The sequence below is a fragment of the Myotis yumanensis genome, unplaced genomic scaffold, assembly GCF_028538775.1.
Source record: "Myotis yumanensis isolate MYYU_CA2020_CCGP unplaced genomic scaffold, mMyoYum1.0.hap1 SCAF_14, whole genome shotgun sequence".
Taxonomy (NCBI): Eukaryota; Metazoa; Chordata; class Mammalia; order Chiroptera; family Vespertilionidae; genus Myotis; species Myotis yumanensis.
Window position 1 is genome coordinate 56947509 of NW_027223765.1, and position 69541 is coordinate 57017049.

The window sequence follows — 69541 nt, forward strand, 5'->3', positions numbered from 1 at the left end:
CCATGACTTATAACTATAAATTTGTACCTCTTAATCCCCTTTACCTTTTTGGCCATCCCCCATGTCTTGGCAACTATCAGTTTTTCTGTACCTATCAGTCTGTTTTCTTTGTTCATTTGTTTAGTTTTACAGATTCCATGTATAAATGAAATGATACAGTACGTATTTGTCTTTCTCTGACCTATTTCACTTAGCAGAATACCCGCTAGGTCTATCCATGTTGTCGCAAATGGCAAGACTTCATTCTTTTTTTTTTTTTTTCCTTTTTTTTTTTTCTCTTTTTTCCTTTTTTTAAATTTTTTTAAAATTAAATCTTTATTGTTCAGATTATTACATTGGTTCCTCTTTTTTTCCCACCATAACTCCCCTCCACCCAGTTCCCACCCCACCCTCAGCCCTCACTCCCCAACCACTGTCCTCATCCATGGGTGCACGATTATTGTCCTATCTCTTCCTGCACCCCTCCACACCCCTTCCTCCCCCCGCCCCCCCAAGAATAGTCAGTCCATTCCCTTTCTATGTCCCTGATTCTATTGAAATCCCAGTTCATACTGCTCATCAGGTTATTTATTCACTTGATTTTTAGGTTCACTTGTTGATAGATGTGTATTTGTTGTTCATAGTTTGTATCTTTACCTTTTTCTACTTCTTCCTCTTCTTAAAGGATACCTTTCAGCATTTCATATAATACTGGTTTGGTGGTGATAAACTCCTTTAGCTTTTTCTTATCTGTGAAGCTCTTTATCTGACCTTCACTTCTGAATGATAGCTTTGCTGGATAAAGTAATCTTGGTTGTAGGTTCTTGGCATTCATCACTTTGAATATTTCTTGCCACTCCCGTCTGGCCTGCAAAGTTTCTGTTGAGAAATCAGCTGACAGTCGTATGGGTACTCCCTTGTAGGTAACTGACTTTCTTTCTCTTGCTGCTTTTAGGATACTCTCTTTGTCTTTTGCTCTTGGCATTTTAATTATGATGTGTCTTGGTGTCCTCTTTGGATTCCTTTTGTTTAGGGTTCTATGCGCTTCCTGGACTTGGAAGTCTATTTCTTTCACCAGGTAGGGGAAGTTTTCTCTCATTATTTCTTCAAATAGGTTTTCAATATCTTGCTCTCTCTCTTCTTCTGGCACCCCTATAATTCGAATGTTGGTACGCTTGAAGCTGTCCCAGAGGCTCCTTACACTATCTTTGTATTTTTGGATTCTTTTTTCACTTTGCTTTTCCGGTTGGGTGTTTTTTGCTTCTTCGTATTTCAAATCTTTGACTTGATTCTTGCGATCCTCTGGTCTGCTGTTGGGAGTCTGTATAATATTCTTTATTTCAGTCAGTGTATGCTTAATTTCTAGTTGGTCCTTTATCACAACATCGAGGGTCTCACTAGATTTCTTGAGGATCTCACTACATTTATCGGTGGTCTTACCAGTCTTTTCGAGGATCTCACTACATTTATCGGCAGTCTCACCAGTCTTTTCGAAGGCCTTACTCAATTTATCGGCGGCTTCTAAACAGTTCTTTAAAGACCTTAAAAGTGTGGTTTTGAACTCTATATCCAGCATTTTGCTTTCCTCCATTTCTGCCATTTGTGTCCTGTTTCTTTGTCTCGGCGTTTTTTTATGCTTTGCTGTGTCGATAGAGTGGCTTTCTGTGCTAGGTGTCCTATAGGGCCCAGAGGCTCAGCCTTCTCAATTACCTAAGGTGGACACTCTTGGTGCACCCCCTTGTGGGCTTTGTGCGCAGTCTTGTTGTAGTTAAGCCTTGATTGTTGTAGTTCTCACTGGGAGAAATTGACCTCCAGGCCAATTGGCTGTGAGAATCAGCTGTGTCTGCAGTGGGAGAACTTCTGTGCTGGAGACACCCCTCTGGGGCAAGACTTGCTTCAATGGGGCTTTGGTGCTCACTGGGTCTGCCCCCTGAGTATGTCTTTTATGGTTCCACAGAGCTGCAAACTGGATGGTCCCACTCTGACCTCTGGGCTTCCTGGCTCCTGGATCTCTAGGAAGATGCTAATCTAGCCTTTGCCTGAGGCTATTCAGCAAAAGCCTCCCTGCAGGGCTTGGGCGGGGTGGGTCCCACGGGATCAACAGGGCGGGGCTAGCAGTTATGGCTGTTCTCAGACTTGCCCTTAGAGGCTCTGCTTCTCTGTGTCCCGGTAATCGCTGCAAGCCCCTTGGAGAGAAAGCTGCCCTCCAGTTCCAACCGATGCCAGACAGTCCCACTTCTCCCGTATGAGTCTGGGTCCCTAGAGACTCGCCCGGAACTGGAGCTCAGAGCCTGAGACTCCCTCCCTATTGAAAACGACAACCGCACCCTCAGCCGCCAGCCCGCTCTGCATGCAACCTCCGAACCTTAGTATTTTACTTCCACACTGCGCCTCCCCTGAGTCTCGGTATGCTTTTCTCTTTCTTTCTAGTTGTAGGATTTCCACTCAGCCAGCCTTCCTGTGGTTCTGGATGATGTCCGTTCCGTCTTTTAGTTGTATTTTTGAAGTGGTTGTTCGAGGCAGCAAACTCCGGTGTTTACCTATGCCGCCATCTTGGTTCAAGACTTCATTCTTTTTCAGGGCTGAGTAACATTCCTGTGTGTGAGTGTGTATGTCCCCACTTCTTTATCCATTAATTTACTGATGAACACCTAAGTTGCTTCCATATCATGGTATTGTAAATAACACTGCAGTAAACATAAAGGTGCATATATCTTTTCAAATTTGTGTTTAGTTTTTTTCAGATAAGTGCCCAGAAGTGGAATTGCTGGGTCCTTCTTTGTCTCTTGTTATAGGCTTTGTTTTAAAAGTCTGTTTTGTCTGATATAAGTATTGCTATCCCAGCTTTTTGTTTTCATTCCCATTTTCAAGAAATATCTTTTTCCATCCTTTTACTTTCAGTCTGTGTGTGTCTTTCAACTTCAAGTGTGTCTCATATAGGCAGCTTATGTAAAGGTCTTCTTTTATCCATTCACCCTATGTCTTTTGAATAAAGTAGTCAATTTATATTTAAAATAATTATTGACAGGTATATATTTATTGTTATTTTGTTTTCATACTAGATTTATAAGTGATTGGTTTACCACTTTTTTGTTTGCCTTTACTAGTGAGATTTTTCTTCTTTCATATATTTTTCTTATTTCTAGTTTTGGGCTTTTCTTTTCCACTTAAAGAAGTTCCTTTAACATTTCTTGTTATGCCAGTTTAGTGGTAATAGACTCCTTAAGCTTTTGCTTATCTGGGAAAGTCTTGATCTCTCCTTCCATTCTGAATGATAATCTTGCAGGGTGGAATATTCTTGGCTGGAGTTTTTTCCCTTTTATCATATTGAATACTAGAGGCCTGGTGCATGAAAATTCATGCACTCGGTGGGGAGGGGGAACCTTCAGCCTGGCCTGCACCCTCTCGCAGTCTGGGACCCCTCGGGGGATGTTCGACTGACAGCTTAGACCTGCTCCCCATGGTATCTGGCAGTCAGACATCCCTCTGGCACCCTGGGAGCCCCTGGGGGGATGCCCACTCCCCACAGGGCCTAAGCCGTTAGTCCAGGGGTGGGCAAATTTTTTGACTCAAGGGCCACAATGGGTTCTTAAACTGGACCAGAGGGCCAGAACAAAAGCATGGATGGAGTGTTTGTGTGAACTAATATAAATTCAAAGTAAACATCATAACATAAAAGGGTACGGTCTTTTTTTTTTTTTTCAGTTTTATTCATTTCAAATGGGCCAGATTCGGCCCGCGGGCCGTAGTTTGCCCACGGCTGCATTAGTCGGACATCCTTAGCACTGCTGGGGAGGCGGGAGAGGTTCCTGCCACCGTCACTGCGCTGGCCAACCATGAGCCAGCTTCTGGTTGAATGGCGCTCCCCCTGTGGAAGTGCACTGACCACCAGGGGCACCTCCTGTGTTGAGCGTCAGCCCCCAGGTGTCAATGCACATCATAGCGACCAGTCATTCCCAGTCATTCTGCTGTTAGTGTCAATTTGCATATTACCCTTTTATATATAGGATATTGTGCTACTCTCTTCTGGCCTGCAAAGTTTCTGTTGAAAAGTCAGCTGATCAACTTAAGGGCATTTCCTGTATGCAACTATTTGTTTTTCTTTTGCTGCTTTTAAGAGTCTCTCTTTATCTTTAATTTTTAACAATTTAACTGTAATATGTCTTGGTGTGAGTCTATTTGGGTACATCTTATTTGGGACTCTGTGCTTCTTGGACTTCAATGTCTGTTTCCTTTGCCAGGTTAGGGAAGATTGTAGCCATTATTTATTCAAATATGTTTGCTGCCCCTTTCTCTCTCTCTTCTTCTGGGACCCCTGTGATTTGAATATTAGTAGACTTGATGTTCCAGAGGTCTCTTATTCTATCCTCATACTTTTTTTTTTTTTAAATATATTTTACTAGAGGCCCGGTGCACAAAAATTTGTGCACTCGGGGTGGGGGGGTCCCCCAGCCCGGCCTGTGCCCTCTCGCAGTCTGGGACCCCTTGGGAGATAACGACCTGCTGGCTTAGGCCTGCTCCCGGGTGGCAGAGGGCAGGCCCAATCCCTAAGTGCAGCCCCTGGTCAGGCTCAGAGCAGGGCCGATTGGGGAGTTGGGGCACTGCCCCGTCATGCACAGAGCAGGGCGGATCGGGAGGTTGCAATGCCACCCTCAGTCACGCTCAGGGTAGACTGATTGGGGGGTTGGGGCACCGCCCCCTGTTATACGCAAGGCAGGGTCGATGGGGAGGTTGCGGCGCCACCCCCTGTCACGCACAGAGCAGGGCCAATCAGGGGGTTGGGGCGCTGCTCCCTGTCACTCACAGAGCAGGGTCCATCAGGGGGGTTGGGGTGCTGCTCCCTGTCACTCACAGAGCAGGGCCGATCAGGGGGGTTGGGGCGCTGCTCCCTGTCACTCACAGAGCAGGGTCCATCAGGGGGGGTGGGACGCTGCCCCCTGTCACTCACAGAGTAGGGCCGATAGGGGAGCTGGGGCACCGCCCCCTGTCACACACAGAGCAGGGTGGATCAGGGGTTGGGGCGCTGTACCCTATCACACTCAGGGTAGAGCCAAAGGGGAGGTTATGGCTCTACCCTGTCACACACAGAGCAAGGCCCATGGAGGAGGGTTGGGGCACCACCCTCTATTACCCACAGAGCAGGGCCGATCAGGGGGTTGGGGCACCGCCACTGTCACACTCAGGGAAGAGCCGATGGAGAGGTTATGGTTCTACCCTGTCACACACAGAGCAGGGCCCATGGGGGCGGGGGGTTGGGGCGCCTCACCCTGTCACACACATAGCAGGGCCGATCAGGGGGTTTGGGTGCTGCCCCCTGTCATGCTGATCCCGGTGCCGGGAGCCTCGCTGCTCCACTGATCCCAGTGCCGGGAGGCATATTACCCTTTTACTATATAGAATAGAGGCCTGGTGCATGGGTGGGGGCCGGCTTGTTTGCCCTGAAGGGTGTCCTGGATCAGGGTGGGGGTCCCCACTGGGGTGCCTGGCCAGGCTGGCTGAGGGGCTGAGGGCTGTTTTCCCGCTGGCAGTTGACTAAAAGCTTCCAACTGGAAAAACCAGGGATCTGGGCAGGAAAGTTTGCCAGACCTGAGCCCAGAGGGTCGGAGGGAGACCGCATGGCAGACAGCCGCGTCTCTTGGGACAGACACAGACCCTGACCAGGGTAAGGAGTTCCGCGGGTTTGCTGGCGCCAGGAGATTTGAGATTTGGATTTTGTGATTGCGGAGAACTGAGACTAAAGGGGGCATCCTGAGGAACTGATCAGACCATGCAGTGCCCATAAGAGAGGAGCGTTTCCCAGACCGCAGATCCAAGCAACAGCAGCCCCCTGAGCACCGCAGCCTCCTGATCACCACAGCCTCCTGATCACCACACCCTCTGTCTGTGGAACAGCAACTGTACTTGAAGCCTCCCCCTACCAGCCAGAAGAGCCAACACAGCTGTGAACAACACCCACCAGAGGAGCTGCTGCCAACTGGAAAGCAGCTGCTACCGCAACCATCTGAGCAGCAACCACAACCCAAGGAGCCCCTGCCACCCAGGGAGCAGCCACTGAACATCTCAACATCTACATATGTCAGCGAGATCAAACATGGGTAGGCAAAGAAACCCCCAAAGGAAAGAAAAGGAGGACTCCCCAGAAAAGCAGCTAAGTGAGACAGAGATATGCAACATGACGGAAAAAGAATTCAGAATAAGGTTCCTAGAGTACATGCACCACATGTTCAAGAAGCAAGAAGAAACAGATGAAAAACTCAACTACTTATGCAAGAAGCTAGAAGAAACAGATGAAAAAATCAACAACTTAAGTAAGTCCCAAGAAGAAATGAAGAGTGACATAGCTTCAATAAAAAACTCCATTGAAAGTATCAACAGTAGACTGGGAGAAGCGGAGGACCGAATTAGTGAATTAGAAGACAAGGAAGCAAAACACACTCAAACTGTACGGCAAATGGAGAAAAAAATTAAAAGACAGGAGGAGAGCCTAAGGGAGCTTTGGGACAACATGAAACGAAACAACATACGAATAATAGGGGTGCCAGAGCAACAGAAAGACGAACATGGATTAGAAAACCTATTCGAAGAAATAATATCAGAAAACTTCCCTGAGGTGGGGAAGAAAAAAGTCACACAAGCCCAGAGAGTTCCAAACAAGGTGAACCCGAAAAGACCCACACCAAGACACATCATAATTACCATGGCAAATGTTCAGGATAAAGAGAGAATCTTACAGGCTGCAAGAGAGAGACGGAAAGTAACATACAAGGGATCTCCCATTAGATTATCAAATGATTTCTCAACAGAAACACATCAGGCCAGAAAAGAATGGACGGAAATCTACAAAGTGATGCAAAGCAAAGGACTGAATCCAAGAATACTCTATCCAGCAAGGCTATCATTCAAAATTGAAGGGGAAATAAGAAGCTTCACAGACAAAAAAGGGCTAAGGGAGTTTATCACCACCAAGCCAGCCATGCAAGAAATGCTAAAGGGACTGGTGTAAAAAGAAGAAATATCAAGCTCAGAAAGAAAACAGCCACATACACACACACAAAAAAGAAATGGCTACAAACAAATACCTTTCAATAATAACTTTAAATGTAAATGGACTAAATGCTCCAACCAAAAGACATCGAGTGGCTGAATGGATAAAAAAACATGACCCATACATCTGCTGTCTACAAGAGACCCACCTCATTAGAAGGGACTCACACAGACTGAAAGTGAAGGGATGGAAAAATATCTTTCACGCAAATGGAAAGGAAAAGAAAGCTGGGGTAGCAATACTTATATCTGACAAAATACATCTCAAAGTGAAGGCCATAACCAGAGATAAGGAAGGCCACTTCATAATACTAAAGGGATCAATACAACAAGAAGATATAACCCTGGTAAACATATATGCACCCAATGCAGGAGCACCCACATACATAAGAAAACTTCTGGAAGATATCAGGGGAGAGATCGACAACAATACAATCATAGTAGGGGACTTTAATACACCACTGACATCACTGGATAAATCCACTAGACAAAAACTCAGCAAAGAAACAGCAATCCTAAATGACTCACTAGATCAGATGGACTTAATTGACATCTTCAGAACACTTCACCCCACAGCTGCGGAATATACATTCCTCTCAGGTGCTCATGGGACATATTCAAAAATAGACCACATATTGGGTCACAAGCAAAGTCTCCACAAATTCAAGAAGATTGAAATCATAAAAAGCTTCTTCTCAGACCACGATGGCATAATGTTAGAAATAAACTACAATAAAACCAACCCAAAATACTCAAACACTTGGAAGCTGAATAGCATGTTATTAAATATTGATTGGGTTACCGATGACATCAAAGAAGAAATTAAAAACATCCTGGACACTAATGACAATGAAAACACAACAATCCAAAACCTCTGGGACACAATGAAAGCAGTCCTGAGAGGAAAGTTTATAGCTCTACAGGCCTATCTCAAAAAACAAGAAAAAATGGTAGTCAATCATCTAACTCTACAACTCAAAGAATTAGAAAGAGAGCAACAAGAAAACCCCAGAGTGAGCAGAAGGAAGGAGATAATAAAGATTAGAGCAGAAATCAATGAAATAGAGACCAAAAAAACAATACAGAAAATCAATGAAACCAAGAGCTGGTTCTTTGAAAGGATAAACAAGATTGACAAACCCCTAGCCAGGCTCACCAAGAAGCAAAGAGAGAGGTCCCAAATAAACCAAATCAGAAATGATAGAGGCGAAATAACAACAGACCCCACAGAAATACAAATGACTGTTAAACAATACTACGAGCAACTCTACTCCAACAAACTGGACAACCTGGAGGAAATGGACAAATTCCTAGAAAAATACAATATTCCAAAACTCAATCAGGAAGAATCTAAAAACCTCAATAGGCCAATAACTATGGAAGAAATTGAAGCAGTCATCAGAAAGCTTCCAGCAAACAAAAGCCCAGGGCCAGACGGCTTCACAGGGGAGTTCTACCAAACATTCAAGGAAGAACTAAAACCTACCCTCCTCAGACTACTACAAAAAATTCAAGAGGAAGGAACGCTTCCAAGCTCATTCTATGAAGCCAGCATCACCCTAATACCAAAACCAGGTAAAGACATCACAATGAAAGAGAATTACAGGCCAATATCCCTCATGAACATAGATGCCAAAATCCTCAACAAAATCTTAGCAAATCGGATCCAGCAGTACATCAGAAGGATCATACACCATGACCAAGTAGGATTCATCCCAGAGATGCAAGGATGGTACAACATCCGTAAATCAATAAATGTGATACATCACATAAACAAATTGAAAGAAAAAAACCACATGGTCATATCAATTGATGCAGAAAAAGCATTCGACAAAATCCAACACCCATTTTTGATAAAAACTCTCAGAAAGGTGGGAATAGAAGGATCATACCTCAACATAATAAAAGCCATATATGACAGGCCCACAGCCAACATCATACTCAATGGACAAAAACTAACACCATTTCCCCTAAGAACAGGAACAAGACAGGGATGCCCACTCTCACCACTCCTGTTCAACATAGTACTGGAAGTATTAGCCATTGCAATTCGGCAAGAAGAAGGAATAAAAGGCATCCAAATTGGAAAAGAGGAAGTAAAACTGTCCTTATTTGCAGATGACATGATATTATACATACAAAACCCTAGAGACTCCATCAAAAAGCTACTAGACTTAATACATGAATTTGGCAATGTAGCAGGATACAAAATTAACCCCAAGAAATCTGAGGCATTTCTATACACCAATAGTGAACTTTCAGAAAGGGAGATCAGAAAAACAATCCCATTTACCATCGCACCAAAAAAATTAAGATACCTAGGAATAAACTTAACTAAAGAGGTTAAAAACCTCTACTCAGAAAACTACAGGACGTTGAAAAAAGAGATAGAGGAAGACATAAACAGATGGAAGAACATACCATGTTCTTGGATTGGTAGAATCAACATCATTAAAATGTCCATACTACCCAAAGCAATCTATACATTCAACGCACTTCCCATTAAAATACCAATGGCCTTCTTCACAGATCTAGAACGAACTCTCCAAAAATTCATCTGGAATAAAAAAAGACCCAGAATAGCTGCAACGATCCTGAGAAAGAACAAAGTAGGTGGGATCTCAATGCCAGATATCAAGCTGTATTACAAAGCCACTGTTCTCAAAACTGCCTGGTACTGGCACAAGAACAGGCATATAGATCAGTGGAATAGAATAGAGAGTCCAGAAATTAGCCCGAACCAATATGCTCAATTAATTTTTGACAAAGGAGGCATGAACATACAATGGAGCCAAGATAGTCTCTTCAATAAATGGTGTTGGGAAAATTGGACAGACATATGCAAGAAAATGAAACTAGACCACCAACTTACACCATACACAAGAATAAACTCAAAATGGATAAAGGACTTAAATGTACGACAGGAAACCATAAAAATTCTAGAAGAATACAAAGGCAGCAAAATCTCAGACATATGCCAAAACAATTTCTTCACTGATACAGCTCCTAGGGCAGTTGAAACTAAAGAGAAACTGAACAAATGGGACTACATCAAAATAAAAAGCTTCTGCACAGCAAAAGAAACCATCAACAAAACAACAAGAAAACCCACCTCGTGGGAAAACATATTTGCCAACGTCATATCTGATAAGGGCTTAATCTCCAAAATTTATAGGGAACTCATACAACTTAACAAAAAGAAGATAAACAATCCAATCAAAAAATGGGCAAAGGATCTAAATAGACACCTTTCAAAAGAGGACATTCAGAAAGCCAAGAGACATATGAAAACATGCTCAAAGTCACTAATCATCCGAGAGATGCAAATCAAAACAACAATGAGGTACCATCTCACACCTGTCAGAATGGCCATCATCAACAAAACAACAAACGACAAGTGCTGGAGAGGATGTGGAGAAAAAGGAACACTTGTGCACTGCTGGTGGGAATGCAGACTGGTGCAGCCACTATGGAAGGCAGTATGGAGGTTCCTCAAAAAATTGGAAATGGAACTCCCATTTGACCCTGTGATCCCACTCCTAGGAATATATCCCAAGAAACCAGAAACACCAATCAGAAAGGATATATGCACCCAGATGTTCATAGCAGCACAATTCACCATAGCTAAGATCTGGAAACAGCCTAAGTGCCCATCAGTAGATGAATGGATTAGAAAGCTGTGGTACATCTACACGATGGAATACTATGCTGCTGTTAAAAAGAAGGAACTCCTACCATTTGCAACATCATGGATGGAACTGGAGAGCATTATGCTAAGTGAAACAAGCCAGTCAATGAAGGAAAAATACCACATGATCTCACTCATTCATGGATAATAAAGACCATTACAAACTTTTGAACAATAATAGATACAGAGGCAGAGCTGCCTCAAACTGATTGTCAAACTGCAGTGGGAAGGCCAGAGAGAATTGGGGGACAGGAGGGAGGGGAGTAAGAGATCAACCGAAGGACTTGTATGCATGCATATAAGCATAACTAATGGACATAAGACACTGGGGGGTAAGGGAGGGTAGGGGTTTGTCAAGGGGGGGGGGGAAAGGATACTTATGTAATACCCTTTGTAATACTTTAAGCGAAAAATTAAAAAAAAAAATTAAAAAAAAAAAAAAAAAAAAAAAAAATAAAAGCTTCCAACTGCTCCTTGTTTTCTTTTTTTTTTTTTATTCTGGGCCAGCTTTAGCTCTGAGGCCTCGCTGCTGAAAACATGGATACAATGTTGCGGTCTGGGGCTGACTGAAAGCCGGTTTTGTTTAGCTTCTTATTTGCAACATAGTAATAGTTGCTTAGAGTTGCAGTTGAGAGGCCGGCAAGTGAGGCGGGGAACGTTGGAGTCTGCAGTCCCTGGAGGAAGCAAGCCTCCCTGCTCGATTCAGTGCATGGCTGCCAGGCGCCATCTTGGCTGACAGTTAATTTGCATAAGGATACGCTGATTAGCCAATGGGAAGGGTAGCGGTCGTACGCCAATTACCATGTTTCTCTTATTAGTGTAGATTGATTTTTTACAGAGAGGAAGGGAATGAGATAGAGAGTTAGAAACATTGATGAGAGAGAAACATCGATCAGCTGCCTCTTGCACATCTCCTACTGGGGATGTGCCCGCAACCCAGGTACATGCCCTTGACCGGAATCGAACCTGGGACCTTTCAGTCCGCAGGCCGACGCTCTATCTACTGAGACAAACCGGTTTCGGCAATCCTCATACTTTTTAATTCTTTTTTCTTTTTGATCTTCCAATTGGGTGATTTCCACTATCCTATCTTCCTGATTGCTGACCCACTCTTCTGCATCATCTGATCTTCTGTTAATTCTCTCCAGTGTATTTTTCATTTAAGTTGTTATATTCCTGAATACTGATAGGTTCTTTTTATAATTTTTATCTCTTTATTGAATTTCACACTGAGTTTACCATTTGTTTGCAAAATTTGATGAGTATCTTTATGACGGTTACTTTGAACTCTTTATGTAGTAGACAGCTTACCTTTGTATCATTTAGTTCTTTTTCTGGGGTTTAGTCTTGCTTTTTGGGTTGGAACATTCTTTTCTCTCCTCATTTTTCCTGTTTGTGTCTATGCATTATGTAGGTCAGCTATGTCTCCTGGTCTTGAAAAAGTGGCCTTATTTAGGAGGTGTCCTGAGGAGCCTGGCCACAACTGTTACAGGCTCACTGTTGTGCAGGGCAAGTCTTCAGTGTGGCTGGCTTATGGCCTAGTGATGACTGTTGCAGACACACTGCTGTGTGCTGGTGCTGACTGAGGCTGCCCACTGGGTGTGACAGGGCAGGAGTCCATTTGGAGTAGTGCCAGCCTGGATGAGTCTTTAGGGAAATGCCAAGGTGGGGTGAGTAGTGTTCGCAAGGTTGATGAAAAGAGTCAGAAATAGCACCTACCAGTGTCAGACCAGCTAGATAAGGGGTGGGCAAACTTTTTGACTTGAGGGCCACAATGGGTTCTTAAACTGGACCGGAGGGCCGGAACAAAAGCATGGATGGAGTGTTTGTGTGAACTAATATAAATTCAAAGTAAACATCATTACATAAAAGGGTACGGTCTTTTTTTTTTAGTTTTATTTATTTCAAACGGGCTGGATCCGGCCCGCGGGCCATAGTTTGCCCACGGCTGAGCTAGATGGAAGGAGAGTAAAGAAAAGGGAAAAATGGTGCCCACCAACATTCAGATTCAGGAAAAAGTTCCAGATCCCTGTTCCTCCAGGAAAAAACCCTAAAATTAGTCAATGTATTGCCTTCATGTATGCCCTAGGTGCTTTTCAAACTACTAATCTTGCCAGGATTCAGAAAGAGCACAACCTAGGTTTCCTACAGCCTTTTGGCTCTCCAAGACAAAAGTCCCACTGATTTTCAAAGCCAGATGTTATGGGGGCTCCTCTTCCTGATGCAGGTACCCCAGACCAAGGCTTGTACCCCTCACTCCTCAGGGACTATATCTGTGGATGTAATATTCCTTACACTTGGGAGTCACCACATGGGGAGTGGGAGGAAGGGTGGGTCCTAACTATACTTAGTCTCTATCTCTCCTACCCATCTCAATGTGGCCTTTCTTTATATTCATAGTTGTAGAAAATCTGTTTTGATAGTCTTCAAGTGTTCACAGAGATAGCTGTCTTATATATAGTTGTAGTTTTTGGTGTCCAAGAGAGGAGGTGAGTTCAGGATCTTCCTAGTCATTCATCTTGAACTAGAAGCTAGGATCCTTGCTCTTGAATGGCAATTTAGCTTGTCTAGGTATTGTTCCTTGCAGTTGGTGTACTTCCCTGCAACTAATGTGTCTCTAGATGGGATCGCAAAGTCCTAAATGGCCTAATGAAAAATTAGGGATGGTTGACTTTTTCAAACACAGTAGAGTAAATAGAAGTATACTGACCTTCCATGGTCATATCAGAATTACAATTAAATTATAGCACAACTAGAGGCCCAGTTCTCAAATTCATGCACCTGTGGGGTGCCTCGGTCTGGCCTGCAGGATCAGGCTGAAAATGGCTCTCCGACATCCTCCAAGGGGTCCCGGATTGCGAGAGGGTGCAGACTAGGCCGAGGGACCCCACTGGTGCACAATTGGAGCCAGAGAGGGATGCGAGAGGTTGGCCAGCTGGGGAAGGACTACAGAAGGGCTCCAGGGCATGTCCAGCCCGCCTCACTCAGTCCCAATCGGCCAGACCCTAGCACAGGGGTGGGCAAACTTTTTGACTCGAGTACCACAATGGGTTCTTAAACTGGACCGGAGGGCCGGAACAAAAGCATGGATGGAGTGTTTGTGTGAACTAATATAAATTCAAAGTAAACATCATTACATAAAAGGGTATGGTCTTTTTTTTTTTTTTAAGTTTTATTCATTTCAAACGGGCCGGATCCGGCCCGCGGGCCATAGTTTGCCCACGGCTGCCCTAGCAGAAAGCTAACCTACTGGTTGGAGCGCCTGCCCCCTGGTGGTCAGTGCACATCATAGTGACTGGTCAATGGGTCGACTGTGTGCCCCCTGGTGGTCAGTGCACATCATAGCGAGCGGTTGAGCATCTTTAGCATATCATTAGCATAATATGCTTTGATTGGTTGAACGGCCAACTGGTTGACTGGACACTTAGCATATTAAGCTTTTATTACATAGGATACACCTGAATAATCAACTGAAGACTTGGTTATTAAAGTCCTATAACCAAGGATCTATAGAACAAGCCACATCGAGAGTGGCAGAAAGGGTGGATATGTAAAACCTACTGGCCCCACATCCACTTGTGGGGGCTGATAATCAGAAGAGATATCTGCCCTGACCAGTTTGGCTCAGTGGATAGAGCTTCGCCCTGCGGTCTGAGGGGTCCCGGGTTCGGTTCCGGCCGAGGGCATGTGCCTTGGTTGCGGGCACATCCCCCAGTCGGGGGTGTGCAGGAGGCAGCTGATCGATGTTTCTCTCTCATCGATGTTTCTGACGCTCTGTCCCTCTCCCTTCCTCTCTGTGAAAAATCAATAAAATATATTAAAAAAAAAAAAAAAAAAAAAAAAAAAAAAAAAGAAGAGATATCTTAGCTGCAGAGGTCCTGTCATGACCAGTCCCCCCCACAGCCATCCAGCCTAAGGGTCAACCCCACCCACAGATGTGTCAAAACAATCAAGGCTCAACTACAACAGTAGGGCATACATAATCCACACAGGGGACACTCCTGGGGCACCCAGCTCAGGTGATCAGGGAAATAGTACCACTAGACATTCACATGACACCTACTACATAAAGCCACCCTACCAAGACTGAGAGACATAGCAGCTCTACCTAATACATCGAAACAAACAGAGAGAGCCAGCCAAAATGGGGAGACAAAGAAACATGCCCCAAATGACAGAACAGAAGAAACATCCAGAAAAAAAATTAAATGAAATGGAGGCAAGCAAGCTACCAGATATAGAGTTAAAAACACTGGTTATAAGGATGCTCAAAGAACTTCAACAGGATAAAAAAAGGACATAGAAACTATAAAAGAGAATTGGTCAGAAATGAAGAATACAATATCTGAAATAAAGAATACAATAGAAGAAATGAACAGCTGATTATATGTAAAAGAGGATCAAATCAGTAATCTGGAAGACAAGGCAGTAGAAAACACCTATCAGAGAAGTAAAAAGAAAAAAGAATTTTTAAAAACAAGGGCAGGTTAAGTGATCTCTATGATAACATCTGCATCATAGGGGTACCAGAAGGAGAAGAGAGAGAGCAAGGGATTGAGAATTTATTGAAAAAATAATGACTGAAAACTTCCTTAACCTGGTAAAGGAAATAGACATACAAATCCATGTAGCACAGAGAGTCCCAAACTAGGTGAACCCAAAGAGGCCCACACCAAGTCTTATAATTAAAATGGAAAAAGTTAAAGACAAAGAGAGGGTCTTAAAAGCATCAAGAGAAAGACAGTTACCTACAAGGAATCTCCATAAGACTGTCAGATGATTTCTCAATAGAAACTTTGTAGTCCAAAATGGATTGGCATGAAATATTCAAAGTGATGAAAAGCAAGGACCTACAACTAAGACTACTCTACCCAGCAAAGCTATCATTTAAAATTGAAAAAGAAATAAAAAGCTTTTCAGACAAAAAAAGTTCAAGGTGTTCATCACCACCAAACCAGTATTATAAGAAATGTTAAAAGGACTTCTTTAAGAAAAAAAAAGTAAAAAGAGGAACATAAATAAGAATAATACAATGGCAATAACTAAGTACTTATCAAGACTCCTTTAAATGTAAAAGGATTAAATGCTCCATTCAAAATGTATAGGGTAGCTTAATGGATAAGAAAACAAGACTCATATGTAGTCTGTCTATGAGACCCACCTCAGAACAAAAGATACACACAGACTGAAAGTAAAGGGGTGGAAAAGAATATTTCATGCTAATGCAAACAAAAAAGCTAGGGTAGCAATACTTATATCAGACAAATAGAATTTAAAACAAAGACTATAAAAGAGACAAATGAAAACATTACAAAATAATAAAGGAATAAATTCAACAGAAGGATATAACCCTGTACCATTTTGTATACAGTAGAGGAGTACCTAAATATTTAAAGCAAATATTGATGGACATAAAGGGAGAGATCAACAGTAACACAGTCATGATTGGAACTTTAACACCACATTGACATCAATGGATTGATCTTCTAGACCAGTGGTTCTCAACTTTCTGGCCCTTTAAATACAGTTTCTCATGTTGTGACCCAACCATAAAATTATTTTCGTTGCTACTTCATAACTGTAATTATGCTACTGTTATAAATTGTAATGTAAATATCTGATATGCAGGATGGTCTTAGGCGACCCCTGTGAAAGGGTCATTCGACCGCCAAAGGGGTCGCGACCCACAGGTTGAGAACCGTTGTTCTAGACAGAAAGCCAATAAGGAAACAGTAGCCTTAAATGACACACTAGATCAGATGGAATTAATTGATATTTTTAAAACATTTCACCCCAAAGCAGCAGAATATACATTCCTTTCAACTTCACATGGAACATTTTCCAGAATAGACTACATTTATGCTACAAAACAAGTCTCAATAAATTTAAGAAGATTGGAATCATATCAAGCATCTTCTCTGACCACAGTAGTATGAAACTAGAAACCAATTACGAGAAAAAAACTGAAAAGCACACAAATAGATGGAGGGGTTAACAACAAGATAAAAAAGAAATGAAAAAAATGTCATTTCCTTTAGACAAATGAAAATGAAAACAAAACAATCCAAAATCTATGGGACACAGCAAAAGCTGCCATAAGAGGAAATTCATAGCAATATTGGGTTATCTCAAGAAACAAAAAAAATCTCAAATAAATAATCTAACCTTTCACCTAAAGAAACTAGAAAAAGAACAACAAGTACAGTCCGAAGGAAGTAGAAGAAAGGAAAAAATGAAGATCAGAGTGGAAATAAGTGAAATAGAGTCTAAAAAATAGAAAAGATCTTTGAAAAGATAAACAAGATTGATAAACTTTTTATCAGGCTCATGAAGAAAAAAAAAAGAAATAGAAGGGATTATAAGAAAATACCTTGAACAATTATGTACAGCAAAGTGGACAATCTGAAAAAAAGGTTTGCAAAGCAAAGGAAACCATCAACAGCATGAAAAGACAACTAACAACCTATTTAATGAAGAAGATACTCATCAATGACACATCCAATAAGGAGTTAGTATCCAAAAACAAAGAACTCATACAACTCAACACACACACACACACACACACACACACACACACACACCAAAAACAACAACAAAAAACCCCACAAACAATTCAATTAAAATATGGTCCGAGGACCTGAATAAACATTTCTCCAAAGAGGACATACAGATGGCCAATAAACACATGAAGAATGCTCAACATCACTAATCATTAGAGAAATACAAATTAAACCACAACGAGATACTATCTCACACCTGTCAGAATAGCTATCATCAAGATATCAACAAATGACAAGTGCTGGCAAGGATGCGGAGAAAAAGGAACCCTCATGCACTGCTGGTGGGAATGCAGACTGGTGCAGCCATTGTGGAGAATAATATGGTGTTTCCTCAAAAAACTAAAAATGGAACTCCCATTTGACCCAGTGATTCCACTTCTAGGACTATATCCCAAGAAATCAGAAACACCAATCAGAAAGGACATACGCACCCCTATGTTCATAGTAGCACAATTTACAATAGCTAAGATTTTGAAACAGCCTAAGTGCCCATCAGCAGATGAGTGGATTAAAAAACTGTGGTACATCTACACAATGGAATACTATGCTGCTGTAAAAAGACAGAACTCTTAGAATTTGCAAGAGCATGGATGGACCTGGAGACCATCATGCTAACAAAATAAGCCAGTCAGAGAAAGATAAATATATGATCTCACTCATTTGTGGAATGCAATGAACAAATAAACTGATGAACAAAAATAGAGCCAGAGGGGAGAAAAATATTTTAGAATACAATAGAAGCAATCCTGCTATTTGCAGATTTTTAATATTTCCTACAACTTCCATGGTATCATACTATGTTAGTACAGTTTTGGTAATATTATTATACTTAAAATCCTTGAAATATTGTTTATTGCATGTATTATTATATGTAAGATCATTTTTCTTGAACAATTGATGTTTATTGCATGTAACATTATCATACTTAAAATCGTTTTTCTTGAGATATTAATGGTTATTGCATGTAACATTATTACATTTAAGATCACTTTTCTTGAAATATTAAGGTTTATTGCATGTAACGTTATTATATTTAAAATCATTTTTCTTGAAATAAAAAAAACTGAAAAAATAAATAAAAGAAAAAAGAAAAGAAATCAACAAACAACAAGTGTTGGCGAAGATGTGGAGAAAAGGGAACCTTTGTGCACTGTTGGTGGAAATGCAAATTGGTGTAGTCACTATGGAAAACAATAAGAAGATTCCTCAAAGAATTAAAAATAAAACTGACTTATGACCCAGCAATTCCACTTCTGGATATATATCTGAAGAAACCCAAACACCAATTAGAGAAGATATATGTATCCCTGTGTTCACTGAATCATAATTTACCACAACATAGCCAAGATATTGAAACAACCCAAGTACCCATCATTAGACATGTAAATTAAAAAGTTGTGAGATATATGTACAGTGTAATATTACTTAGCTACAAAAAAAGTATGAAATCTTATCATTTGCAACAGCATGGGTGGCCCTAACGCAAGGGTAGGGAACGTCTGGCCTGGGAAATCATGTGGTCTGGCCCTGCCAAGGCATTAGGGCTGAGTTAATTAAATGTTTGACTAAAGATAGCAGGCTAATTTTTAGGTTGATAATTTCATATGGCCTGCAAATCCTATATAATAAAAGGCTAATATGCAAACTGTTCCCTTGACCAGGAGTTTGACCGGGAGTTCGACCAGGGGTGGGGCCAGCCGGCCAACTGCCCGCTGCCCCTCCCCATGGGCGGCCCTACCTGATCAGCTCTGATGGGGATGGGCCGGCCAGACCACACCCATGCACGAATTCATGCACCAAGCCTCTAGTGATGTTATAAATATCCAATGGCCCTTGGCAGAAAAAAGATTCTCCAACCCTGCCCTAAAGGGTAGTATGCTAAGTGAAATAAAACAGAGAAAGACAAATGCCATGTGATTTCACTTATATGTGGAATTTAAAGAAAAAAATATATGAACAAACAAAACAGAAACAGACTTATAGACACAAAGAACAGACTGATGGTAACCAGAGGGGAAGAGTTTGAGGAGTTGGATGAAGAAGGTGAAGGGATTAAGAAGTACAGATTGTTAGTTACAAAACAGTCACTGGAATGTAAAAGACAGCATAGGGAATACAGTCAATAAGACTCTAATAAACCATTCACTGTGCAAGGTGGATCCTGGAAATACCAGTGGATCACTTTGTAAAGTATATGACTGTCCAACCACTATGCTATACACCTTAATCTAATCCTATCTAATAAAGAGGTAATATGCCAATTGACCATCACTCCAACACACAAGAAGGCTGCCCCCATGTGGACACAAGATGGCCAGCACAAGATGGCCGGCAGGGGGGGTAGTTGGGGGGACCAGGCCTGCAGGGGAGGGAAGTTTGGGGTGACTGGGCCAGCAGGGGAGGGCAGTTGGGGGCGACCAGGCCAATAGGGGAGAGCAGTTAGGGGTGACCAGGCCAGAAGGGGAGGGCAGTTGGAGGTGACCAGGTCTGTAGGGGAGGGCAGGTGGGGGAGCAGCCCTGCAGGGAGAGCAGTTAGGGGTGACCAGGCCTGCAGGGGAGCAGTTAGGCAGGGGAGTGGTTCGGGGGTGACCAGGCTGGCAGGCAGAAGTGGTTAGGAACAATCAGGCAGGCAGGCAGGCAAGCGGTTGGGAGCCAGCAGTCCTGGATTGTGAGAGGGCAGTCGGACATCCTTCAAGGGGTCCCAGGTTGGAGAGGGTGCAGGCTGGGTGAGGGACACACACACCTGTGCATGAATTTCGTGCACCGGGCCTCTAGTAGTAAAATAAAAACAGGAAGAAGAGAAAAGAGAAGAAAAGTAGAATAAAAAAGGAAAGAGGGAAATAGGAAATATGAAAGAATAAAGAGAAGAAAAGGGGAAAAAGAAAAAATGAAATAGAAAAGAAAAATAAAGGAAATAATAAAAAAGAAAAAAAATTGGAGTTTCTGTGCCTGTTGTAATGAGTTTTTGGATATGCTGTTTGTGAGTTTTTGGGTCCTGCTCCAATGTTGTCTGAAGCTAACCAGTTGGTGTGATAGTTCCGGGCATCCCTGCAGGTTCTCTGGTGCAAGCCCAAGTGAGACGCTGTCCCCACATGGTCTCAGGCAACCTGTTGGAAGCTTGGAGATATGGAGCACCTAGCAGCCCATGGGTGGGACCTCCGGAGCCCAGTGGTTGGGTCTGCTGTGGGTCTGGCCCTTTCAAAATCTTGTTCTGAGCTGCTCTCTCCTTTCTCCCATGGAACTGCTCTCAGCGGGACTATGGGGTTTGGCAAGGGTGATTCAATCCCCTGTTGGGGTGGTGCCTGCAACCTGCAGGAGAGGGTGGGGCGTGCACTTGCCCTCTTTCCCAGGGTTGCGCAGGCTAAACTTGCGGAGGAGCACAAATCTGCTTCCCTGCAATGTAGTGGCAGAGCCAAGAGCTCGCCCAGCTGACTCCGGGTTAGAAACCTCCATCCCCACCCCCTAGACACAGTCCCCAAAACACAGTGCTGTGTGGCTCCTCAGCACCACTGCGCCACCAAGCCAAGCAGGATCAAACCAAATATCAGCCCGCTCAGCACTCGCAGCGCTGGGCCTGGACTCCAAGCTCTGCCTGGACTCCTAGAGAGTTGAAGTCCAGCTCCCTTAAGTGCGATACCGAACAGGCCAGGCCGAACTTCCCCGCAGAACACAGCCGGGCAGGCAGACCCAGCAGTTCAGTAGGTGGCTGGAGGGGTGCCACTGTGTGCTGAGGCCGGTGATCCTATCCTCTTTCTCAAGCCGCACAGTTAGTCCCTGCCCAGCTCTGTGCCCAAAGTCCTTCCAGGGAATAGAGGGCCCCTCAAAGTCACTGCTGTGTGTACCAAGCAGACCCTCCGCCGGGTGCAGTGGCCATGTGGCCTCCCCGGCCATCACAGGCCCCAGTGAGCATCCCAGGCTGGTGATGTGACAATAGGTTGCTCCTGCCCTGGGGTGGCGCAGTCCCAATCTCCCTGGTGCACAGTCTCCCTAACTTCATTGCCCAGGCGAAGCGGCTCCCTTCCGCTCTGATGCTCCGGGTCGGGATCTCTGCCCGACCCCGCACTCCCAAGCGGAGGGAGCTCGCGAGCCACCACAGCCCTCCCCCCGCAACACCTGCACAGAGGGCTCCCCTCTCCACGCCTTCACTCTTTCCACCAGTCTTCCCTGTCTTCCTCATCTCCTTCGTTATATTTCAGATCAGCTACACTTCACCGGGCTTTCCTGTTGATTGCTCTGTAATTTATACGCAGGTTGGTCCAGGTATGGAAGCAAGCATCTCGGGTGCCCCTTCCTGGGAATACTCTCTGCTCTGCAGTTTGCTTAGTGTGATATGAATGTAGCCACTTGAGATTTCTTTTGATTAGGAGACACACAGTATATCCTTTTCTACTATTTTTTACTTTAAAAATTATGTTATGGTAGGATAGGCTCACAAAATCAAGCTAAGGATCAATATAACTTCAAGTTTTGCTTACAATTTACATGGGGTTTCAGAGGGTGCATGTGTTTGTGTGTGAATATGTAGTTGTGTGTGTGCTTTTGAATGAATTTTCACAATTCTTTTGTTCTCTTAACAGTTTTTCTCACATATTTCTGGTTCACAGAGGAACTTAGTAAATATTTGTTAAATGAAAACTTTCTGTATATTACCTTCAGAAAGACAAATAGGCATTCTGTCCTTTTCTTTAAATCTCTTGGCTTTATGCTTGAAGTGTACTTCTTGTAGGCAGCATTGTTGTGGGGCCTTGCTATTTTATTTAATCTGACATTCACTAACTTTTTTTACTATCTTTTAAAATATTTTCAATTACAGTTGACATTCAATATTATTTTATACTAGAGGCCTGGTGCACAAAATTCGTGCATGGAGGGGGGTGTGTCCCTCAGCCCAGGCTGCACCCTCTCAAATCTGGGACATCCCTCTCACAATCCAGGACTGCTGGCTCCCAGCTGCTCGCCTGCCTGCCTGATTGCCCCTAACCACTTCTGCCTGCCAGCCTGATCACTCCCAAATCACTCCCCTCCCAGCCTGATCGATGCCTAACTGTTCCCCTGCCAGCCCGATTGCCCCTAGCTGCCCTGCTCTGCTAGCCTGGTTACTCCTAACTGCCCTCCCCTGCCGGCCCAATTGCCCCTAACTGCCCTCCCCTGCCAGCCCGGTCACCCCTAACTGTCCTCCCCGGCAAGCCTGGTTACCCCCAATTGCCCTCCCCTGCTGGCCTGGTCACCCCTAATGGCCCTTGCCTGCCAGCCTGGTCCTCCCCAACTGCCCTCCCCTGCCGGCCTGGTTGCCCCCAACTGCCCCCCCCTGCAGGCCTGGTTCCCCCCCACTTCCTTCCCCTGCTGGCCTGGTTGCCCCTAACCACCCTCCCCTACCAGCCCAGTTGCCCCTAATTGCCCTCCCCTGCTGGCCTGGTCACCCCCAACTACCCTCCCCTGCAGGCCTGGTCACCCCCAACTACCCTCCCCTGCAGGTCTGCTTGCCCCAAACTGCCCTCCCTGCAGGCCTAGTTCCCCCCAACTGCCCTCCCCTGCAGGCCCGGTCATCCCCAACTGCCCTCCCTTGCAGGCCTGGTCACCCCTAACTGTCTTCCCCTGCAGGCCTGATTGCCCCCAACTGCCCTCCCTTGCCTGCCTGGTCCCTCCGAACTGCCCTCCCATGCTGGCCTGATTGCCCACAACTGCCCTCCCCTGCTGGCCATCTTGAGGTGGCCATCTTGTGTCCACATGGGGGCGGCCATCTTTGACCACATGGTATGGCCATCTTGTGTGTTGGAGTGATGGTCAATTTGCATATTACTCTTTTATTATATAGGATTCTTTTTTTCTCTTCCTTCCTTCATAATATTTTTTCTTTTCCTACTATTTTGTCTCTTGTCTTTTATTATTCTTTTTTTCTGTTCCTATTCTTTTATTGCAGTTGCTGTTGTTGTTTTGTTTTGTCTTGTGCTGTGAGCACCTGTACAGTAATTTGCATAACATGGGTGGGGTTGAGCCTCACATTCAGCAAGCCTGAGGATAGAGCCCACCCATGAACAGGACAACAGCAATTAAGACCCAATTACAACAGCAAGGCCCACATAACCAACACAAGGGGCATTTCTACATCACCAGCTCAAGAAATCAAGAAGACTACACCTCTGGTTCCCACAGAAAACCTATGTCAGAAGGTCTACCCATCAATACTGTGTGTCATAGGAGTTCCATATAAAACACAGAAACAAACACAAAGAGTTAGCCCAAATGGGGAGACAAAGACAAAGACTCTCAATGAAAGAAAAGGTGGAATCTCCAGAAAAAGAGCTAAATGAAATGGAGGCAAGTAATTTATCAGAAAGAGAGTTCAAAGTAATGGTTACAGGGATTCTCAACAGCATGAAAAAGGAGGACATAGAAACTATAAAGAATAACCAGTCAGAAATGAAGAATACCATATTTGAAATAAAAAAATTCACTTGAAGGAATGAACAGTACACTGGATGAAGCAGAGGGTGAAATCAGCAATTTAGAAGACAAGACAGAGCAGCAAAAAGGAAAAAGAACAAGGGCAGTTTTAAACTGTGTGACAATATGAAATGTAACAATATTCGCATCATGGAGGTACCAAAAGGAGAAGAAAATGAGCAAAGGGTAGAGAACCTGTTTCAAGAAATAATGACAAAAATCTTCCCTAACTTGGTGAAAGAAAAAGTCACACAAGTTCAGGAAGCACAGGAAGTCCCAATCAAGATAAACCTGAAGATATCCACACAAAAACAATCATAATTGAAATCACAAATGTTAAAGTCAAAGAGAGAATCTTAAAAGCAGAAAGAGAGAGAAAGTTAGTAATGTACAAGGGAATACCCATTAGGTTGTCAGCTTATTTCTAAACAGAAACACTACAAGTCAGAAGGGAATGGCATGAACTCAAATTAATGAAATGCAAGGACCTGTTTCCAAGACTTACTCTATCTAGAAAGGCTAGGATTTAAAATTAAAGGTGGATAAAGAGCTCTCCAGACTAAAAAAAAAAAAAAAAAAGGCTTAACGAGGTGAATTATCACCAAACCAAACCAGCATGGCAAGAAATGCTAAAGTGACTGCTGTAGGAAGAAGATATATATATATAAGTACCTATCGATAATAACCTTAAATGTAAATGCATTAAATGCTCCAATCAAAAGACACGGGGTAGCAGAATGGATAAGAAAACAGGACCCATATATATGCTGCCTGCAAGAGACTCACTCTCAGAACAAAAGATACACACAGACTGTATGTGAAGGGATGGAAAAAATATCCCAGGCAAATGGGAACAAGAAAAAAAAACCCACAACTGGGGTAGCAATAGTTACATCTGACAAAATAGACTTCAAAACACAGGCCATAAAAGAGACAAAGAAGGTCACTACATAATAACAAAGGGGTCTATCCAACAAGAGGATATAACCCTAAATATAGGAACACCTACATATATTTAAAAATTCTTGGTGGACTTTAAGGGAGTGATTGACAGCAATGCAGTCATAGTAGTGGACTTTAACACTCCACTGTCATCAATAGATAGATTTTCTTGATTAAAAAAATCAACTAGAAAAAAGCGATTATAAATGACACAATAGATCAGAGGGATTTAATTGGTATTTACAAAACATTTCATCCCAAAGCAGCAGAATATACATTCTTCTCAAGTGCACATGGGACATTTCTCAAAGATAGATCACATGTTAGGACACAAAATAAGTCTTCACAAATTCAAGAAGATTGGTATCATATCAAGCATCTTTTCAGATCACAATGGCATGAAACCAGAAATCAACCAGGGTAAGAAGGCTCAAAAATATTCAAATACATCGAGGCTAAATAGCATGTTATTAAACAATGAGTGGGTTATCAATGAAATTAATAAAGAATTCAAAAATTACCTGAAAACAAATGCAAATGAACACACAACAACCCAAACCTATTAGTCACAGTGAAAGCAGTCCTGAGAGGGAATTCATAGCACTACAAGCCTACCTCAAGAAGCAAGAAGAATATCTAGTAAAAAATCTATTGTACACCTAAAAGAACTGGAAAAAGAGCAGCAGGAAAAGCCCAGAGTAAGTAGAAGGAAGGAAATAATAGGGGTCCAAGTGGAAATAAATGACATAGAGACTTAAAAGAAAATACAAAAGATCAATGAAACCAAGAGCTGGTTCTTTGAAAGGATAAGTGAAACTGATGAACCTTTAGCCAGACTCACCAAGAAACCAAGAGAGAGGACCCAAATACATAGAATCAGAAATGAAAGAGAAGGAACTGACATCCCAGAAATACAAAGGATTGTAAGGAAATACTATAAACAACTATATGCCAACAAACGTGACAAGCTGGGCAACATGAACACGCTCCTAGAAACATGCACTCTTCCAAAACTCACTCAGGAAGAATCAGAAAACCTGAGTAGACTGATAACAACTAATAAAAGTGAAGCAGGAATGGGAAAACTCCCAGTAAACGAAAGGCCTGGTCCGGATGGCTTCACAGGCAAATTTTACCAAACATTCAAAAGAGAAATATCACCTATCCTCCTCAAAGTATTCAAAATACAGTGGGGCCTTGACTTACGAGTGTCCCGACTAACAAGTTTTTTTGAGATACCAGCTGTCTCTCGGCCGATTTTTTTGCATTAAGTTGATAGAGTAATTTGAGTTAACGAGCTCCTTAACAAGCTCCTTAATGAGCTTGGTCTGAGAACGAATTAAACTCGTAAGTCAAGGCCCCACTGTATTTAAAAGAAGGGAAGACTTCCAAGCTCTTTTTATGAAGCCAGCCTTATCCTAATATCAAAACCAAATAAAGACATTACAAAGAAAGAAAATTATAAGCCAACAATTCCTGATGAACATATATGTTAAAATCCTCAACAAAATATTAGCAAATCAGATGCAGCAATACACTAAAAAGACCAGACATCATGACCAAGTGGGATTTATTCTGGGGATGCAAAGTTGGTACAATATTTTTAAATCAATAAATGTGACACATCACATAAAAAATGAAAGATAAAAATCACATGATCATATCAATAGATGCAGTAAAAGCATTTGATAAAATCCAATAGCATCATAATGGGCCAAAACTAAAAGCAGGAAAAAACCAAGGATGTCTGCTTTCACCATCCTTATTCAACATAGTACTGGAAGTCGTAGCCACAGCAAAAAGATAAGAAGAAATAAAAGGCATCCAAATTGGAAAGGAAGAAGTAAAAGTGTCATTATTGATGAAAGAAATAGAGGAAGGTACAAACAAGTGGAAGCATATACTATGTTCATGGATTGGAAGAATTAACATCATTAAAATGTCCATACTACCCAAACCAATCTATAGATTCAACACTATTCCTACAAAAATACCAATGGTATATTTCACAGATGTAGAAAAAATATTCCAAAAATTTACATGGAACCATAAAAGACCCTGAGTAGCTGCAGCAATCTTGAGAAAGAAGTACAAAGTTGGAAGGATCACAATGCCAGATATCAAGTTATACTACAAAGCCACTGTAATCAAAACAGCCTGGTACTGGCACAAGAACAGGTACAAAGATCAATGGAACAGAACAGAGAGCTCAAATATCAACATCAATCCATGCCTTTATGGATTAATATTTGACAAAGGAGGCAAGACCATACAATGAATTAAAATAGTCTCTTCAATAAATGGTGTCAGGAAAATTGGACAGGTATAAGCAAAAAAAATGAAACTAGACCACCAACTTACACCATACACAAGAACAAACTCAAAATGGATAAAAGACTTAAATGTAAGTCACGAAACCATAAATACCCTGGAATAAAACATAGGAAATAAAATTTTGGACACTTTGCATATCAATATTTTTGTCAAATATATCTTCTAAGGCAAGGGAAACAAAGGAAAAAGCAAACAAATGGGATTACATCAAACTAAAAAGTTTCTGCACAGCAAAAGAAGCCATCAACAAAATGAAAATGGAACCCACTGTATGGGAGAACATATTCTCCGATGATACCTGTGATAAAGGGTTAATCTCCAAAATATATGAAGACCTTATTCAACTCAACACCAAGAAGACAATCCAATAAAAAATGGGCAAGGGACCTGAACAGACCTTCTCCAAAGAGGACATACAGATGGCCAATAGATATATGAAAAATTACTCAACATCACTAATCATCAGGGAAATGCAAATTAAAACAATGAGGTATCACCTCATACCAGTCAGATGGCTATCATCAATAAATCAACAAATGACAAGTGCCGGTGAGGATGTGGAGAAAAGGGAACTCTGGTGCACTGTTGGTGGGAATGCAGACTGGTGCAGCCACTGTGGAAAACAGTATGGAATTTCCTCAAAAAATTATAAATGGAACTGCCATTTGACCCAATGATCCCACATCTAGGAATAAATCCTAAGAAACCCAAAACACCAATTAGAAAGAATATATGCACCTATATATAGCAGTGCTGTTTACAATAGCCAAGATCTGGAAACAGCCCAAGTGCCCATCAGTAGAAGAGTGGATAAAAAAGCTGTGGCACATTTACACAATGGAATGATATGCAGCAGTAAAAAAGAAGAAAGTCTTATCATTTGTGATGGCATGGATGGACCTGGAGAGTATCATGCTAAGCAAAATCAGCCAGTTACAGAAAGACAAATATATGTTCTCACTTACATGTGGAATCCAATGAACAAAATAAACTGAAGAACAAAATAGAACCAGAAGCATGGATACATGTAACAGACTGACAGATCTCAGAGGGGAAGGGGTGGGGTGACTGAATAAAAGAAGGTGAAGGTATTAGCTAAAGAACATATATGCATAGCCCATGGACACAGACAACAGTTGAAGGCTGGGGCTGGGGGGTGCTGTGGCTGGGCAAATGGGGGGATGGGGAACATCTCTAATAGCGTCAACAATAAAAAATAAATCTCCCTCTCTATATAAAAGCCTAAGAGACCGTCTGACTGTTTGACTGTCCGACTGGTAACTATGACGTGCAATGACCACTAGGAGGCAGGCATTCTGACCTATAGCTATGACATGCACTGACCACCAGGGGCAGACACTCAGTGTTGGAGCTGCCAAGCTGTGGTGAGCACCTGGAATCAGAGAGGAGAAAGCTCAATTCTGGGTGCATCACCTGAGAACTGCCCTCTCACAATCTGGGACCCCTTGGGGGATGTTGGAGAGCCAGTTTAGGCCTGATCCCCACAGGCCAGACCAAGGGACCCCACCTGTGCACGAATCCATTGACTGGGCCTCTAGTAATATAATATAGAGGAGTCAATTCACCAAGAGGAAATAACAATTCTAACCATTTTTGCTCTTTTTTAAAACATATATATTTTATTGATTTTTTATAGAGAGGAAGGGAGAGGGATAGAGAGTTAGAAACATCGATGAGAGAGAAACACCAATCAGCTGCCTCCTGCACATTCCTCACTGGGAATGTGCCCGCAACCAAGGTATATGCCCTTGACCGGAAGTGAACCTGGCACCCTTGAGTCCGCAGGCCGATGATCTATCCACTAAGCCAAACCAGTTAGGGCCCATTTTTGCTCTTGATAACATCTCCAAAATACACAAAGCAAAAACTGAAGTGCAAGGAGAAATAAACAAATCCATAATTTTAGTCAGAGATTTCAACATTCCTCTCTCAATAATTGATAGTAGACAGAAAATCAGTAGACTATAAAATCTATACTAATAAAAGGGTAATATGCTAATTAGACCAGGAGACCTTCCGGATGTCTGTCCGGACAAAGTCATAGTGGCGGGGCCAAGACAGAGGTGGTTAGAGGCAATCAGGCCAAAAGCAGAGGGCAGTTGGGGGTTATCAGGACGGTGTGGGGGACAGTTGAGGGCGAGCAGGCCAGCAGACAGAGTGGTTAGGGGCTATCAGTCAGGCAGGTAGGTGAGCAGTTAGGCGCCAGCGGTCCCAGATTGCAAGAGGGTTATCCGACTGCCAGTTTAAGCCCAATCTCTGTGGGGATTTCCCACAGGGATCGGGCCTAAACTGGCAGTTGGACATCTCCCAATGGGTTCCCAGATTCGAGAGGGTGCAGGCTGGGCTGAGGGATAGCGCCCACCCCAGTGCATGAATTTCGTGCACTGGGCCACTAGTTGTTCAATAATACTATCAATCAACTGGACCTGACTGACATTTGTAAAACATTCTACCCAACAAACAAACACATTCCTTTGACGTGCACATGGAACATTCAGCAAGACAGACCATTTTCTGGTCCATATGACAAGTCTCAAATTTAATAGAATTCAAGTGATACAAGTATGTTCTCAGTCTACACCTCATACTATTTATAAGAATTAACTCAACGTGGAACATAAAACTAAATGTAAAACCTAAAAAACAAAACTTACAGAAAAAGCTTCTCCCTCTCACACAATTTTTCTCTCTCCTTTAAGTAACACTTTTTCTACTGACTCATCATTTATAAACTTTTCTTTCCTCCTTATTTCCTACTCTGTTCCATCATCCTTCTTCCCATCTTTCTCCCACCCTCCCTCCCTCCCCACATTCTTCTTTCCCCTGCCCTCCCCCCCCCCCACCCCGCTTTTCCTTCCTTCCCACCTTAATATTTTTCTTCACTTCCTCCCTCGGACCTGCTTTGCTCCTGCCCCATTTTCCTTCTTCCCATTCTCCTTTTAAGCCCTACTGGATCCCCTTTAAAACTTTTCTTCCCTCCCTCTTTCTCTCTCATCCTACCTTTCCCATACATTCTTCTCTACTTACTTCCACTGTTTTAATATCTATCTACCTGCCTAATTAGTCACTATCATTTATCTTCTTTTCTGACTCCTACTTTTAAAATCTGTCCCCAGTACACAACTATACTCAATTTTCATTATAGCTCCTACAGTTCACTCACACATCCTCTTTCCTTCTTTAACTCTGCTCTCAACTGAGTCCTTTATAAAGTTCTTCCCTCCCTCCTTCCCTTCTTAAAGCTTCCATTGGGGGAGGGGGGGGCATTAACCCCCAGCGAGGGCTCAGCCCCAGCCAGGTGTCTGCCGACCCCCCTTCCCTGGCCTCCCCACCGCCGTCCTGCTCCCATTCCCTGCCTGGGATGCCCGGCCCAGCAAGGGTGGCCGAGGCCTGCGTGGCCCAGGCACTGCTGCTGCGAAGCAGGAGTGCCTCTGCCCAGAAGGCCATGAACCACCCAACACTCCATCCCAGACCTGTGGGCGCCTCCCCGCCAACAGCCCTCCCGCGTCGGGGGCCACCACCCTCCTCCCACATCTGGGCGCGGCCACCCCTCATAGGGCGCACATGCACCACCCCCTGCAGTCGCCACCCCCACCCTCGTGCAGCCCCGAGTTTCCTTCCCTTTTCCATTCCTGCATCTTTTTCTTGTTCCCTTTCTGTATTTCTGTTTCTCCTCTTGGCCTGTCTGCATGCAGGCCTGCCTTCCTCTTCCTCTCCTTTCTTATCCCCTCCTATTGTATCCTATCTTACCCCGGGCCTTGCAGCTGCCTGAGCAGAGGGCGAGGACGCAGCCTGCTGATCTGGTCGTGAAGTGATGCTGTAATGGATAATTTGCATATTTCTCTATTATTAGTTTAGATAATATTCCATTGTATAGCTATATCACAGTGTGTTTATCCATTCATCCATTGATGGACATTTGGATTATTTCCTCCTTTTGGCTATTATGAAAAACTAGAGGCCCGTTGCATGAAACTCGTGGGAGTCCCTCAGCCCAGCCTGCCCACTCTCAAAGTCTGGGAGCCCTCAGGGGATGTCCTACTGATGGCTTAGGCCCGCTCCCTGTGGGGAGCGGGCCTAAGCCACAGTCTGGCCACGAAGGCTTGGAGCAGGTGCCCGTGTGTGTGTGTGTCTCTGTGTGTGTGTGTGTCCACTGGAGGCCTGCCCCCAGCTGCGCCGCAGAGGCTCAGAGCAGGCACCCCTCTGTGTTCATCTCTCAGGCTCAGGCGGAGCCCAGCCCCTCCTCCTAAGCTGGTTGTGACCATGACAGAGTCTCAACCTCATTTGCATATATATATAATGTTAATGTTATAAATATGGATAATGTTATAAATATTTGTGTACAAATTTTTATGTGGACATGTTTTCATTTCTCTTGGGTATATATCTAGGAGTGGAATTACAGGGTCATAAGATAACTTTAAATTTAACTTTTTGAGGAACTGCCAAACTATTTTCCAAAGCAGCTGCATTTTTTTACATTTCCACCAGCATTGTATGAGAGTTCTGATTTCTCCACAAAATCACCAACATTTGTTATTGTCTGTCTTTTGGATAATAGCCATACTTGTAGGTGTGAAATAGTACCTCACTATAGTTTTGATTTGCATTTTCCTAATGACCACTGATATTAAGTATCTTTGTTAAATGAATTTACTGGCCATTTGTATGTCTTTCAAAGAAATGCTTATTCAAATCCTTTGCCCAATATTTAATCAAGTTATTTGTCTCTAAATTGAGTTGTGAGTTCTTTACATAACTTATCCTGCATAAGTCCCTCATCAGATCTATAACCTGAAAATATTTTCTCCCATTCTATAGACTGTATTTTCACTTTCTTGAAGGTGTTCTTTGAAGTACTTTTAAAATTTTTTCTAATTGAATATATTGGGGTCACATTGGTTACTAAAATTATATGAAGCATAAACTTTTAAATTTTTAATAAAGTCCAATTTATCTATTTTTCTTTTGTTACTTTTTCTTTTGGTGTTATATGTAAGAAACCACTGCCTAATCTAAAGTCATGAAGACTTAGTCCCGTGTTTTCTTCTAAGAGTTTTACAGTTTTTAGCTCCTACTCTTAGGTCTATGATTCATTTTGAGTTAATTTTTGTATATGGTGTGAGGTAGGGGTCCAACTTTATTGTTTTGGCATGTGGAGAAAAATCAACTGTTGAAAGAATTTTCACTAACGTTATAATATGCCATACATATACACATAAAGGTATTCAGTGATATATTCAACAAATATATGAAGCAAAAATAGTATTTTGAGATATGAACTGATAATTTTTCTTCCTCTAGTCCTGGATGGTGTGGCTCAGTTAATAGGAGCATTGTCCAGTTTGTAGGAATATTGTCCTTCACACTGAGAAGTTGTGGGTTCGATTCCTAGTCAGGGCACATATATAGGTTTTGGGCTTGATTTCTGGCCTTGATGGAACATGTGTGGGAGGCAACCAATGTTTCTCTCTCACATCGATGTTTCTCTCTGTCTCTGTCTCTCCTCTCCCCACTCTTTAAAATCAATGAAAATGTCCTTGGGAGAGGATTTTTTCTTCCTCTGTTTTTCCCTTCTTTCTTAACATTCAAGCAGAAGCAGGCTCAGGCTTCCTTGCTTAGGAGAGGTTTATGGCAAGGTAGCTTTCTGGCTTTTGTTTTCTCAAACACCTAAATTCTAGGACCACAGATTCTCAGGGGGACTGTCCAATTATATTGTCCAGAAAAAACAAGAAAGAACTGGTTTTCCTCTCTGCCAGGGCAGATAGGGAGTCCCCAGAAATGAAGGAAGAAGAGAAAGGTCCTGAGAGCGAGTTCCCAGACCTACTGCTGAGAGGAACGGCTGTGGATGGAGCTACAACAGGCACCCTTGGCCCAGATTCTCAACCCTAAGTCTGGCATAGGCAGTTAAGAATCACTAAACCACAATCACTTATAAGGACAGGAACAATATGGCAACATCTGACCAAACATCAGATGGGATACCCCTCACTCACTCCCCCACAGGCTTATCCTGAATGTCTGTGTACCATGCAATCTAGGCACTACCCTGATATTATGACATATCCTGAACGAGCAAGGGGCCATGATGAAACCCAAGAAGAATTAAGGTTATGTTTTTTCCCCCACCAGCAAGACAAAATGGCAACTCAGAATATGAAATTAGGTTTCTAGGGAACAGGGATATATCTCATATGCTTGATTTTATGGACTGTCATTTACACCTGCCACAAAAATATTAAGAACCCACCATATACAGGAATCCTGCCAGGCTAACCTGGAGTGGGAAATGGAACAGTCATGGTTAGCCAAGGCATTTGCAGTCTGGTAAGAGCAAACATGAATAAGGGTAGCTTTCATTAATTACACACGCTTGTGCCTGGCTGGTGTGGCTCAGTGGTTGAGCATCAACCTATGAACCAGGAGGTCACAGTTCGATTCCAGTCAGGGCACATGCCCGAGTTGTGGGCTTGATCCCCAGTAGGGGGTGTGCAGGAGGCAGCTGATCAATAATTCTCTCTCATCATTGATGTTTCTATCTCTCTCTCCCTTCCTCTCTGAAATCAATAAAAATATATACACTGAGTGGCCAGATTATTATGACCACCTGACGTTTGTAGGCAAATTAGCTATAATTTCGCGCTGATGTTGCTAGAGGGCCAGACCATTATAAATAGGGAAGCAGGTTGTTTACCACGACAGAAGTGATTTTTTTCTGAAGATATGGGTAAACAACGTGATTTAACAGCCTTTGAAGGCAAATATATATATATATATATATATATAGCCTCTTCATTATAACTGCAAAGCAAGTTATATATATTCCACGTTCAAAGGCTGTTAAATTGCGTTGTTTACCCATATCTTCAGAAAAAAATCACTTCTGTCGTGGTAAACAATCTGCTTCCCTATTTATAATGGTCTGGCCCTCTAGCAACTTCAGCGCAAAATTATAGCTAATTTGCCTACAAACGTCAGGTGGTCATAATAATCTGGCCACTCAGTGTATTTTTTAAAATTACACACACTTGTTGCACAGCTTGTGCCACACTATAAGTGGTGCACATTTAATGGGATCTGCCTTACCACAACAGGACTCCAAGGTTCAGAGGAGGCACGGGGCTTGGCTAAGGATGCTCACTAGTAATTGGTAGGATGTGGATATGAACGAAGGGACACCTGCCTCCAAGTCCATTTTCATTCCTGAAGTAATGACCCTCCCATGGAGAGGCCAACTGAGTGCTGTCCTTTGATAACCCAACATCCATTGGCCCTTGACTTTGGCTCATTTTTCTGAATTGGGGTGAGCGTACGTCAAACCAATCTTCTCTAACTTGGTGCTCAGTGCGTCCGCTGGCAGGTGACTGGCCAGGAAGCTGAGGTTGGATAGGAGACACTGGCCAAGTTGGCCATGTTGTTGAGACTCATAGCCTTGCTGTATCAAGTGTGTCAACTAGATGCTCTGAACAATCCAGATTTTTATTTCCATTCACACCATCTTTATGTCCAGCAAAGAAGTGACACATCTGCTTCTGGGTGGAAATCTCCACTTTTCTATTTATGTGCAAAAGGAAGAATTTGGTTATTTGCAAAATGGAATTTTTTTAATAGGGAAAAACCTCATAGAGATGTTTTGCTTTGAGATGTAGGCTCTTAACTTGGTGCCTAAGAAACTATTTTAAATTCTTGTATGAAGCTTCCTAGAAACAATCAAAGGAAAATAAGCTGGTTCTGCTAATGAAATATTAACAGCTTTTTCTGAAGCATTAATCTACTGAACAAATGTTGAGAATGAAAGAAGCAGGCAAAAAAAAAAAAAAAGAAAGAAAGAAAGAAGCAGGCATATTAATGCTGTGAGAGCCATGATTTATACATTTTCTATTGCTGCTTCTGCCATTTGATCCTGGAAAAATGACCAAAACAAATTTAAAATCTCAAAGGGAAACATATTGAGCCATAGAGAGAAGTAAAAACACAGAGAAGTCAAACTTATAAGGGAACCACTGAACTTGCATCTTCTCATATGCAAACTGGACTGCAGGGCTGAGGACCCGCAGGAATCGGTTGGTCCAAGGACCCTTTTTGAGATTCCAGGAGGCTAAGTGACTTGTCCAATGTCATGTGTTCATTAGAACACATAATATTATTGTTTCAACCAAATGGAAAGGGCACTGACCTAGGAGTGAGAAGGCCTCGCTTCTACTTCCCACTCAGTCATTAATGAGTCAGTCTGTTTATAAAGTAAGTGCTAGATTAGATGGTTTTTGAAAATCCTTCCCTCTCTGAAGGGACTATAATTCTGTGAACATGAACTTCAGTAGTTTTTGTTGTTCTTAGAAACTCGATAACTTGCTTTGCAGTTATAATGAAGAGGCAGTATGTATGGAGCTATGAGTGTGGGCTCGAGGGCCAGACGTCTGCCTCCCAATCCCATCTCTCTTGTTTACTTGTGGTGAAGCCTGAACAAAGCACTCCACTATCTGCCTCATCTGCAAAGTGGAGGACGTGACAGTTCCCACGACACAGGGCCCTGACGAGGATTAAATGAAGTAACACGCCGAGGACTCAGCACAGTGCGCAGCACACAGGAAGTGCTCAGGGACGGGGAGCACCATTAGCAGTATCAGAGCGAAAAGGAACGGAGTCGGAGTCTGTGTGTGGGTATCAGAAGGCATCCCTTCGTTTGGACAGAAGCAACCTGAGTGCTAAGGCGGGCGGGATCACAGGCTCGTGGCTGAGTCTCGCTTTTAAAAAAGAGAAACCATTTCCCAAACTCCCTTCCTGAGGTGGCAGCCACTCTCGGTGCCTGTTACCATGCAGGGCGTTAGAGGCTCAGAGGGCTGCTTGGAGGCAGGCACACTTTTGCTCTCTCCTTCCTTTTCCTCATTTCTGCCTGGAATGCAGAAGCAATGGCTGAGGTGCCAGCCACCTACGGATCATGTGGAAGGACTAACGACTTTCACAGACTCAGTTCTTGACCCAATAGTTTAATGCCAGCAATCAGTGATCTCCAGACTTATTTCATGAGAAAAAATAAACTTAAACATTAATAAACATTTTTAGCTACTATTATCAAAATGCAATCCTATCCAAAATACCCTCCAAAGTTGATTTCTCTTTCGTGTCAATAAATATTTGCAGACCTGCCCAGTCGGCCACTTGCCCCTAGCCACTTAGAGGTGCTCAGTGAGACTGTTATTGGCTGTCACTTACATTTTTGCAAAATGTCCACACTGTCCTCCAAGTCCTTGCTACTCAAAGTGTGGCCTGTGGGCCCGCGGCATTGATGTCCGAGGAGCGGGTTAGAAAGGCAGGTCTCCGCTCTGTCACAGGGGAGTCCGTGTCTGCACTTGCAGAGTCGCCCTGCGCTCTGTGCACTGGGAAGCCTGAGGCTCAGCCACACTTCCCAGGCTCTGCTGTCATTCCTCGGGCAGCACTGCCAAGACCATCTTCCTGAGCAAAGTGCAGTCATGTAGGGGCCCCGTCCTGCCGCGGCTGAAGGTGGGGCTTTGTAAGCCCGAGCTCCAGGCCTCCTACAAGCTGTGTTGTCCTGGCAGTGCCCATCCAAGCGCTTGCCATGCAGAGTAGGAGGCAATAATAAAGTTCTATTCCTTAAGGCTGGCTTCACCGTGTCAAGCATTTGGGCTACAGTGCAAGAAACAGACATGGTCCCTTGCCTTCATGGAGCTTGGAGACTAGTTGAAAGGTAAGGTTTTAAAATAAACTAAAATATGTAATGATAAATTATAAGTGCTATGAAGGAAATGACCGGGCAGTGATAGAGTAAGACAGACTGGTCACAAGGATGGCTCGGCCTTGGCCAGTGGCTCAGTGGTTAGAGCCTCGCCCACCGGCCTGGACTAGCGAGGTCAGACCCAGTGAGACTCAAGCACCAGCGCCTCGCTCGCGGACTCCCCACTCCCTTGACCTGCAGACTCCTGCCTGCCGAGGCGCGCAGCGGGGTGAGGCTGGAAGCAGCTGCGCCTTCCCTGGGAGCATCGCTGTGCACGCAGCGAGCCGCCTGTGAGCCCCGAGTCTGCCGCCCCCTCGGCGGCGCCTGGGAGCTGGCGCTTGCGTGACCGTGATGATCACAGCCCTTAATTATCATTCGCTTTCGGCAGAAGCTCATCCCAGATACTCCTGCCCCGCGCGGCCTCCCGACCCAGGCAGCCGCCCCCACCCCAGGCCACCCCACCCCCGCGCACGGCCACCGTGACCCCCGCGCGGGCACCGGACGCCACCGCCGGACCCCAGTTACCTGGGGCCAAACACGGCTTGCCACCACCTCGCGTCCTGCGCGCTGCCTCCCTCCCAGCAGCTACCGGCCCCGCAGCGGCGGCGGCGGCGCCCCAGCCAGCCCGGCCCGGGCGGCGGCCACGCTGCGCGCACCGGCGGAGGGGAGGGGGCTCCGCGGCGGCGGCGGGGGGCAGAGCCAGGAGGCGCGGCGGCGGCGGCGGAGGCGGCTGCGGGGAGCGGCGGAAGGCGGGCGGCCTGTCCGCAGTGGAGCCCGCGGCGCCCTAGGCGCAGGGAGTGGCCGTCGCCTCCCGCGCGCAGCGCTCCCGAGATGGCGGCGGCGGCGGGGCGGCGGCGCGGGGAGCCCGGGAGGCGCCAGCCCGGCGCAGGCTGAGCCCACCGGCCCGGCAGCTCGCGCAGGGCCCGCGCCGCGGCGGAAACTGGGCCGGCGGCCGGCGGAGCGGCGAGGCCGGGGCGGCCCCGGAGCGGAGCGTCGGGCGGGAGGCCGCGATGGCGAACGCCAGCGAGCCGGGCGGCGGGGGCGGCGAGGCGGCCGCCCTGGGCATCAAGCTGGCCGCGCTGAGCCTGCTGCTGTGCGTGAGCCTGGCGGGCAACGTGCTGTTCGCGCTGCTCATCGTGCGGGAGCGCAGCCTGCACCGCGCCCCGTACTACCTGCTGCTCGACCTGTGCCTGGCGGACGGGCTGCGCGCGCTCGCCTGCCTCCCGGCCGTGATGCTGGCGGCACGGCGCGCGGCGGCCGCGGGGGCCCCGCCGGGCGCGCTGGGCTGCAAGCTGCTCGCCTTCCTGGCCGCGCTCTTCTGCTTCCACGCCGCCTTCCTGCTGCTCGGCGTGGGCGTCACCCGCTACCTGGCCATCGCGCACCACCGCTTCTACGCCGAGCGCCTGGCCGGCTGGCCGTGCGCCGCCATGCTGGTGTGCGCCGCCTGGGCGCTGGCGCTGGCCGCCGCCTTCCCGCCCGTGCTGGACGGCGGGCCCGAGGACGAGGACGCGCCCTGCGCCCTGGAGCAGCGGCCCGACGGCGCCCCGGGCGCGCTCGGCTTCCTGCTGCTGCTGGCCGCGGTGGTGGGCGCCACGCACCTTGTCTACCTCCGCCTGCTCTTCTTCATCCACGACCGCCGCAAGATGCGGCCCGCGCGCCTGGTGCCCGCCGTCAGCCACGACTGGACCTTCCACGGCCCCGGCGCCACCGGCCAGGCGGCCGCCAACTGGACGGCTGGCTTCGGCCGCGGCCCCACGCCGCCCGCCCTCGTGGGCATCCGGCCCGCGGGGCCCGGCCGCGGCGCGCGCCGCCTCCTCGTGCTCGAGGAGTTCAAGACGGAGAAGCGGCTGTGCAAGATGTTCTACGCCGTCACGCTGCTCTTCCTGCTGCTCTGGGGGCCCTACGTCGTGGCCAGCTACCTGCGGGTCTTGGTGCGGCCGGGCGCCGTGCCGCAGGCCTACCTGACGGCCTCCGTGTGGCTGACCTTCGCGCAGGCCGGCATCAACCCCGTCGTGTGCTTCCTCTTCAACCGGGAGCTCCGGGACTGCTTCCGGGCCCAGTTCCCCTGCTGCCAGGGGCCCCGGGCCGCCCAGGCCGCCCTCCCCTGCGACTGGAAAGGCATCGGGTTGTAAGGGCTCTCCCGCCACCGACACCCCCGCCCAGCCTTGCCCTTCGGCTTGGACGCTGACGTCGTTCTTCCTCTCTGCACCCCCTTAATTGTCTAAACTGCCTTCGAAATGACTCCAGGTGCGTTAGCGCGTGGCCTGTACAAACTCCTTTTAGGGGGAAAGGGGTTTCCATTTCCAGCCCCACCCCAGCTCAGCTCGCTGTTCTCCTAAATATATATTTTCATCCTGAAAATAGGCCCCGCGGTCTTTGTATTGGTACTGATGTCTTCTATTCCATGTTATTACTTTTGAAAATAAAGGCTAAACTAATTTTCTTCATGCAACGTTTCCTACAGACCATGGCCAGTTTTCTACAGAAGCTATTTTTGACAACCTCAAGTGGCATTACACTTTGCAGTGGAGTAAAGGAACCCACAGGACTTCGCAAGTTCCATTTCTTGAGGGTCTTCTGTTGGAAGCCAGAGGAGGGGCGGGTGGGGTGGGGTGAGGGGGTGGGGGATTGTCCAGTTCCCTCTGAATTGCCAGCTGTGGAGTGGGTCAGTTGTGCTGCTCTGGTTCTTGGAAAGTGTTGAAAACTCTGTTCGGTATTGAAAATGAATTTAAAGAGCAGCAGCGGGAGTGACGAGCAGGCAGCTGTGTGTCAGGCAGTGAGGAGGGGTGGTTTCCGGTTGCTGTATACTCCTGGAAAATGCAGGCCAGTGGCAGCTGCTCTCTGCATGGTACCAATCTTGACTGGAAATATTTCTGTGAAACTGTAGCTTTCAAAAGTTAAAAGGTGTTTTGGTTAGTGATGGTGGAGAAAATACAGTATTGCATGTTTCTGTATGTACTGCTGTGGTTCACTGATGGGGGCAGGGGCTCCAAGAAGCAGAGTACAAAATCAAAATTGTTTAGCTATTTTTTTGCCAATAAAAATTAAAACAATTTTATGGAAACAGCTTGTGCTTTGAGGAGTCCAGTTTTATTCTGGCTTATGAATTTCCACTTTGAAAATTGTTCTTTTGTTCATGGTATAAATGAATGGCATATAATGATACTCTACTTCTAGGAGACAAATGTTTCCTTAAAATGTTTGCTAGGTTAAGCTGTGCTGTTCTACTGACAGTTATTTTAAAGTACTAATGAGAACTATAATTTTAAATAGTATTTCTTTGTTAGACACATTGTAATCTTACATTGAAAGACTAAATTCTGCAAGTACTACATAATTTTGCTTATAATGCTACCTTTTTTTAATGTTCCTTCTGTGTTGAGGATTTATATCTGTATTTCTCTTTGCATTATACAAATATATGAGTATTTTCACTCTGGAGTATTTTGTTGTTGTGTGAGGCTGTAACTGGTACTAACAGACATCTAAGAATGGTACTCATGTTTGATGAGCCTTTTAGTGAGTGTCCTAGTTGACCATCACCATCTATGGCATCTGGAGGCTTGTCACTTAAAATGCATGATAATCTGCAAATCTCTTTAAGGGGAAGAAGCAGTAGACATACTTATAAAACATGAGCAAACTAATAATTTAAAATAATTAAAACTGCATGTAGTAAATATGTTGAAATTTATTTTAGTTGAGCATCATATAAACTATTAAATGTTCCCAAAGGGATATCATAAAAGGGTATAGCCACTTTAATTTATCTCTGGTAAATGGTCAACATTGTGTTATTTTGTAAAAGTCAATTAGTCTGTGCGGACAGTCTCATATTTGGAAAATATGGATAACTATTACCCTATTCCTCCCCAGGCCCTAAGACCAGGTGATGTTAATTACTCAGGGCAGTCATCAGAAATCTCGCTCACCTAAAGACAGTGGCGGGGAAGTCGCTCTCCCCTCCTCTCCCACCCACCCAAGTGATCCAAGTTCAAACACTGGAAGTCAGTGAGCCCGCATGATATTTGGAATATCGAGACCGGGCATGGCACAGGGCACAGGCCTGCCTTGGCAGCAGCCGGATGGCAGCAGCCTGCTGGCTCTCTGTGGCCTCGAGCTCATGGGTATTTTTGTAGGAGAGTCTGTATGATAGTGATTCTCACATTTGAACAATGAGAATCAGCTTGTGGGCTGAGAGGTTCTGTTAGGAAGGATTGGGGTGGAACCAGGAGAGCATTTCTGTCAAGTTCCCCAGAGGTTGGAGGCATCCCTCCAGCCCTCGTTCAGACATAACTTACCTTAGACAGCCTGTGGACACACCTGGTTGTCTGGTTTGGTTTTATTCGGATTAGATGGGCAATATCTAGTGAGAGGTGAGGGGAAGAGAGACACGGCAGCCGACTGCAGGGAAGGAGAGAACAGGAGGCCGAGGGGATGTGCTCTCCAGGGCAAGGGCCTCGCACCTCAGCAGCTTCTTGGGTCAATGAATCTATTCACACGACTTCGATTGTTAATCATAATAAGAATTATCAAGAAGAGGTCAGTGTGTTAAGAATACTCCTCATTGCACCAGAGCAGGTATGGCATACTTGGAAAGGCCTCCCTTAAAACAGCTTTCTGTGATTTGTGAAGTCGCTGTAGCGCCCCCACCGCCTGCCAGGTGAGGAGTGGTCACTGCACGTGAGGCGATGAAAATAGATTGCTTATACATCAACCCAGGCGTGTCCTGGCATGGAATTACTGAGTCAAAAATGAACATTTTGGGTCTTTTGATCACTTAAATATCTTTTCAAAAAGATCATGTCTATTTACATTTCCACCTATGTTCATTTTTCTTTTAGAAAATGAAATATCTCAAGCAAAATGGGGAAGCATACAACAAATCAGTAACCATGGTGACGAGTAGGATCTCTGAGGCCACTCTCCAGCCTTTCCAAGTCTGTCACCACATTTGTTTTTACTTTTCTCTTGCTCATTTTTTCTTTCCTTTATATTTTTCTTTCCTCCCTTTCTTATTCCCCCTCGCCTTCCTTCCCTTCTTCCTTTCTTTATTTCCCCCCTCATCTATTTTTTCTCTTTTTTAAAAAAGAAATAAAACACCAACAGTTACTTCTGCCAGGTCTTTGGTCTCACCATCAGGCTTCTACATTCTCAGTGTCCTGCCCTTAAGACGTGTCGGGGTCTGTGGGAGGGCTGAACAGGGGTTTAGCTTTGCAGGTGCATCTCTGAGCTGGAGGGGCTGGCTCCTCCCTTTGCGGCCTGCAGGATGAGTGTAAATGCCTTGCCTGCCGCAGAAGGCCCGTCATGCTCTGGCCTCATCCCCACTTGTGTTTCCATCTCTCTCTTCTCTGGTGGCCTTTGTATTAGCTCTCCCTGGAAAGCCCATGTGCCTTCTCTGCCAGGGAATCCGTCTAGAGTAGAGGCAATATTCACAGTATTCCATGATGGCGATGGCATGGGCATAACTCACCTGCACAACCCTGTCCCTAGGCCCTGGCTGAACACCAGGTCTGTGCTGGACTCAGGTCCAAGACTTCGGGAAGCCCTTCTCGGCCCGTCACCCTCCTCTGGGCTCTCATGGCACATTGTGTTTACCTCTATCAATCTCGGTGTATGCCATTGGCCCCTGGCTCCCTCTCAGTCTTACGTTCTCCCACTCCCTCCTCAGGCCTGTACTCCAGCCACTGCAGGTCACTGGCGATGCCCTGAACAGATTATACTGTGTTGCACCAACATACCTTTGCATTCATTGTTTCTTGTGATCAAAGTCTTCACTCCCTTTTTCCCAGCCCACCTGCTGTTCAGCTTTCAAGGGTTGAACTTCTAGCCAAGAGAGTGAGCTGGCCCCACAGATAGGGAAGACATTCCCATGCAGACCCTGCAAACATTCCAAGGCTTCAAATTTAGTCATTAGAGGCAAGTGCATGGAGGATGGGTCGCACACTGTTGTCTGGGTGGCTTTTTAAGTTGTTTGTACACTGAAGTGGCTGGTGTTATCAAACGCAGTGGATGCAAAATAGTGTTCTAGGCTGACACAACACTACGGGGCCATCTCAGCATGAGTGACCTTCAGGACTCCCTCTGTGAGGGGCAAAGGCACACACCACATTTTAGAGCAGTGATGGCGAACCTTTTAAGCTCGGCGTGTCAGCATTTTGAAAAACCCTAACTTAACTCTGGTGCCGTGTCACATATAGAAATTTTTTGATATTTGCAACCATAGTAAAACAAAGACTTATATTTTTGATATTTATTTTATATATTTAAATGCCATTTAACAAAGAAAAATCAACCAAAAAAATGAGTTCACGTGTCACCTCTGACACGCGAGTCATAGGTTCGCCATCACTGTTTTAGACCCAAAGCAACAGCCTTTGTATGGTTTACTAGGCGCTTCTGGAGTACATCCAAGTAAAAACAAACTTGATCTGAGTTCAAGGGGTTCTTTATGCTTTTTCTCCAACTTGGGCAAGACTTTTGGGGTCTAACCCAGACCATGAAGAGAGCTCTTTTGTCCTCCCTCTTCTTTCCTTTTCGGATGTTTTTGGTGAGGATGTGGTGCGGGGCCACAGTAGCTATTCTGCAACTATGAGAAGAGGTACTGTCAACACAGTAAAGATAGCAGACCAGAACGACACGAGATCAGGCACCTGCTTTAACACTGCTGAGTTGCTTAACAAAACATGCAACCACATATCCTAGACTGTTGGGTTTTTTTGTTTGTTTTGTTTCGTTTTAAATATTTTATTGATTTTTTACAGAGAGGAAGGGAGAGAGAGAGCTAGAAACATCGATGAGAGAGAAACATCCATCAGCTGCCTCCTGCACAACCCCCACTGGGGATGTGCCCGCAACCAAGGTACATGCCCTTGACCGGAATCGAACCCGGGACCCTTCAGTTCGCAGGCCCACGCTCTATCCACTGAGCCAAACCGGTTAGGGCTAGACTGTTGGTTTTGAAATAGTATCTACTATTGCTTCCAAAGCTAATACGCAGGGACCTGTCATTTACAGCAACAATTAGCCACAACATTACTTAAAACTACTTCATCCCCTCCACTCTTTGATAGGTATGCTTGATATTCTGGAACTGTATTCACAAATTTTTATTTTTTATTTATTCATTTTTAAATCTTTATTGTTCAGATTATTACAGATGTTCCTCTTCCCCCTCCCCCCCATAGCTCCCCTCCACCAGGTTCCCACCCCACTCCAGGCCTTCCCCCTGCCCAACTTATCCATAGATGTAAGCTCTTTGTCCAATCTCTTCCCACACCCCCACAACCCTTTCCCCCCGAGAATTGTCAGTCTGCTCCCTTTCCGTGCCTCTGATTCTATTACATTCACCAGTCTGTTCTGTTGATCAGGTTTTTTATTCATTTTATTTTTAGGTTCACTTGTGGATAGATATGTATTTGTTGTCACTTTGTTGTTCATAATTTTTTATGTTTACATTTTTCTTCTTCTCCCTCTTCCTAGAAAATACCCTTCAGCATTTCATATAATACTGGTTTGGTGGTGATGAACTCCTTTAGCTTTTCCTTATCTGTGAAGCTCTTTATCTGACCTTCAATTCTAAATGATAGCTTTGCTGGGTAAAGTAATCTTGGTTGTAGGTTCTTGGTATTCATCACTTTGAATATTTCTTGCCACTCCCTTCTGGCCTGCATAGTTTCTGTTGAGAAATCAGCTGACAGTCATATGGGCATTCCCTTATAGGTAACTAACTGTTTTTCTCTTGCTGCTTTTAAGATTCTCTCTTTGTCTTTAGCCCTTGGCATTTTAATTATGATGTGTCTTGGTGTGGTCCTCTTTGGCTTCCTCTTGTTTGGGGTTCTCTGTGCTTCCTAGACTTGTAAGTCTATTTCTTTCACCAGGTAGGGGAAGTTTTCTGTCATTATTTCTTCATGAGAGGCCCGGTGCACAAAAATTTGTGCACTGGCGGGGGAGGGAGGATGGGGGGGTGTCCCTCAGCCACACTTGTGCCCTCTCAGTCTGGAACCCCTCGGGAGATAACCACCTGCTGGCTTAGGCCTGTTCCCCAGGTGGCAGATGGCAGGCCCGATCCCTCAGTGTCTTCCCCGCCTCCCTGGGTCGCGCACACGGCAGGGCTGATCCGGGGGTTGGGGCACTGCCCTGGGTAAGGTTGCACACGGGACGCCTGGGAGGGCTGGCCGATCGCTGCTGCCCCGCCAGGCCTCCCCGGGTCGGGTTGCACACGGACGCCCGCTGCCCTGGGTTGCAGATAGCAGGCCTGGATGGCGGCAGGGCAGGCGGGATGGTGCTGTCCCGACCTGCCTGCAGTATGCAAATTAGCCGCCATCTTTGTTGGCGGTTAATTTGCATAGCACGCTGATTAGCCAATGGGAGGTGTAGCGAAGGTACAGTCAATTACCATGTTTGTCTATTATTAGATAGGATAATAGGTTTTCAATATCTTGCTCTCTCTCTTCTTCTGGCATACCCACAATTCGGATGTTGGTATGCTTGAAGTTGTCCCAGAGGCTTCTTATACTATCTTCATATTTTTGGATTCTTTTTTCTTTTTCGGTTGGGTGTTTTTTGCTTCTTCATATTTCAAATCTTTGACTTGATTCTTGGAATCTTCTAGTCTGCTGTTGAATCTCTGTATATTATTCTTTATTTCAGTGAGTGTATGCTTAATTTCTGATTGGTCCTTTTCATATCCTTGAGGGTCTCACTAAATTTCTTGGAGGTTTCTAGAAGATTCTTGAGTAACCTTATAACCGTGGTTTTGAACTCTATATCCAGTATTTTGCTTTCATCCATTTCTTTCATTTGTGACTTGTTTCTTTGTCTCCACATTTTGGCTGATTACCTGTGTTTGTTTCTATGTACTGGATAGCTGCTAATTCTCCTTGAGTTGATAGAGTGGCCTTGTGTCGTAGGTGTCCTATAGGGCCCAGTGGCTCAGCCTCCCCAGTCACCTGAGGTGGACGCTCTTGGTGCACCCCTTTGTGGGCTGTTTGCACAGTGTTGTAGTTAAGCCTTGTTTGCTGTTGGTGTCAGTAGGAGGAATTGACCTCCAGGCCAATTGGCTGTGATACCAGCTGTGTCTACACTGGAAGATCTGTTGTGCAGGAGACACCCTTATGGGGCAGGAATTGCTTCAGTGGAGCTTTGGTGCTCACTGAGTCTTCCCCTTGAGTGTGTCTCTTATGGATGTGAAGAGTTGTAATCCGGGATGGTCTCACTCTGACCACTGGGTACACTGACCCTTGGATCTTCAAGGAGGTGCAAGGTCAGCCAGTGTCTGGGGCCACCCAGCGGAGCTACAGAGACATCTACTGATTCCTCCTCTTTGTATGGGGTTTGGAAGTGCCCAGACAAGGCCCAGCTGTGAAGCAAGGCAGGCTGCTGCTGCTGCCACCCTTAGGCCTTCTTTTGGAAGCTCTGGGGCTCTCTGACCCAGCGGCAGTTTGACAGGTTTATGGCAGAGAAAGGACAGGCCGTTCATGTGCAAAAGCCGATGCACACAGCTTGGGTGTGGTTGTAAATTGGGTGGGACGGGGTCTCTGGGAATCACCAGGGTGGAGTAAACAGCAGTGGCTGCCAGTCAGCCCTGCACTGGAGGGGTCCCCGGGCCTCTGCGTCCTGCGCACACGCGTAGGAACAGTGATCGCTGCGAGCACCTCTGAGAGAAAGCCGCCCTCGCGTTCCTGTCCTGATGCCAGACAGTTCAGTTTCTCCCCGTATGTGTCTGGGTCCCCCAGAGTCTCGCCCGGAACTGGAGTTCAGAGCAAGCGGGAGCTTCTGTCTCCCTCCCAATGAAGAGCAGCACATCCAGGTGCCAGCACCTTCTGCGCCTCCGCACCTCTTACCAGTCTCAATGCACTTTCTTCACCTCTAGTTGTGGAACTTCCACTCAGCCAGCCTTCCTGCGGTTCTGGGTGGTCGTTCTGCCTTTTAGCTGTTATTTTGATGTGGTTGTGAGAGGCAGCAAGTATAGGTGTTTACCTATGCCGCCATCTTGGTTCCCTCCTCCTGTATTCACAAATTTTTAAAAATTAGACTCACTTCATTTACTTTTTCCAGCTCTCAGGTCATTCAGTCTGCTATTAACCATTGCATTAACCTGACTCTGGAAGCATCAGATAGCTATGACTTGATTTCTAGATTGAACTAAATCTGAATGATTAAAAATTGCACTTTGTAAACTTTTTGATATCATAAATCCAGTTACACTGATTTGGAAAGCTATCTGAATGGATCCATGCGATCAATAGGCATTGCAAGCCCGGAAGCAGCCAGTGTCTCTGTGGGCAGTGCAGGGGTACAGGGCAAGGAAGGCTCAGTCGCCTTGCTAACGAGTTACAAGCTCATGGGAGAAAGTCGGTAAATGGGCCCCAAACCATAAAGCAAGGCAGAATGTGACAGATGCCAAAAGAGGGGTTAGATGAAGAGCTGGGGTGACGAGACCAGACACTGCCATAGATGAAAAGGGCCTAGCATTCTCCCTGCTCCCGCTGAGAGAAGTAGGAGCAACCAGAGGTGTCTCTTTCTGACTCCCCTATTCTCTTAATGCCGGGTCCATTTTTAACATGAATTCCTCTAAATGAAATTAAAGCACATAATTTTCTCTTCAAAGTGTCCTGGTCCACTTCTATTTGGGTGTTTAGTGCTGGCAAGAAAAGTGTTCATTCTAATGGAGGAAGTTTTTTTACATAAAATTTTGGTCAGGGAGAGCCAGCATAGACGCGATTGGTTAGAAATGTTAGAACAGCCCAGAAATCAAACAGGAGCCAGCCCTCTGGGCAGCAGCCGCCTCCCTCCCTCCTGAGGATGCGGGGGGGGGGGGGGGGGGGGGGGGGGGGGTGCAGAGCAGCTAGTTTCCAGGACAGACAATGGTATTTTGTGCTTTAGGTAAAGGGGAAAGCGTGGGGAGAGGCATAGTAGGTACTCAACCCACCCTGTCTCCTTCCTGATTGCAGGCATTTAAGATAAATAAACAGCTTGAAATTTCTATCTGAAAGCCTGAAGTTTTGAAGTTACTTCCAATTACACAGAGAAAACATACAAGAACAGTTTAAATTGCAATGTCAAGGTGCAGATGTAATGCTCTTTTTTCTCAGCAGCATTAAGGAGACAGGTAAATGGAAGTTCTTACTACTGGCTCCTAGGAGGAATAATTTAGTCACTTCTAAACTAAGTTCTAAGTGGCCAGCCTACTACTTTCTGTGGAGCTCTTGTCACCTGTTGGATATATTTGTTTTCCCCAGTTCACTTATGTTATCTGAATTACGCCAGCCTGCATCATGTTCTAGGGTGGAAATCTTTCCCCCGAGGCTGTGGCATCTGAGCAGCACACATTGTCTTGGGTTAGAACGGACTGGTATATTGGAACCTGGAGAGTGCAATGAATGGCTTCGTTTTCTTCAAGATACAGGCATGCTGTAATTTCAAAAGGCTTTGAAAAGTTATTAAAGTTTCAATTCTGGCTCAATACATGCCTTACCAAAATAGTCTCTAGAGATCACAATTTAAAATGCACAAGATGAAACTTTTCCTAGTTTTTTTTCATTTAACATATTTTTCCTTTTATTTCTCCACATATTTTCTCCTTATATTTCCCAAGTATTGACCTGTTTGTGTGGCCATGTGCTTGTTAGAAGAAGGAGGAGGAGAGTGAGGAGGTGTTCATTCTGCAGTGACACAGACAGCATCGCTGTACAGTGGGTAACTCTTTCAACCCACAGGCATGATCAGTGCAATTTGCATATCTATCTTGAGGAATTATGGGATACACTGAGCTATTTCTAGAATTTGATTTGCATAATTATTCTAATCCTTTGTGAGTATGGTGACATGTGGTCTGACAAATTTTTTTTAATTTGTATGTTACCTTGTAAGTTTGATAAAAATATTAGACTTAAACACCTATCGATACATATTTACCAGTGCGCCTCTCTTAAAGGGCCCTGTTACACAGAGGCGAGCTGAGTCCTCTGGGAGTGGCATGGTACGTTATTTCCTGCTAGTTTGAAAAGCACCTTTGTTCACTGAAAGTTGGCCAGTGAAAGTTTGTTCCTTTTTCTTTTTTTCTACCTTCTCTTGGTGAGATTAAAATGCATTTAAACATCAAAAATATCATAAGAAAATGTTACCATTGTTGTGGGTCTCAGTGACCTTTCTCTCTCCCAAATTTCTTACTCTGTGGATGGAGGACGTTTTTCAGACTTTGAGACAGTGGCAGCAAGCAGTGCATTTACACATTTTCTAAGTGTTTGGAATGCTCATGCTCTCCTGATCCCCACTTTGTTATCAGCTTCCATTAAGGCAGCGGTTCTCAACCTGTGGGTCGCGACCCCTTTGGCGGTCGAAGGACCCTTTCACAGGGGTCGCCTAAGACCATCCTGCATATCAGATATTTGCATGACGATTCATAACAGTAGCAACATTACAGTTATGAAGTAGCAATGAAAATAATTTTATGGTTGGGTCACAACATGAGGAACTGTATTTAAAGGGCCAGAAGGTGGAGAACCACTGCATTAAGGTATTATGTCAGGACTTGGATAAAGGGGAAACTCCCCTTGGGTATTGGACCACTGACAGCTCTCAAGCCTCCCCTCCCCTTTCCTTCTTGCCCGCCCTGGGTCAGCCAGCCCCAGCAGGTAGGAACTCCCACCGCAGGCCCTGCCTCCGGGCACAACAAAGCTGAAACCGACCAAACGGCCTCCAATCGCATCCACTTGGACTGACTGGCACCCGCTCTGTTCTTGCTGGAAACCCTGGGTGTGAGTGACGATTTTGTCACATCCTCTTGTGTGTGCGGTGCTGTCAGTCCCCACATGCAAACCAGTTTGGGGTTGGGGTTGGTCGCACTCTCTGCAGGGTAACCACTAAAAAAGGACATAAAAACAATGTTTTAAAGATGTAAGAATGAAGTACAAAGTGGTGCGCTTTTGAAAAGAAGGGTCTCCTTTGCATCCACTGCTCGGGAGAGGTGGGCCAGAGACCCCACAGGAGAGGGCTGCTCTCTGGGGTGCTGGGTGACGCCTCGGGGCCACCAAGCACCTCACTGGTGGGTCAGCTCCACTATCGTCCCCAAGTGCCGTTTGCTCTGGATGTGAAGGAGCCAGAGTCATTGTTGCCTCTCTCCCCTGAGAGGAAGTGGAGTGCAATTTTCTTTCAGGATGTTCCTGACCACATTCCACTGCTAAGAAGTTAGTCACAGGGCTTCTAAGGGCTGCTGGCAAATGCGGTCTCTAGATGTCTGATGTCTACATAGGCGGCCATGTGCCCAGCTAAAACTACTAAGACTGAGGAGAAGGGGAGGGGGGGGGAGAGGGAGGGAGGGAGGAAGGGAGGGAGAAGAGAGAGAGAGAGAGAGAGAGAGAGAGAGAGAGAGAGAGAGAGAGAAAGGGTAACAATTTGAGTCTACCAGCCATGGCTTCCATTCCATAATTTTCTCTCTCCTAACCTAATCCAGCAAAATTAATAGAGAATATTAATATTTGCCGCCCAAAGGTCTGATGATCACAGACAATATTCAACTCTCTAGAAACCAGTCACAATGCCATACTTACCAATATTCTTCTGTATTTTACTTTGAGTAGAAAATATTTTCTTTTAAACATTTATACAGCAGCAAACTTTCAGTCAAGTGAACATTCTGGGCCTGAAATATTTTACTTCTCCACTCAAACCCAACGTGAGATTTCCAAACTATCAAGAGTAAATGTCTAAGAGTTCAGGTTGAGAGAGAAAGGGGCGGGTGACACCTGAGCAGAGAGCCACCATGGAGAGAAGTGGGTGGGTGTCCCTGCTCACCCGTGAGACTGTGGGTTCTTTCAGAGTGGAGCGTGGTCAGTGGAGCCTACTGAGGCAGCAAATGGATTTGCTTCAAGACAGTAGCACACTGTACAGATGAGGGAGTATAGAACTCTACACCTGAAACCTAAGAAATTTTATTAACCAGTGTCACCCTCATAAATTCAATAAAAGATTTTTACAGAGACAATGAGGAGAGGGGAGGTTACGGGGGGAGTGGTGTGGTAGATCTGCAACAAGACTGGCTTTGAGTTGAAAGCTATCAATAAGATACTGGATGCTGGGTATATGAGGTACCTTACACAACTTTATTTTTTTTTTAATATGTATTTTTATTGATTTCAAAGAGGAAGGGAGAGGGAGAGAGATAGAAACATCACTGATGAGAGAGAATCATTGATGGGCTGCCTCCTGCCCTCCCCCTAGTGGGGATGGAGCTCGCAACCTGGGAATGTGCCCTTGACCTGAAGAGACCTGGGACTCTTCAGTATGCAGGCTGATGCTCTATCTACTGAGCCAAACCGGCTAGGGCAGTAGTCAGCAAACTGGGGCTCGAGAGCCACATGCGGCTCTTTGGCCCCTTGAGTGTGGCTCTTCCACAAAATACCACGTGTGGGCGCGCACGTACAGTGCGATTGAAACTTCGTGGCCCATGCGCAGAAGTCGGTACTTTGTGGAAGAGCCACACTCAAGGGGCCAAAGAGCCGCATGTGGCTCTCGAGCCGCAGTTTGCCGACCACTGGGCTAGGGCACAACTTTACTTTTATGTTTAAAATTTTCCATAATAAATAACTGTAATTGTTTTGCTTGTTAACTTTAAAGAATGAACCAAATATACTCATGCCAGTATTAATTTTGTTCATAGGGAAGAGGTCTGTTCTCAGACACAGTGAGAAAATGCAAATTGTAAAACTTCTCAACAGTTACTCAAATTACAATTTTCTCCAATTTTTCTTGTAATGCACTTGAGTCTCTGTAACAGAGTATTTTTCATAAATTATATCATTTTAATCAAGATGATGAAAATTTGGATTTAAACAGTGTGAATATTTGCTTAGAAGTTCACTCTAAAGATGTGAAATCTTTCATTTGTAATTGAAGTTATTTTATCTGAGCTCTTTGCCTCAACTTTTTATGTTTATTTATTTATTTAATATTGATTTTAGAAAGAGAGGGAAGAAGAGAGAGAGAGAGAGAGAGAGAGAGAAAGGAAAAGAGAAAACTGTTGTTCCACTTATTTTTTCCTAGGTTTACTTGTTTATTTATTTTTTATTACAATTTTTAAAATGTTGACATTATTGCAGACTTTCCACATGTCCCCCCACCTTTGCCACCTCCTCTACTCTCCCACTTTTGGCCTTCAACTCACTATTGTCCATGTCCATGGGGTGTGCATATATGTTCTTAGCTAATCCCTTTATCCTCTTTATCCAGTCACCCCACTCCCCTCCCCTCTGTCTCCCACTGGTCTAGTCCATGTATCCATGATTCTGGTTCCATTTTGTCAGTTTATTTTGTTCATTAGATTCTACATATTAGTGAGATCGTATGGTATTTGTCTTTCTCTAACTGGCTTATTTCACTTTGCATAATACTCTCCAGGTCCATCCCTGACATGGCAAAAGGTAAGAGATCCTTCTTTATACCGTCATGTACTATTCCATTGTGTAGATGTACCACAGCTTTTTATCCACTGATGGGCACTTGGGCTGATCCCAGATCTTAGCTATTGTAAATAGTGCTGCTATGAACATAGGGGTACATAGGTTCTTTCTGATTGGTGTTTCAGGATTCTCAGAATATATTCCTAGAAGTGGGATCACTGGGTCAAATGGCAGTTCCATTTATAATTTTTTGAGGAAACTCCATACTGTTCTCCACAGTGGCTGCATCAGTCTGCATTTCCACCAGCAGTTCACTAGAGTTCTCTTTTTTCCACATCCTCACCAGCACTTATTGTTTATTGATATATTGATAGTAGCGATTCTGACAGGTGTGAGGTAGTACCTCATTGTAGTTTTAATTTGCATCTCTCTGATGATTAGTTACCTTGAGCGTTTTTTCATATGTCTATTGGCCATCTATATGTCCTCTTTGGAGAAGTGTCTATGCAGGTCCTTTGCCCATTTTTAAATTGGATTGTTTGTCTTCCTGATACTGAATTGTATAAGTTCTTTATATATTTTGGAAATTAACCCCTTATTGGATGCATCATTGGTGAATATGTTCTCCCATACAGTCGGCTCCCTTTTTGTTTTGTTGATGGTTTCTGTTGCTGGGCAGAGTGTTTTATTTTGATATAGTCCCATTCGTTTATTTTCTCCTTAGTTTCTTTTGCCCTAGGCGATGTATCAGCCAAACTATTGCTGCGAGAGATGTCTGAGATTTCACTGCCTAGGTTTCCTTCTAGGGTTTTTATGGTTTTGTGACTTACATTTAAGTCCTTTATCCATTTTGAGTTTATTCCTGTGTGTGGCGTAAGTTCGTGGTCTAGTTTCATTTATTTGCGTGTGCCTGTTCTATTTTCCCAGCACCATGTATTGAGGAGACTGTTTCCCCCTGCGCCCCATTATATGGTCTTGTCTCCTTTGTCAAATGTTAATTGACCATAAAGGCATGGGTTGATATTTGGGCTCTCTGTTCTGTTCCATTGGTCCATATGCCTATCCTTGTGCCAGTACCAAGCATTTTTTTTATTACAGTGGCTTTGTAGTACAGTTTGATATCTGGCATTTTGATCCTTCCCACTTTGGTCTTCTTTCTCAAGGTTGCTGTGGCTATTTGTTTTTGTTTTGTTTTTCTGTTTTTTTGGTTCCATATATATTTTTTGAAATATTTCTTCTAGTTCTGTAAGATATGCCATTGGTATTTTAATAGGAATTGCATTGAATCTATAGATTTCTTTGGGTAGTATGGACATTTTAGTGATGTTAATTCTTCCAATCCATGAACATGGTATGGTTCCACTTATTTGTATCTTCCTTAATTTTTTTTTTGATGTCCTATAGTTTTCTGAGTACAGGTATTTTACCACCTTGGTTAAATTTATTCCTAGGTACCTTATTTTTTTTTGTTGTTGTTGTTGCAATAGTAAGTGGGATTGTTTTCTTAATTTCTCTTTCTGATTCTTTATTATTGTATCCTGCAACTTTGCTGAATTCTTTTATTAGATCTAGTAGTGTTTTTGGTGGAGTCTTTAGGGTTTTCTATGTTCAATACCATGGCATATGTAAATAATGACAATTTTACTTCCTCTTTTCCAAATTGGATGACTTTGTCCAATTGCTGTAGCTAGAATTTCCAGTACTATGGTGAATAAGAGCGGTGAAAGCAGGCATCATTGTATTGTTCCTGAAATATATATCCTATATAATAAAAGGGTAATATGCAAATTGACCCTAATGGTAGAATGACCAGAATAACTGCTCAACCAGTCACTATGAGGTGCACTGACTACCTCTTTGTTCCTTTTCCTGGCCGGCAGACTCCAATTGCCTGATGGAGAACAGGGAACTGGGGGTGGGTGGCGTCAGGGGGCGGGGCCAGCTGCTGGCAGCCAGGGAAGATGGCCCTGATCGCAAGCCAGGCCTAGGGATGGTACCCACTCATGAATTTCATGCGCTGGACCTCTAGTCCATATATATATATAAAAACCAAGCAACCAAAATGACTGGAACAACTGGAACAACAAGGATGACCAGCCTTTATGATGCACACTGCAGCGGGCCAACAGGACCAATGTGGGGCGAAGCCGGCTGGCCAACCTCCCATGGCACCTCCCCTCAGTCAGCCGGCCATGATCAGGCCCTCCCCCCCATCCCCCCAGACCCTGATCAGGAGCAGGGCTGGCTGGCCAGCCTCCCACATCCACACGTATCATCATGTGATTTTTATCTTTCATTTTGTGTATGTGAATGTATCACATTTATTGATTTATGAATATTGTACTAACTTTGCATCCCTGGATTAAATCCCACCTGATCATGGTGTATGATTTTTTAAATGTATTGCTGGATCTAACTTGCTAATAATTTGTTGAGAATTTTAACATTTTCTTTCTTTGTTGTGTCTTTATCTGGTTTTGATATTAGGATAATGTTTCTCTCGTAAAAATAGTTTGGATGTCTTCCCTCCTCTTGAATTCTTTGGAATGGTTCGAGGAAGACAGTGTTCTTCTTTGAATGTTTGGTAAAATTTGCCTGTGAAGCCATCCGGACCAGGCCTTTTGTTTGCTGGGAGTTTTCCCATTCCTGCTTCACTTTTATTAGTTGTTATCAGTCTACTCAGGTTTTCTGATTCTTCCTGAGTGAGTTTTGGAAGATTGCATGTTTCTAGGAGCGTGTTCATGTTGCCCAGCTTGTCACGTTTGTTGGCATATAGTTGTTTATAGTATTTCCTTACAACCCTTTGTATTTCTGGATGTCAGTTCCTTCTCCTCTTTCATTTCTGATTCTATGTATTTGGGTCCTCTCTCTTGGTTTCTTGGTGAGTCTGGCTAAAGGTTCATCAGTTTCACTTATCCTTTCAAAGAACCAGCTCTTGGTTTCATTGATCTTTTGTATTTTCTTTTAAGTCTCTATGTCATTTATTTCCACTTGGACCCCTATTATTTCCTTCCTTCTACTTACTCTGGGCTTTTCCTGCTGCTCTTTTTCCAGTTCTTTTAGGTGTACAATAGATTTTTTTACTAGATATTCTTCTTGCTTCTTGAGGTAGGCTTGTAGTGCTATGAATTCCCTCTCAGGACTGCTTTCACTGTGACTAATAGGTTTGGGTTGTTGTGTGTTCATTTGCATTTGTTTTCAGGTAATTTTTGAATTCTTCATTGATTTCATTGATAACCCACTCATTTTTTAGTAACATGCTATTTAGCCTCCATGTGTTTGAATATTTTTGAGCCTTTTTACCCTGGTAGATTTCTTGTTTCATGCCATTATGATCTGAAAAGATGCTTGATATGATACCAATCTTCTTGAATTTATGAAGACTTATTTTGTGTCCTAACATGTGATGTATCTTTGAGAATGTGCCATGTGCACTTGAAAAGAATATATATCCTCCTGCTTTGGAATGAAATGTTCTGTAAATATCAATTAAATCCCTCTGATCTAATGTGTTGTTAAGATCTCTGTTTCCTTGTGATTTTTTGCTGGAAGATCTATCCATTGATGACATTGGAGTGTTAAAGTCCCCTACTATGACGCTACCGAAGTCGATCAAAAGTTTTTAAAAACATATTTAGATGCTCCTATATTAGACGCATTTATGTTAACCAGGGTTATATCTTCTTGTTGGATCAACCGCTTTGTTATTATGTAGTGACCTTCATTGTTTCTTTTATGGCCTTTATTTTGACATCTATTTTGTCAGATATAAGTACTGCTACTGCTACTGCTACTGCTACTGCTACCTAAGCTGTGTTTTTGGTTCCCATTTGCCTGGGATATTTTTTCAATCCCTTCACATACAGTCTGTGTGTATCTTTTGTTCTGTGGTGGGTCTCTTACAGACAGCATATATATGGGTCATGTTTTCTTATCCATGCTGCTACTCTATCTGCTACTCTATGTCTTTTGATGTGAGCATTTAATTCATTTACATTTAAGGTTATTATTGATGTGAGGCCCAATACAAGAAACTCATGAAGGAGCAGGCCTTTGCAGCGGTGGTGGCTGCCTGGATCCCTCCCTTGCAGCCGCGAGGCTTCCTTGATCCCCCAGCTTCACTCTAAAGATCATCCGGAAGGAAGTCTAGTCTAATTAGCATGTTACACTTTTATTATTATAGGTACTTATTTGTTGCCATTTTTATGCCTATGTTCCTCTCTCTCTCTCTTTCTCTCTCTCTCCCTCCCTCCCCCTTTATTCTTATAGCAGTCACTTTAGCTTTCTTGCCATGCTGGTTTGGTTGTAATGAACTTCTTTAGACTTCTTTTGTCTGGAAAGCTCTTTATTTCACCTTTGGTTTTAAATTATAGCCTTGCTGGATATAGCAGTCTTGGTTGCAGGTTCTTGCTTTTCGTTACTTTGAATACTTCATGCCAATCCCTTCTGGCCAGAGTGTTTCTGTAGAAAAAGCAGCTGACAGCCTTATGGGAGCTCCCAGGTAGGTAACTGACTGTTTCTCTCCTGCTGCCTTTAAATTCTCTTTGTGTTTAATCTTGGCAATTTTAATTATGATGTGTCATGGTGCAAGTCTCCTTGCCTTTATCTTGATTGGGACTCTCTGTGCTTCCTGAACCTGTGTGTTATTTTCCAGTACCAGGATAGGGAAGTTTTCTGTTAGTATTTCCTCAAACAGGTTTTCTATCCCTTGCTTGTTTTCTTCTCCTTCTCCATGATTTGAATGTTGTTATGTTTCATGTTATCCCAAAGTTCCCTTAAAGAATCATTCTGTTTTCAAGAAAATATAACTTCAACAAAGTACAAGAGACCTTCTGTAATAAAAACTGAGAGCAGACAAATTAAAATGTGTTTAGTAATTCATGTTTCAGTTTTTTAAAAAAATATTTAGGTGTTTATCATTTAACCCAGCAGTACTCCAAAGTCTTTAAGTTAATTAAGACTTTTGGAAAATTATGTATCGGCATATGAGGCTAGAGAAACAGCAGGGGAGGAGGAAGCAGGCTGCTCCCAGGCATCTAGCTGCTTGGATTAAACTGCTACATTCTTCCTTAGAGATAACATGTTAAGGTTACTGCTGTGGCTTCTGTTTCTGGCCCTCAGGGCCAGCCCTTCCCTAGGCCACTTGCTCTACCATTGTGAACATTATGTTAGTTTTCTGTTTTTGTCTTTCTTATTCTATGTACATAGATCTTCTCAGCCTCTTTTAACAGCTTTTCTGCTTGTCTGTCCTTCCAGTTCTTTCACTTTGCAGTTTTCTTGAGATGTCAGGTCAACTATTGGTGACAAAATGTAATTTATAATATTTCTTGGCCCAACAGGTCCTCAGGGTCTGGCCAAGAGTAATTTCTCATTTGATTTTTTAGTCTTGGTAAATTCAGAAGGCTCTTCTTATTTGCCTTGCTAAATGTTGAAGGCTTTACTTAGGTTCTGAGTCGCACTGGGGCTCCCAGGTTTGGAAATCTTACATCTGTTGGAAGCACACCAGGGCCAGCCAGGTGCTCCCTTTCCCAGATAGTCATAGCATTTCATTTCTGTCTGCCCTTGTTCTCTTTAAGGCTCTTTTTTTTTTTTTCTTTTACAGGCTGGCCCCTTCCTCCAACAGAGAGCACAGTCAGTCTCCTCTTGAATGACTGAACTTTCATTATTAACATATTTGTAATTATTACAGAAAAGGCTTTATCCAAATTCTTCATTTTAGTTACATCTATTTATTATATCTTAACAGCTTTGAGATTTTATTTATTTTTTTAAACATTTTATTGATTTTTTATAGAGAGGAAGGGAGAGAGATAGAGAGTTAGAAACATTGATGAGAGAGAAACATCGATCAGCCGCCTCCTGCACATCTCCTACTGGGGATGTGCCCGCAACCCAGGTACATGCCCTTGACTGGAATCGAACCTGGGACCCTTCAGTCCGCAGGCCGACGCTCTATCCACTGAGCCAAACCGGTTTTGGCAACAACTTTGAGATTTTAAAGCCAATTATTACCTAAAGCATTTTCTTGACCAATAACCATGATTGCCCTTTCTGTTCAAGGAAAAGACACAGGTCTGGCTGGGAGTCGAATGACCCCAAGCAAAAACCACCCATTATCATGGAAGCATTCATCTTGTTACCCAACCCAGCCTGCATAGCTTACTTCCTTATGTAATTTCAAGTATATTGTATTGGTCTAATTTAGTTCAAAAATATTTCTTTTTAAGGAGAGAGTAGATCTTTGTGTCACCTCAGGGCTCTTGAGATGTCACAAAGCTGTCTCTCAGTTAAATTCTTGAAATATTACATTCAGAAAAGCTGTCAAATATACCCAATTTAAATATTATTTAAACTTAAACCAGTTATAACATTAAAGATTTGGTCTTGACCACAGAATTAATTATTTTCAACTTGGCTATTACATTTTTATATTTTGGTAATATCACAGATACAATATGCTTTGAATATCTCAGAGCAAACACTGCGAGGACTCACCTTCCACCTGCCCATTTCCTTGCTGCCCTACCCTCAAGGGCACAGAAGCCGCAAAGTTGTGACTGCTTTATAGCCAGCCTCAGTTCCACCGCAGCTGACCTGTGCGGGTTTGTGACAGCGCAAGCAGGCACAAGCAACCCACTTCCCCTCCTGGTCCCGTTCAAGTCCCATCCCAGTCCTGTCCTGGTTAATACCAACGCTAACAACCGGATATTTAATGGACGTGATGCTGGGTGGGGTTTTGCAAATTTCTCCGCCCTGCTGAGTTTGGCAAGTACCGCCTCTCATTCTGTCTGGCCTAGAAACTGAAACCTCGGCTTTTACTCAGAGTAAAATGGCTCTCCTCTTTTCTTTTTTTCTGTTCTTTTCCCCTCCCACTTTGCCTCAGGTGGGGAAGATAATTGTTTTTTAGGCTTGGACTTAGCTGGCTTTTGTTTTAACTTTCCTGGGTTGCAACCTTTATAAATTTTACACTTCAAAATTAACCTTAGAATCTTAAAATTTTAACCCAGCACAGCAAAATCATAAATCAGGGAAGAGCAAATTAAAGTCCCTAAAAGTTAGCTAAAATTGCATCACAGACATACAAACAGAAATCTCACTAGCTAAGCGTTTCTGGAGGGCTCATACCCCGACAGAAAGAGCAAGATGCATCCCCAAGAATCAGGATTCTTGGCAGCTGCTGGGACGTCCTGCAATCTCTGTCACATGTCCAGCCTCACCACACACAACTGGGCTTCCCCAAAGTGGGACTTGCCCCATCTTTAAACAAATTAAACAACAAAGACACATAAAACATTAGCAAACACTCTCATATTTCCCATCCTCGGCCATAAGCTGGGGGCCCCTGATTTTGTGGAGAGACATCTGCATTGTAGGCAGTGGTCTGGGCCCTTCTTAAAATTCTTTAGCATACATTGTAGGGCAGCAGGTTTAGAGGAGCTATTTCCCATGTTTGCAGTTAGACCGCGCAATCCCCTCCCAGTTAACAGAGACACAGGACAACACAAGGTAGCTTTTGCTTCATGCAGGCTCTCACACTCACATTCACACACCAGTCAGTCCAAGTTTTGACTACCATCCACAGAAAGTCCTGAACTGAGGCAAATAATTTGCCTTTGTAGTGACCAGCTACTTCTTCTGCCCCTAAAGGCAGGCCTGAACTTGGACTGGTCCCCTGGGGGAAAACTCACCGGTCAGATGTCTGGTTCCAGAACAGGGCTTTCCTGTCCTCCTTGGAGTCCACTGGAGCGCCGGTCGACTGGGCCCCATGAGGACTTGAACCCAGTAAATCACTGGAGCGCGCCTTCCCGTCATCAGGGGCTCAGTCGAGTGGGCCCACTTGACTGCTCTCGTGCAGTGGTGCCTCAAGGGGGCAACTTTGGCTGCATGTTCCCAGTCAGGGAACCATTTTTATGTTACAGAATTTACCAGGCGATGGAGAAATACCCAGGAGTACCCAGAGATACAGGAAAAACGCATTTATTTCCAGATGTTTCACATGTACTAGTACAGTGATTCAGGGGGTCAGTCCTACAAATCCTGAGCAAGCCAATATGGAGGAAGCTTTCTCTTTATAACCTTTGGTTTCTTTGTCCCCCAAATAAGGATCAGACTTTGGGACCTTCCTTGGGCTTTGCAAAAAGCCCTGTGAGTTGGGATGGGGGCCGTGAGACCACACCTAAAGGCCTGGCCTGCCGCCAGCACTGATAACCCCCAGAGGGGATTGTGTATTTTTCATGGTTTATGGCCTCTGTAAAATGGGAGTATTTAGGTAATCAGGTTTTGCAAGACCAGATAATTAAGGAAGTGGCAGTGACTAGACCAGTGATGGTGAAGCTTTTGAGCTTGGCATGTCAGCATTTTGAAAAACCCTAACTTAACTCTGGTGCCATGTCACATATAGAAATTTTTTGATATTTGCAACCATAGTGAAAGGGCGAGGGCTATGCCCTCCATCTTGCCTGTATCCTCCATGTTGGGGCCACATGCGGCCTTCTTCCCAGAAGCCCAGGCCTCTGCTGGCCACGCCCGGGATTTTAAACTAACCAATGACAATCAAGGGAAGTGCGCGCCATAGATATGACCACATCCTGTGTAACAGGACCCGGCTTGTGCCTGGCCAATCGGCAGAGCACAGTCCTTTCTCCTCCCCTTACTCCGACCCCGCCCTATATAACCGGTCTCTGGGCAGGGTTGGCTCTCTTGGCCACTTGGCTAGCCGATGTGTCGGTGGGTCTGGTGGATGGAGAGCTCAAGCTAGCTTGAAATACAGATTCTTATGCTTTTGCATCGGATTGGATGGCTCCCTGATGTGGTTTCTTGGGAATCTTGAAATCTGGGCATAACACATAGTAAAACAAAGATTTGTATTTTTGATATTTATTTTATATATCTAAATGCCATTTAACAAAGGAAAATCAATCAAAAAATGAGTTCATGTGTCACCTCTGACACGCGTGTCATAGGTTCACCATCACTGGACTAGACTATAGGCCAGGGGTCCTCAAACTTTTTAAACAGGGGGCCAGTTCACTGTCCCTCAGACCATTGGAGGGCCGGACTATAGTTTAAAAAAAACTATGAACAAATTCCTATGCACACTGCACATATCTTATTTTGAAGTAAAAAAAACAAAACGGGAACAAATACAATATTTGTATTTGCATGTGGCCCGCGGGCCATAGTTTGAGGACCTCTGCTATAGGCTAACAGGAATATGCATTAGGGATACAGAGTCAGGCTGCTAGGAACTCTCCCCCCCCCCCCCCAATGTCTTATTTTCCTCTTCAACATTTTGCTTAGTTTTTCAAGTTGGTTTTGCCATATTTTAGCTGCAAATCTGGTATATGACTGGGAGCAAGGCACAAAGCCTCCAGCTACTCCGTAGTCATTGTGGTTCCCCCTTGTTCTACTTATTGACGTATTCATTGGTTCATTCTTGATTATTATAATAATTTTATATATTTTTTATTGACTTCAGAGAGGGGGGTAGAGGGAGAGACAGATAGAAACATCAATGATGAGAGAGAATCAGAGATCGCTGCCTCCTGCAAGTTCCACACTGGGGATCCAGCCAACAATCCAGGCATATGTCCTGAATGGGAATTGAACCGTGGCCTCCTGGTTCATAGGTAGATGTTCAACCACTGAGCCACACAGGCCAGCCAGGCTCATTGGTTGATTCTTTTTTTAAAAAAAATATATATTTTATTGATTTTTTTACAGAGAGGAAGGAAGAGGCATAGAGAGTTAGAAACATCAATGAGAGAAACATCGATCCTACTGGGGATGTGCCTGCAACCAAGATACATGCCCTTGACCAGAATCGAATCTGGGACCCTTCAGTCTGCAGGCTGACGCTCTATCCACTGAGCCAAATTGGTCAGGGCTGATTCTTGTAATCAGCCCTAACCAGGGATCAAACCTACATCCACGGCATACCAGGAGGATATTCTAGCCAACTGAGCTCCTGGCCGGAGCTGATTCAAGTTTTAAAAAGTGCATTAACTATAATTTATACTAGAGGCCTGGTGCATGAAAGTCATGCACGGGTAGGGTCCCTAGGCCTGGCCGGTGATAAGGGCTTATCGGGGCCTTCCGGCTGCCATCCGGGGCCTTCCTTTCTTCAGCGCCGCCCCCAGTGGTCTGTGCACATCATAGCAAGTGGTCGAACTCCCCGTCAGTTGAACTCCCAAGGGGACAATTTGCTATTAGCTTTTTATCATATAGCACTAGAGGCCTGGTGCATGGATTTGTGCATAGGTGGGGTCCCTCAACCTGGCCTGTGTCCTCTCACAATCTGGGACCCCTCGGTCCAAAGTGGCAGGTGACCTGGGAGGAGCCCCAGCTGGGGCCAGGCACAACTCTGCTGCCACTAATCCCAGCCCCACTGTGCCTGCTACCACCTCCGCCGCCACTCAGTAGTGCTGCTGCGGCAGTGGGAGAGGCTCCCACCGCTTCAGCTGTGCTCACCAGTCATGAGCCCAGATTCTGGCTGAGCAGCACTCCCACTGTGGGAGCGCACTGACCCCCAGGGGGCAGCTCCTGCGTGCAGCGTCTGCTCCCTGGTTGTCAGTGTGTGTTCATAGTAACCAGTCAACTGGTCATTGTGGTCGTTCCGGGTGTTCGGTTGTAATGGTCTCTTAGGCTTTGTATATCCTATACAATAAAAGCCTAATATGCTAAGTGTCTGCTCATACATTCAACCAATCAAAGTGTAATATGCTCATGATATGCTAAGGCCAATCAACTGCTCGCTATGATGTGCACTGATCACCAGGGGGCAGACAGTGGCCTGGTCGACCAATTGCTATGATGTGTACTGACCACCAGGGGGAAGATGCTCCAACTGGTAAGTTAGCTTGCTGCTGGGGTCTGGCCGATTGGGACTGAGTGAGACAGGCTGGACATGCCCTGAAGCCCTTCTGCGGTCCCTCCTTGGCTGGCCAACCTCCTGCATCCCTCCCTGGCCCTGAACATGCACCGGTGGGGTCTCTCAGCCTGGCCTGTGCCCTCTCACAATCCAGGCTGAGGCAACCCCCCCTCCCCGAGTGCACAAATTTTGTGCACCAAGCCTCTAGGATATAGATAATTCAAACACAGTGAACTGCAAAGCTGAAATATGACTCCTACTTCTTTGATTGGCCATACAAAGTTTACCATCAAATGTTTACCTGGCCACTACTTTGGATGCAAGGTGATAATTGTTCTTTTGTTTTGTTGTTGTTTTCATTTTTAGGATACTGATTTTGTAAAATCCCATTTGGATACTGTTTTAAATCCTGTCATTTCATATTTTGTTTGCTTACTGAAACAAAAAATGCATCATTAAATAATGTCAAGCAGACACAAAATATCTTCAGACTAAACAGAGGGTCTCCCAGGGGGATAATGTACCCCACCTGCACCCCAAGGGACATTTGCCAATGTCTGGAGATACTTCTGGTTGTCACAGCTCAGGGGAACTACTTGCATCTGCTGGGTAGATATCCTCTAATGCTTAATGCATCCCTTCCCCATCCCCCAAATTGTCCCTTGTTGAGATTGAGAACCTGGATGAGTGAGGGACTGCCTGGAGGCAGTTGCCACGGTTGCCACTCCTCAGAGCAGGCCAGCAGCTGCCCAGTGCACCACTGCACAGGGGAGCCCATAAGGACAGAGGATGCCTACTTGGGATACGCACCATAGAGGCTGGCCCGGGCATTTCACCTCAGAAACCATGCTCGCACCATGGTATTCCTCTTTCTTGCTTGCAAATCTTTTGTGACAAAATAGAACAAAATCCCGAGTTGAGGGGAAAGGGGCTGGAGAGGGGAGCATCTGCTTGGGTGTTTGGAACATAAGGTGCTTGGGAGGAGGCACCTGGAGGAAGTGAGAGATCCTGGAACCAGGCGGGCAGCAGGAAAACCAGGGACCAGCGACGCTGAGTACAGGCCTGCTCATCTTTGAATAGGCCCCTCACATGAGCTGTGTAGCTGCCACTAAAATTCTCAAGTGGGACCTTCTGTGAGCTTCCCTCTAGGAGTGGTGGTGGGACTAAGAGGAAGCATTCATTTGTGTTTGAGGGTCTTAGGAACTTTGGAGAGTGGCAAGAAAAGGCAGACATTTAGCTACACTCTTGACGTCCAATTTAACCAGAAAAGTGTCTCCTAAAGTAGTGTTGCAGGGAAACAGTAGCCTGTCAGTGGCTCTCAGCCATGGGTGCCCCTTACAACTAAATGAGCAGCTTTATAAAGCCCCATACCCAGACCTTACCCCAGACAAGTCAAATCAGAGTCTCTGAGGTCAGGAGATGGTGGAAAAAATGGGAACAGTACTTCAAGATCAGCATATCATGGCACCTGTAATTTTGGGAAATGTGTGCTCTGAAAGTACCCTGATTTTCTTTTCTGGGGAAGGAGGGAGTGGGGTTATGGGGGTTATATTGTGAAGGATTGTCATCTCTGGAATACATTAAAAATACTAGAATATAGTTCTCTTTAATGCAGAAGGGAGGTTTGAGGATTAACAAATTAAGGAGGAGATATCAGAACACAAAAGAAATATTTATTCTGAGATTACCTGAAATGCATGGCAGCATGTTGAAACAGAAGATTATAAAAGGTTGCCAGTGACTTTTACACAGTGACCCTCATTGAATACCAAAAATGTCCTGTTTAAAATAAAAGTGTTCCCCAACTTTAATCTTTTAATAAGTGAAGTTATGATCAAGTGGGACAAGATTTCTGATATTGAAACCAACAAAGAAAATTGGGTTATGTGTTGCTCTATCATTGACTGGCTATGTCACACTCCAACAAGACCACAATGAGATGTTGGGAAGTTACATAGTAGAGGCTTTAAGACAGTTGTTTTTTGGCACAAACTTTTCCATGGTTAAAAAAGTAAACTGAACCAAGGAGGTAAAAGACCTGTACTCAGAAAACTACAGGGTATGGAAAAAAGAGATAGAGGAAGATAACAAGTGGAAGAATATACCATGTTCATGGACTGGTAGAATCAACATCATTGAAATGTCCATACTACCCAAAGCAATGTATAGATTCAATGCAATTCCCATTAAAATACCAACGGCATATTTCACAGATCTAGAACAAACGTTCTAACAATATATATGAAACCAAAAAATAGCCACAGCAATCTTGAGAAAGAAGAACAAAGTTGGAGGAATCACAATACCAGATATCAAGCTATACTATAAAGCCACTGTCAAAACAGCCTGGTACTGGCACAAGAACAGGCATATAGATCAATGGAACAGAACAGAGAATCCAGAAATTGACCCAAGCCATTACGCTCAATTAATATTTGACAAAAGAGGCAAGAGCATAAATGGAGTAAATATAGTCTCTTCAATAAATGGTGCTGGGAAAATTGGACAGGTACATGCAAGAAAATGAAACTAGACCACCAACTTACACCACACACAAGAATAAACTCAAAATGGATAAAGGACTTAAATGTAAGTCCAGAAACCATAAAAACCCTAGAAGAAAACATAGGCAGCAAAATCTCAGACATCTCTCCTAGCAATATGTTTATGGATACATCTTCTAGGGCAAAGGAAACTAAGGAGAAAATAAATGAATGGGACTACATCAAAAGAAAAAGCTTCTGCACAGCAAAAGAAACCACCAACAAAATGAAAAGAGAGCCCACTGTATGGGAGAACATATTTGGCAATGATACAAAGGGAGACAAACAATCCAATTAAAAAATGGGCAAAGGACCTAAATAGACACTTCTCTAACATGGACATAAGAAGGCCAAGAGACATATAAAAAATGCTGGAAGTCACTAATTATCCAAGAGATGTAAATTAAAATGACAATGAGGTACCATCTTACACCTGTCAAAATGGCTACTATCCTATCTAATAAAAGAGAAACATGGTAATTAGCCATACACCCACTACCCTTCCCATTGGCTAATCAGGGCGATATGCAAATTAACTGCCAGCCAAGATGGTGGCTGGCAGCCATGCACTGAAGCGAACAGGGAGGCTTGCTTGCTCTAGTGACTGCGGACTCCAACGTTCCTCGCCTGACCTGCCGGCCTCTCAGCTGCAACTCTAAGCAACTATGTTGCAAATATAGAAGCTAAACAAAACCCCAGAAACCTGCTTTATTCAGCTGGGCTTCAGCCAGCCAGACTGCAACATTGTATCAAATACAGAAGGTAAACAAAGGCCAGAAACCTGCTTTCAGCAGCCGGGGCCTCAGAGCTAAAGTTGGCCCAGAATAAAAAAAAAAAAAAGAAAAAAAGAGCGGTTGGGAGCTTCAGTCACCCGCCAGCCTGAAAACGGCCCTCAGCCCCTCAGCCAGACTGGCCAGGCACCCCAGTGGGGACCCCCACCCTGATCCAGGACACCCTTCAGGGCGAACCAGCCGGCCCCCATCCTTGCACCAGGCCTCTATTCTATATAGTAAAAGGGTAATATGACTCCCGGCACCGGGATCAGCGGAGCAGCGAGGCCTCCCGGCACCGGGATCAGCGTGACAGGGGGCAGCGCCCAAACCCCCTGATCGCCCTGCGGCTCTGTGTGTGACAGGGGGCGGGGCCACAACCTCCCTATCCGCCCTACTCTGTTCATGACAGGGGAAGGCACCCCAACCCCTTGAACAGCCCTGCTCTGTGCCTGATAGGGGGGAGCTCCCCAACCCCCTGATCGGCCCTGCTCTGTGTGTGACAGGGTATGGAGCCCCAACCCCCCTGATGGGCCCTGCTCTGTGCATGACAGGGGGCAACGCCCCAACCCCCTGATTGGCCCTGCTCTGTGCGTGACAGGAGGTGGTGCCGCAACTTCCCTATCGATCCTGCCTTGAGTGTGACAGGGGGCGGTGCCCCAACCCCCCAATCGGCTGTACCCTGAGTGTGACTAGGGGTGGCATCACAACCTCCCGATCCGCCCTGCTCTGTGCATGACAGGGGGCAGCGCCCCAACTCCCCAATCGGCCCTGCTCTGAGCCCGACCAAGGGCTGCACCTAGGGATTGGGCCTGCCCTCTGCCACCCGGGAGCAGGCCTAAGCCAGCAGGTCATTATCTCCTGAGGGGTCCCAGACTGCGAGAGGGCACAGGATGGGCTGAGGGACCCCCTCTTCCCGCCGAGTGCACAAATTTTTGTGCACCAGGCCTCTAGTCTAATCTAATAAAAGACAAACATGCAAATTGACCGTACCTATGCTATGCTTTAAGCCACACCCACCAGCCAATCAGAGTGACTATATGCAAATTAACCCAACCAAGATGGTGGCCGGCAGCCACGGAGCTGGAGCGAGCAGGAGGCTTGGTTGCTCCAGTGATGGAGGAAGCCAAGCTTCCCACCTGCTGCGGCCAGCTCTGAGCTCCACTGAAGGCAACAAAGTTTCAATTATAGAAGGTAAATAAATCTCAGAATAAAAAAAAAAGAAAAAAAGGAGAGGCTGGGAGCTTCTGTTGCCGGGGGGCTTGGCCATCCTGAAAACGGCCCTTATCCCCTCACCCAGACTGGCCAGGCACCCCACTGGGGACCCCCCAGCCTAAAGGGGGTGTGGCCAGCCTGAAAACAGCCATCAGCTCCTCACCCAGGCTGGCCAAACCTCCATGGGGTGAGGGTCCCCACTGGGTGGGGCTTGACCAGCCTGCAAACAGCCCTCAGCCCCTCACCCAGGCTGGCCAAGCACCCCAGTGGGGACCCCCACCCTGAAGGGGGTGTGACCAGCCTGCAAACAGCCATCAGCCCCTCACCCAGGCTGGCCAGGAACCCCAGCAGGACCCTCACCCTGATTCAGGACACCCTTCAGGGCAAACCAGCTGGCCCCCACCCATGCACCAGGCCTCTATCCTATATAATAAAAGGGTAATATACAAACTGACCCTAACAGCAGAACTACCGGGAATGACTGGTCACTATGACACACACTGACCACCAGGGGCAGATGCTCAATGCAAGAGCTGCCCTCTGGTGGTCAGTGTGCTCCCACAGGGGGAGCTCTGCTCAGCCACAAGTCAGGCTGATGGCTACCAGTACAGAGGTAGTGGTGGGAGCCTCTCCTGCCTCCTCAGCAGCACTAATAATGTCAGACTGCAGCTTAGGCCAGCTCCCCACTGGCAAGTGGACATCCCCTGAGGGCTCCCAGGCTGCCAGAGAAATGTCTGATTGCCAGCTTGGTCCCGATCCCCCGGGGAGCAGGCCTAAGCCAGCAGGTGGTCATCCCCCGAGGGGTCCCAGACTGCGAGAGGGCACAGGCCTGGCTGAGGGACGCCCCCCCTCCTCCAAGTGCACAAATTTTTGTGCACCAGGCCTCTAGTCAACAAAAAAACAAACAAGTGCTGTTGAGGATGTGGAGAAAAGGGAACCCTTGTACACTGTTGGTGGGAATGCAGACTGGTGCAGCCACTGTGGAAAGAGTATGGAGTTCCTCAAAAAATTAAACATGGAACTGCTATTTGACCGAGTAATCCCACTTCTAAGAATATATCCAGAGAATCCTGAAACACCAATCAGAAAGAATGTATGCACCCCTATGTTCATAGCAGCACAATTTACAATAGCTAAGATCTGGAAACAGCCCAAGTGCCCATCAGTAAATGAGTGGATAAAAAAGCTGTGGTACATTTACACCATGGAATACTATGCAAGCTATAAAAAAGAAGGATCTCTTATCCTTTGAGACAGCATGGAGGGACCTGGAGAGTATTATGTTAAGTGAAATAAGAGAAAGACAAGGATCACCTGATCTCATTCATATGTGGAATCTAATAAACACAATAAACGGACAAAATAGATGCAGTGACATAAGCATGGAACAGACTGACAAAAATCAGAGGGAAGGTGGGTGGGAAGAGATTAATCAGGGAATTTATATGCATACTAGCGTCCCAGTGCACGAATTTGTGCACCTTGAAAGAAACTGTGGGCCGCGAAGCTGTGGTGGGTACAGGGGCAGGTCTCAGCCCATCCTCTGCGCCCCTGCCTGGCTCCTCCTGCTGTGGCTCCCAGTCCCTTGTCTGCTGGCAGCCCCGCTCCCGCCACCACCATTCCCATTCGCTGATGGTGCCAGCCTCGCTGGCATCCGCTGACAGTGTGGAGTGATTGGGGCCAGGGCCAGCAGCGGGTGCGAATGGGGCCTTTGCCATCAGTGGGTGCAAGCGACAGCTGCTGCCTCGATAGCTCCTCAGGAGCGGGTGGAGGGAGGTGGAGAAGCCCTGAGAGGCAATTGAGGCCGGCAGCTGCCTCTTGCACTTGCTGACAGCGCCGAGTGATTGGGGCTGGCTCTGGGCCGGCAGTGTTTGCGAGTGCCGGGTGGGACTGTGGCGAAAGGGAGCAAAGAATTTTCAGTAACCACCAGAGGCTCACCCCAGTGACAGCAACCGGAGCCCCGCCTTGGTCTGGCGCCCCTGCTCACCTGCTCCACC

At 45.0% G+C, this 69541-nt stretch overlaps 1 protein-coding gene across 1 annotated transcript; it reads left to right on the forward strand.

The window, feature by feature from the left end:
• Positions 1 to 37755: 37755 nt before the first annotated feature.
• Positions 37756 to 39337, forward strand: GPR27 (G protein-coupled receptor 27). The gene has a single exon (XM_070391018.1). It carries the CDS (start codon positions 37756 to 37758, stop codon positions 38875 to 38877), a length of 1122 nt encoding a protein of 373 aa, XP_070247119.1. The 3' UTR covers positions 38878 to 39337.
• Positions 39338 to 69541: the final 30204 nt, after the last annotated feature.

Excerpts from the sequence above, each read along its gene's own strand:
- GPR27 (XM_070391018.1), top strand. The coding sequence starts at position 37,756 with ATGGCGAACGCCAGCGAGCCGGGCGGCGGGGGCGGCGAGGCGGCCGCC.